General features: G+C 30.6%; 3 protein-coding genes and 1 long non-coding RNA gene across 4 annotated transcripts; 1 reads left to right on the top strand and 3 right to left on the bottom strand.

The window, feature by feature from the left end:
- Nucleotides 1-7,946: 7,946 nt before the first annotated feature.
- LOC113385034 (CWF19-like protein 1 homolog) lies at nt 7,947-13,883 on the bottom strand. Its single transcript, XM_026622836.1, is given in 12 exon segments — nt 7,947-8,114; nt 8,598-8,758; nt 8,814-8,906; nt 8,908-8,952; nt 10,102-10,292; nt 10,466-10,583; nt 10,860-11,067; nt 12,712-12,824; nt 12,886-13,112; nt 13,187-13,288; nt 13,362-13,522; nt 13,659-13,883. Coding segments are annotated over 12 exon segments (1,581 nt in total). The 5' UTR covers nt 13,682-13,883; the 3' UTR covers nt 7,947-7,975.
- Nucleotides 13,884-14,280: 397 nt separating this feature from the next.
- LOC113384915 lies at nt 14,281-15,508 on the top strand. Its single transcript, XR_003367953.1, has 3 exons — nt 14,281-14,446; nt 14,597-14,654; nt 15,427-15,508. It is a non-coding gene; the product is annotated as an uncharacterized LOC113384915 (long non-coding RNA).
- Nucleotides 15,509-16,858: 1,350 nt separating this feature from the next.
- LOC113386391 (mucin-22-like) lies at nt 16,859-23,236 on the bottom strand. The gene is made up of 7 exons (XM_026624171.1): nt 20,178-23,236; nt 19,268-20,127; nt 19,066-19,192; nt 18,767-18,964; nt 18,495-18,674; nt 17,243-17,314; nt 16,859-17,036 (listed from the first exon to the last, which is right to left on the bottom strand). Exons 1-7 carry the CDS (start codon nt 23,234-23,236, stop codon nt 16,859-16,861), a joined length of 4,674 nt encoding a protein of 1,557 aa, XP_026479956.1.
- An 11,892-nt stretch (nt 23,237-35,128) lies between these two features.
- On the bottom strand, nt 35,129-64,350 carry LOC113386389. The gene is made up of 26 exons (XM_026624170.1): nt 64,275-64,350; nt 64,061-64,146; nt 63,851-63,998; nt 62,146-62,259; nt 61,973-62,067; nt 61,712-61,898; nt 60,373-60,505; nt 60,171-60,313; nt 56,252-56,392; nt 55,924-55,996; nt 54,751-54,848; nt 54,607-54,678; nt 53,300-54,013; nt 50,760-51,560; nt 49,593-49,787; nt 46,737-46,855; nt 44,289-44,413; nt 43,947-44,206; nt 42,335-42,513; nt 41,123-41,262; nt 40,826-41,062; nt 40,608-40,758; nt 37,846-38,172; nt 37,538-37,764; nt 35,516-35,707; nt 35,129-35,417 (listed from the first exon to the last, which is right to left on the bottom strand). The coding sequence occupies exons 1-26, from the start codon at nt 64,348-64,350 to the stop codon at nt 35,129-35,131; spliced, it is 5,322 nt and encodes a 1,773-aa protein (XP_026479955.1).
- Nucleotides 64,351-72,089: the final 7,739 nt, after the last annotated feature.

Below are 72,089 nucleotides of genomic sequence, written 5' to 3'. Positions count from 1 at the left end.
AAAAACAAAACAAAACAAAACTCTTCACGCCAAAATGCATATACATTTATAGTATGAGCGATGTTCAATGTAGAACTGCTTTAAATAAAATGATGAATATCAATTCCCACACTATATTGGAAATTGAAGTATTTTAAACGGTATAACATAACCATAACCATTACATAACACTGGTACTTTATTTGGATTAAAATAATTTAATTTTTTATTATTTAAGATATCCAAAATTGCATCTTAAACTTCTACTACTTGATATCGTGAGGGCCGAATTCATCTTTACTTTTCCATTTGTTGTTTTAAAGTGAAATTTTTACGAATTTTAAAAACATTGTGAAAACATTAGTAAAAGATGCAATAAAATAATATATATTGAAAAAAAACTATATTGAAAATTTAATATCCGAATCTTGTGTTAGCGCCCCCTAAGGCGTGCGCTCGTAATTTTCGCATGCTTTGCATTAAATGTAGGCTGATTACTTAATTTCATATTTACTGATACTTAATTTCATATTTTAGGTAAATTAATTTGTCATATTTATTCATATGTGTATAATTCAATCTGCCATACATATACTGTATTTTATATTATTATAATTTCTAGCACATCTCAACTGCTTTTCGGCAATAATAATGTAGACCTTTCATTTTTCTTATTATTTAATCATACATTTATTATACATATTCTAAGGTTCTTAAGTAAATTAAAATTTTTGGCAGGTGATAGTTTTCATTTATTTTCAATGCAAACAATAACATGTCGTTTTTTGCATTTTTATCCATTTATTTCTACAATATTGCACATACATCCCAGTACTTTATAATCACATACACCCTAGAAATTTTCCTTAACTAACTTCAGAAAGATTTATCAAAATCCGAATAATCGTTGAGAAGAAGTATACAGTGAGTGCTTGTAATTTAATATGAAATTTATATAATAGCAATAAAGCTCCAATTGTTTCTGTTTTAGTTAGAAAACGTTTGTATGAGAAAAAGAAAAGGGCTGTTTTTAGGGTTTTTCTGGCAATTATTCGATTTTCTCTCGTCGTTAAAACCATCCTTGGACTTCAACAAACATTTAAAAAAATGAATTGGCCACGTCGGTCCAGCCGTTTTTGAGTTATGCGCTTACCAACACATTTTGCGATACATTTTTATATATAAGATAAAAAACAGAAACTAGAACGGTCGGTGGAGGGTTGGGGGGTTTTGTAAATATTAGAGTTGAATTTAAATACACGATATATATCTAATTTTATCTATGATTAGAAGCAAACGCTCAAACTCACTGAGACGAATTAATATTACCAAACCAATTAAACACGTAGCACTTACTGATGAAGAATTACTGAAAGCTTGCGGAAAACGAACTGCTCATAAAGGAGCAAGACATGGCTTAACACTTTCGGGACGGCACTGATTTCAAAACAATCTCAAAACTCGATCTCATTGTGTATGTTACGCAATTTATTATACAAATTTGTGGTCATTGAAGGACATACATTTATAATATTAATTTATTTTGGATCAGTTTATAAAGAATGGTGACGTTCAAAACAATTTCCAAAATGCATAGCTGGTTGATTTTGACATGTTTTACAATAAAATGTTGTTCGCCGCCTTCCTCCTGGTGCTTTTCTATCAGAACAGACAATACAATCCCTTTTTCTTTTAGAATTTAGAATATGCCACTGATTAGTCAGTATATTAGGTCATTTTTTTGCTGCCATAATCGTTTATTTTTTCTATTATATTGTCTAATAATTCATTTGTAAAATATAAAATAAAATAATCTATTGGATGTCTTATATTGCTTGGTATTTGTAGTCGGGGTGTTTGTTGATGTATGTCAAACTCGATTATTGAAGAAGAATCGACACATTCGCTAATGTCTTCCCGCTCTTCATTTATTTTGTCGAACTTCTTCTTTTTGTTGGTTGGATAATATCATCATCACATTCATCACTATCATCGAATACTAATTACGTAATACTTGTCTGTATGAATGTCTATTTGAAACTCATCTTTACTACTGCTTAATTCACAAAATTTACCATTCGTTTTGCCATAGTTATTTAAAAGCGCTCGGTCGTTTCAAATATTAAAAAAAGACCAAATAGCAAAGAAAAAGGCTAAAAATACTACTAAAATAATTTAAAATTATTTTCAAAATGCAATACTGTTTATCACTGCTATATGTAATTTATTCAACTTTTCGATGCAAACTGAGTCATTGTTTATAAAATAGCCTGTGCCGCACAGAGTATGTTTTTTGTTCACTGAGGTGGACCAGCCGCCAATTTCAGTAGTTAGACCCTATGCAAAAAGACCTTTCAAATGACTAAAAAACGATTTAATTTTTTAAAGTTTACGACAAATTGATCATAGTATGATTTTGTATACGTATGAGGTAGTTAAAGCAATATGCCTTCAGGCAAAATGCCACTTCTTCTTCTTATCATGATATCAATCTTTCAACATTCTTGATAAGAATCTTGTTAGAATCTGGTTAACGTTTATAAGTATAAATTTTATTAGGTGCAAATTTTTAATTTCAACAAATAATGGATTTTTTGGTCAAATGATAATAATTGGAAAACCGTTTCGGTTGCAAGAGGCATTTAGAAGTTACGAGAAATAATAATAATAATGAGATATATTTCTAGTTCTTATTATTTCACAATTCGCGACTTTTGTTTATTTGTCGAGCCCTATAAATAATATAAAATCGTCGTGCGCTATTTCTATTTCAGTTTAGTTGATGATTTGCTGCTATTATTATTGTTATTCAACTATAAAAGTCCAATATTGCATAACATCCATTCGAAAACACAATATTCCGATAAACGCAATTATTTTGCCAGCCCGGTCAATTTATTCCTCTGCCAGGCCCGAACTGGAATAAAATAGTATTAAAAAACTGATTTTATAAATTTTAAAGAGCAAGTTTTTTACTCTATTGATGAGTATTTGAGTTATAACTTTCAGTAAATTATTCTGTTAAAATTAGAATGAGATTTTAAGTGAACATTTGTTTCTTTTAAATTATATTTCATTTAATATAGTATGTATTATTATCTATTAATTTAAGTTAGGTACCAATAATATCCACAATTGTACAATTGTGTTGTATAAATATAAATATAAATATATAAATATAAATATAAATTTTCCTAAATTGTTTCCTATTACAATTTCTGTAATACTGACGATTATTTTTATTGGTGTAGTATTAGCATATTGCTATCTTAATTCCTAAGTTAAATGTCATCGAAGTCACTACTGCTGGATATTGAGCTGTCCAACGTTTTTAATTTTTAATTAACTGCCTAATATGCCGCTTCAGATATTGGGTGAGGAAATAATATATGACAATTTTTTTAGTCAGTGCATTATTACCACATTGTTGCCTATATTACCCATTTTACTTCTGCTTGACATCAATCTGACCAACGCGGATATAGAACCTGGGAGCCCATAGATTTAACTACTGCTGAAAATTAATATCATTTGAATTTTTGTTGAAACATATTCTTCAAATGTCTATTTTTTAAAAAAAAAACAGTAAATAATGATAACTAGTTATCATGTACGTTTCGACACTGCATGTGTGTCATCACTCAGAATATTTTACAAAGTTCATAAACTTTGAAAGTTACTAACATCTGGATCAACATATAATGATAACATTATATTGTTAAAATCACATCGTTAGAAAATTGCAAATGAAAAATGAATGCAGTTATAGGAAAAAGTAAAAAACGATACTAATTTTTGCAAACTTTGACGAATTTTCAAAGTTAAACCGATTGTCGTAGGGCCGTAATATTTTAGTATGATCTAGAAGACTATGGTATCTACCGTCAAAAAAATAATCATAAAAATCGTCGTTTTTTTTTAAACTTTATTACAAGAAAACGGCCCGGCCGATCTCTACCAAAAACTAATCAGCACGATTCCCAAATAATATCTTTCGAACAGTTTTTGAATTTTCAAAATCGATTCAGAATTGCGGGCTAAAATATAGACAAAAATTTTTCACTTTTCTGCGATTTACAAAGAAACGGCCCGGCCGATTGTCGCACAAAACTCAAAAACACTAGTCCTCATGGAGATATATCGAATGGCTTTTAAATTTTTGAAATCGGTCGAGCCGTTTTGGAGAAAACGTCGATTTACGACAAAAAATCTGTTCACACACACACACATACTTTTTCCAAATTTGGTCTCAATCGATTCAGAATGATTTGAAACGTCGAGAAAACATAAAATTAGCGAATCGGATTTTTTTATGAAAACATAATAATTTCTCCTTCGGGAATAAGACAATATTATGATAAATTTTTATATTAAATATATTAATTTCCCGTAGGGCAAGTTATAGTAATCGCAAAAAACCGAAAACGAAAATTTTTATATATCTTTACGTTTCAGAGGTTTCTGAATATTTTACTGGCATACCTTAGAAAAAATGGGTGTATGTGTGTGTTTTGTATGCCCGCGTTTTTTCATCCACGTTTTTGGGCGCACGGATCAACCGATTTGAATGGTTTAAAAAACATTCGATTCCTATTAATAGGGAGATGTGCTGATTAGTTTTTGGCAAAGGCAGGTTCAGCCATTACGGAGATACGGAGCAAAGAGTGCAGAAAATAGAAATCGAGTTTTTGAGAGAACGGAGTATCCGATTTGAATGATCTAAAAAAATTCAATTAGTAATGTTTGGGAAAAGTGGTTATTAGTTTTTGGCAAAGGTAGGCCCAGCGGTTTTGGAGATACAGAGCTAAATGTTAAAAATGGCAGTTTTTGAGAGAACTAAGCGTCCGATTTAAATGATTCAAAGAACTTTCTGCTTGTTTCAACAAAATAATTGCTTTTGCCAAAAAAATATTTTGTTTCTAATTTTAAGGCTAGATGCCATGCGCCCCACTAGTTAAATATTTTGATAAAATAAATTGTAAAATAAATAAAATCTTGAAAAAACATTGAATTGTATAATAAATATACACGTACTCTTAAATAATCTATACGAAATAAAACATTAATAGTACAATTTAGAGCATCCTGGGGATTCTGGTGTAAACTTTTAAATGTCATTTAAATAAAATGTCAATTTTTGAAAATTGCAAAATAGTGTCAATTATGGTGTCACAATTGACACCATGTTGCAATTTTAAAAGACTGACATTGCATCATCCGTCGTGACGTAAAAATGTCAAAAGTAACTTTAATTTACACCAAAAAGTTGAGTATATGTATAAACAACCCCACATTGCATTAATATACACAATTAACATTAAATATTTGCAAATTTAGCCGACATTACCTTTATTAGCACGTTGCGCGAACAAATCCAACGCCGACGCCTCGTGTACACAATCTAGTCAATAACATTAACAGACACCACTTTTGACTTATAATTTTTTTACCACTTAATCCTAACATTAACTAATTAATTAATGAACACTAATCAAGTCCGTTTTTATCGTAATTATCGTAAATTAGTTAATAGAAAATTCGACTAGGCGACCTAGCTCCTACGGCATGTCGATGCACACTGAAGGAGGAAAAGCATGAGCTCGGCGCTCGGCCCGGCGAGAACGCGATTCGATATATCGATTTTGTAAAGGAAAATTATATTTTGTTCGTTAATTTGCAATGAATTGCAATTATAATGCATTTGCAATAGTGGTGAGCAAATGTATTTGCTAAATTTGTTATTAGTTTTGATAAATTTGGCGTTGTTTTTGTCATTTTTTCGCTGTTATTGGGTGTAGCCATGTGAGGCCGGCGCATGCGGGGACGTCTTACCAGACGAGAACTAGGCAAAAAAAAATTACTTTATTTAATTAATTATTTATTTATATAATATTAATTTTTGTGTTAATTTATTAACTTCCCGTAGGGTAAGTTATTGTAATGGGCCGAAAATCGAAATTGAAAATTTTTACATTTCTCGACGTTTTGAAGGTTTCTGAACATTTTGGCATACCTCAGAAAAAATGGATGTGTGTGTGTGTGTGTGTGTGTATGTGTGTGTGTGTGTATGTATGTGTGGATACAAATTTCCAGTCACGTTTTAGGGCGCACGGATCAACCGATTTGAATGGTTCAAAAAACATTCGATTCCTATTGATAGGGAAAAGAGCTGATTAGTTTTTGGCAAAGGCAGGTCCAGCCGTTTCAGAGATACGGAGCAAAGAGTGCGGAAAATAGAAATAGAATTTTTGAGAGAACGGAGTATCCGATTTGAATGATCTAAAAAACATTCAATTAGTAATGATTGGGAGAAGTGATTATTAGTTTTTGGCAAAGGCAGGCCCAGCCATTTCGAAGATACGGAGCTAAATATGTAAAAAATGGCAGTTTTTGAGAGAACTAAGCGTCCGATTTGAATGATTCAAAAAACTTTCTGCTTGTCTTAACAAAATAATTGATTTTGGAAAAAAAAATTTTTGTTCCATTTTTTTTTTTTTTTTTTTTTTAGTTTTTTGTTGAAACAAATAATTTCAACTTTGCAATTCAGTTTATATAATTCTTATAAATATTAGACAATGTTACAATATTTATAATAATCTATTTGAAAACATTCAGTATTCCTCGAACATTTCGTTACGGTACGGGAAGTTCCAGCAATTTGCCTTAAGGCACGATGCCACCCACTCCACTAGTTTACGTCAAATTTTGACACCCAGTGTTACCATATTTGTTCATTAATAATATAAAATTTGATCGTGGGTAACAAACCCACGTGAAACGTGAATATTTTAATTTTAATTAAATTAGTTAATTGTGTGAATCATATTAATCTTGATTTTGCACGATGTTTACTTTATATGTATTATTTTATTTAGTAATTTACTATGAATTTGTAATTGTTTTAATTAAATAATAATTTGTGACAGTTAGTGTTGCCATATTTGTTTTTTAATAATATAAAATTTAAAAATGGCCGACATTGCAAAAGTGAATTTTTTAAACATGAATATTTTATAAATTAATTGTATAAATCATATTAATCTTGATTTTGCACAAAGTTTACTTTATATATTATATTTTATTAAGTAATTTACTATGAACTTGTAATTGTTTTAATTAAATAATAATTTGTGACAATTAGTGTTGTCATATTTGTTTATTAATAATATAAAATTTAAAAATTTTTGAAACTTAATAAGAAAGTTAAATAATAAATATTTATATTATCTGCAAGATATTTTTTATATTCTTAATATTTTATTAAAAAAAACAATCTTTGCATTGTATCAGCAATAAGAATTAATTCTTAACTTAAGTTATAGAAATCGCAAAAAAATCGAGAATGAAAATTTTTGCATTTCTCGACGTTTCAAAGGTTTTTGAATATTTTGGCATACCGTAGAAAAAATGAATGTATGTGTGTTCGTGTGTGTGTGTGCGGATACAAATTTTCGTCGACAATTTCGGGAACACGGATCAACCGATTTGAATAATTCAAAAAACATTCCATTCGTATTGATAAGGAGATGTGCTGATTAGTTTTTGGCGAAGGCAGGTCTAGCCGTTCCGAAGATACGGGGCAAAAAGTGCAAAAACGGTAAAGTAAATTTTTTTCAAAAATGTTAATGGTTTTTAAAAAAATAATAATTTTTGGTACGGGAAGTTCCAGCAATTTGCCTTAAGGCACGATGCCATGCGCCCTACTGATTATTTATTTATTTATAAATCATTTTTAAAACTGAGCATAAATTAGTTTAAAACTTTGATAAAATAAATAAATGAAAGCCATATCTTATATTTTTAAAATTTGGGTAAAAAACAACCCAAAGTTCAACAAGTGTCACCACTTATTATAACAGTAATTAAAAATGTACTAATGTAATCATTTATAACAAATGTTAAAAAACTAAAATAGTTATAAAACGTTAATTTATTCACTTAATATCACTCATAATTCAAATGTCTTTTCGTAAAATTTAATTAAAACAACTACTATTTATAATGTAAAATCAAAAGGTTTGTACTTGTCTCTAAAGGCAAGGGCATGTGCTATTTCTTCATCTTTTGGTAGAATGCATTCTCGCCAGTCTATTCTTTCTTCCATGTTTAAAACGGGGCCACTTGCTAATACATCCCTGAAAAATAGATAGAAAATAGATAAATGATCTATCTAAGATGGGACATTCTTTTTCAGTCAGCTTAACAGAAACTTGATAAAATTTACAACATTTCACCAAAAACAGTTCAATATAGTTCTATATAAAAATTTTGAAAAAATCAAAATCAAAGTTGCCAATCATTAAATATTTTGCTTTGCAGTGTAATATACAGGACATTTTTTCACATTACTTTAAATAACTTGAAAACTTGTTTTGGGACACTCTTTTTCAGTCAGCTTAGCAGAAACTAGATAAATTTTACTACATTTTACCAAAAACAAATCAATATAGTTCCATATGAAAAAATTTGAAAAAATGTAAATTAAAGTCCCCAATTAATAAATATTGTATGAGAATAGTACACTGCAAAGCTTAGATAGATCTATCTACGATCTATCATAGGGACACTTATTTCATTAAACTGTCATGATAAGTGTAATAGCTATTTTATTTAATTACCTTCCAAAGTGCAAAGGAAAATTTTTTTTCGCTCTGGTAAAAAGCTGGACTCCATTTGGTAGTTCTGCACAAAAATATGGAACCCCACTCGGTGCCAATTGTGATAATTCACTGAATTTGGGTAAAACTTCTAGTTGTATGTCATGGCCTTGTGCTTCATCCTAAAAAAAAAATAATGTTAAAAAAAATTCCTTTTTTAAACATAAAAATAATTACCTCAAACATTTCCTTCAATTCGACTTGTGCCTTTTCTGGTATACCAACGACTTGTATTTGCATGTGTGATGTTTTGTAATTTCTTTCATAAAAAAACTACTGCTCGATTGTCTTCTGCAAAATATTTTCTTAATGAATCCTAAAAAATCACAAAATTATATATAATAAATCTGTATTGTGTATGTTTTTTCTGCAGTTATTGGTTTTGTATCTGGCATAATGCAGTTCAAATTAGTTATATTCAAAAAAAAATTGTACCTGAGCATATTAGATGATTGATGGGGATTTGTATTAAATTTTATCTAGTTTCTGATAAGTTAAATAAAAAGAGTGTCCCAAAAGGAATTTTCAAGTTATATCAATTTTAATGTGAAAAAATGTCCTGAATAGTATACTGCAAAGAAAAATATTTATTGATTGGCGACTTCAATTTAGATTTTTTCAAAATTTTCATATAAAACTATATTGAACTGTTTTTGGTAAAATGTTGTAAATTTTATCTAGTTTCTGATAAGCTAGATAAAAAAGAGTGTCCCAAAACAAGTTTTCAAGTTATTTAAAGAAATGTGAAAAAATATCCTTAACAATACACTGCAAAGCAAAATATTTATTGATTGGCAACTTTAATTTAGATTTTTTCAAAATTTTCATATAGAACTATATTGAACTGTTTTTGGTAAAATGTTGTAAATTTTATGTAGTTTCTGCTAACCTGACTGAAAAACAGTGTCTCAAAACAAGTTTTCAAGTTATTAAAAGAAAAATGTGAAAAAATGTCCCTAATAGTACACTGCAAAGCAAAATATTTATTGATTGGCGACCTTAATTTAGATTTTTTCAAAATTTTCATATAGAACTATATTAATCTGTTTTTGGTAAAATGTTGTAAATTTTATCTAGTTTCTGCTAAGCTGACTGAAAAAGGTTGTCCCAAAACAAGTTATTAAGTTATTTAAATAAATGTGAAAAATGTCCCAAATAGTACACTGCACAGCACAGCATATTAATATATATAATAACATATATTAATTTATTTGCGGCTTTAAACTCAATTTTTTCAAAATTTTCATATAGAACTATATTAAACTGTTTTGACTGAAATATATAAGGTTGTCAAATATCTCCCTTCCGCCTTTTTGTATTATAAACCAAGAGCAAAAAAGCGGAAGGGAGATATTTGACAACCTAATAGTAAGTTTTATCTAGTACCCGAAAAGGAACTTTCTATTGATTTTAAGAAATGTGAAAAAATGTCCCTAATATTTCATTTATAAGAATTTTTTATTACCTTGAACTTTTCAATTTCATCAATGACTTCTTTAGATAATTCAGAAGTACTTTGAAAATGTGTTATCGTAGTAATTAGTAAGTGATCAGGCACTAAACCACCTTTAGCTAAAGCCAGGTACACATGCTCCCCAATACTTATCACTAAGTGCTTCTCTGCCTGCGGGGAAGCCAAGCAGAACCAACATTTTTCTAAAAAAATAAAAGAAACATAATAAAGAAATTTGTTCTATATAATTTTCAATGAGCTTATGAATTTAAGTCACTTTAATGTCTTTTATGATAGTGGCTTTTAATGGCTTTTATAATAGTGATGTATAGCATAATAGTAATGTAATTATTAATTTAAAAAAATAATATTTCACCTTGGTCAAACACTGGTCTCTGTTTCCGTTCAGAGCCACCATTGCTGTGTTGTTTACGTTTTCTTCGATTATCATCATATTTAGCATTCATGTCGTAGAAGAACTGAGGATTTTGTTCCTGAAGTAAAAAATACAGAATTGATACAGATTTAATATTAAACTAATAATTAATTATATAGATAGAATAATTAACTGTATAGATAAATATTTAGCATCATTTTGTATATAATTTTATCCAATTTTTAGCTTTCTAAGACCACATTCATCTATATTTATCTGTTTGAAAAATAAATAATAAAAACTAAAAAAAAAATGTACTCTATCTCTCATTATATTATTAATATTATTATTATTAACTAGGTATATAAAAAAAATGTTACCTTTCACCATTTACCTTTTTTTCATTGAATAAGTTCAAAATCTCAGGTCCGTAAGGACATTCAGTTTCATCCGTAGTCTTTTGACACAAATCCATCATTCTCATTGACGAAATTGGTTTTAAATTTACAGCGTACAACCATTTCTGTTTTTCTGAGTTTCCAAAACGTGCCAAAGCTAAAAATCTTGTCGCTATTGATATTGTTCCATCTGAACTGGAATTCCTTAAACAATATAACAGATACATTAATAAATGATAATATTATTAATAATAATAATAGTAATAATAATATCAATAATATAAGACACTTAAATTTGTTAAAATATCATAAAATAACCTAAAATTTGTTAAATAAAATAATTATATTGTAAAAGTATTGTAAAGCTTATTAAAATACTTATTAAATTTTTAAAAAATACGTGCAACAAACAAACTAGTTATATTTAAAAATAATTAAAATTATCTAAATATAAATAAGTTTATAGTAAATAAATTAAATAAGTAATAAAATAGCTAATAATTAAATTATATTAAACTTATAAAATATTTATATTTATATTTATACTTTATTTATATTTATACTTATACTTATTTTATTTATATATTATTTATATATTTTATTTATATATTATTTTATTATTTATATTTATATTTATACTTATATTTATATTTTTATTTATATTTATACTTATATTTATATTTATATTTATATTTATATTTATATTTATATTTATACTTATACTTATATTTATATTTATATTTATACTCATATTTATATTTATATTTATACTCATATTTATATTTATATTTATATTTATTTTTATATTTATTTTTTATTTATATTTATATTTATTTTTATATTTTTATTTTTATTTTTGTTTTTATTTATATTTATATTTAAATTTAAATTTATACTTATAAATATTCTTATATTTATATTTATACTTATATTTATATTTATACTTATATTTTCATTTATACTTATATTTATATTTATATTTATATTTATATTTATACTTATACTTATATTTATATTTATATTTATACTCATATTTATATTTATATTTATATTTATATTTATATTTATATATTTATATTTATATTTATATTTATATTTATACTCATATTTATATTTATATATTTATATTTATATTTATATATTTATATTTATATATTTATATTTATATTTATATTTATATTTATATTTATATTTATATTTATATATTTATATTTATATTTATATTTATATTTATATTTATATTTATATTTATATTTATATTTATTTTTATATTTATATTTATATTTATATTTATATATTTATATTTATATTTATATTTATACTCATATTTATATTTATATTTATATTTATAATTATATTTATACTTATATTTATTTTTATATTTATATTTATTTTTATATTTATATTTATATTTATATTTATATTTATATTTATATTTATATTTATACTTATACTTATATTTATATTTATATTATATTTATACTTATATTCATATATATATTTATATTTATACTTATATTTATACTTATACTTATATTTATACTTATATTTATATTTATATTTATTTTTATATTTAGATTTATATTTATTTTTATATTTATATTTATACTTATATTTATATTTATACTTAAATTTATATTTATACTTATATTTATATTTATATTTTTATTTATTATTATATTTATATTTATTATTATATTTATATTTATTATTATATTTATATTTATTATTATATTTATATTTATATTGACTTGAGCCTTATTATAATATTAGACTGACGGCTTGTAAAATAAATAAATAAAATAAATAAATGGTAAAGTGTTAATATATTTTATAAATTTTTATTACCTATATGGAGCCCGTTCATAAAATTTTCCATTAAGTCCTACTAGATGATATCTTGGTTTAATTTGAGAAGAAAGCCATGATATTAATGGAGATGTGTTCTCTTCTAATATATTCTGAAACACCACAAGATTATTTAATCAATTTATTACAATTACATTTAGTTACATTGCTTACTTGTTTGGTATCAAAATTGCTGATTCCTTTAGGCCATTGAGACGTTAACAAAATATCAATTCCTCTGTAATCACCGCTTTGACCTTGAAGACAAGCATCTCGTACATCGAGAGCATCTTGTTTACAAAATTTATAAGTAGGTGATTGTTCTTCTTTATCGTTTTGTTCAACGCCGCTTAAATAAGCAACTTTCAAGCCTCCCATAATTGTATACACTCCACGCTTACCTAAAGTAAAAGACATAAGCAAATTCAACAATAACATTTGAGTGCTTTGGATTAACCTAATTTTATTTTTCTACCTAAATAAGTAACATTTTCACACAGCTCCCCATTATCATCATTTGAATATTCATTAACAGCATCTTGATTGTTTGGACCGAGAACATAAGTAGGAACAGCAACTAAAATAATAATACATTTTTCACAGTGCTCTGAAACAATAAATATATACATATTTACAATTATCTTTAGTACCTCTCCTAATACCCGATTGAAATCCCTTCCATTCAATGTTATTGACTCCAAAAAAATTTCCTACGCACAGCAGGATATCGAAGGGGCCACACTTTTTATGAGTTTGTTCTATTTTGGAAAAGAAACCGTTGAATCGACCCTCTACATCTCCGCAGATCAACCTGAAATAGATAGATAGATAGATACTTTATTCAAATTCAATGTTTACAATTTAAGTCAATACAATTATTACTTTTATCACAATACAAAGTATCATGATAAATATCCATTATTTATGTAATTTAAGATAATACTTACACTTTGAAAGTTTTATCAGACATATTTGTAAATCCAGTGAAAAGTACTTGTACAAGTTGTGCTAATGCACCAATGTAATATATGGTTTTAATTTTATGATTTATCCTTCATTAAGTCATATTATATTTTAAATTGTTTAAAGCAAATGTAAACAAGAGCTTCATAACCTCAAAGTATTGAATGAAAAACTTATGTTAAATAAATCAAATGTGGAACTTTGTATCATTACGAAAGTTTCGTATCACTTTTAATCATTTTTATATACTATATAAATATATATTATTGCAAAATCTTATAAATTGACAGGTTATTGTACAAAATTTTGTTAAATGAAAAATGACGTCTAAATATAGTGCTGAGAAAGTCGTCTGAAGTTTGCTGTTCATCACTAGTAAGTTTAGGCGCCAAATTTAAATATAAAATTTAAATTTTCTGTAATTTCATATTCATACAAGGTATCAGGTCTAATACGTAAATTCTAAAGATAATTTAATATATATTTTATTATTTTTGCAAATATTTGTTTAGAAAGTGGTTATAAACTACTCAAAGTTTTTTGTCATATTGTGTTATCAAATTACCGACATTTTCTTTTTCAAAATGTCCGCTGTAAATCAAAACTTCAAACATGTTTCATGATCGCTCTTGAAATAATTGGCAATTTAATTGTGTTTAAAGAATAATTTCTAGTTTAAATCAGTACGGTTGTGTTGTGTGTGAAATTAAGTGTTTTTAAACAATAGTCGGTTATTAAATACGGTGTAAAGAACGTATTTGACTTGTCCTTGGTACGTATTATGTTTCAGTACTTTATCATATTGTAAATGGAATTTGAATACATTTGTAATAATACAGTGGATTTTCAAATCTCTATATCAATTTTATTGTAAATAATCCTTTCTTATGTGATTATATATTTGAACATTTTTCTTTTGTAGATTATAAACAATACAAAATGGAGGCAGTTGAACAGCTTTAATAAAATTTCCATAAAAGGTATTATAAGAGTCTAAGTCATTAAATACGTATACTTACAATAAATACATAAATGTGAAAAATGATACTCAATCTTGTCAATGGGTTTATTGTATAGGTTACTTCGAAGACAAAATATGTCTGTAGATAAAATTTAAATTATAATTTTGGACCTTTTTCGCAAAATCATTATACTGTAGTCTTGTATACAAAGGCTCAAATGTTCAAATAACATATTGGTTCATTACTAAATCTCTATTTAGAAACTTACTAAATTTCTTTATCCAATCGTATATTAAGATTAGGTTTTGCTTATATATGTATATATATAAGCAAAACAAACATGTACAATAAAAAATCTCTTGTTAATAGATAGATATAGGTAGATAGACATACCTTATTTAATTTAACATTTTATCACAATATAATATAACTATAAACTGAAGGACTAGCTTAACGATATTACAAATTAACAATTAACTTAGATTAGACAATTAAATTAGATCTCTATATATATATATATATATATATATATATTTATATATATATATACGTATAATTATATATATATATATATATATATATATATTATATATATATATAAATTAGTAGTTTTAATACAAAATCATAAGGTTAATAATATGATTTTTGTTGTTATTACTCTTCAAAATTGCATAAACTTAAAATAGGTAAATAATTAATAAATTACTCATTCCATTAGTATTATTAAAGCTATTTCATATCAATCACGAATTGATAATACAGTTCTATAATCAATTTTGTCATTTTTCAGCACATGGAGGTGATAATATCATGGCGAGCACCTCACATCGAACCACAATATTGTCTAGTAGGACTCAATGGCAAATTTACTTATCGAACTTCATAAAGGTAAGAAAAATTTTGTTTATTCATTATCATTTTAGTCGATCGAATTCTGTTGACTCATAAAAAGAATATTGTACTTTAAAGATATTCAAATTTGCTTCGATAAAATGCAACAAAAATTCTGGTTATATAAAAATAAATATACTTAAATCAAAAATTTAAAGAGCCTGAAATAATATATATCATGAATAAATATCTAAATTAATGAAAGACATTTTAAACAAAAATACAATTTATTTACAATAAAAATATCTATAATATTGATACATTCCCTATGTTAGTAATATCACAATTAAACTTATAAACTAATGTTAATATAAATAAAGTTTCGATTTGAATTTTTGTATTTTGTTATCAAATAAATCAGTCTTGAGATTTTTGAGGAGAATTTAAGAGTAATTGCTGATGAAAACATTAGTGCAATTAATAATGAAAAAATAATTATTATAAATTCAATATTGCAACCATTCTGTTTTTGAAAATATTAAGATGAGTGCTCACAATTTTGATTCTAATTTTTTACAAATATTTCTCAAGGTTTGCTGGGACAGCTAGTATATATATATATATATATATATATATATATTACATAGTCAAGATGTATTTATTATTTTGAAATTAAATTTTGCAATCCAAATCTATTTTTTGTTAGTATGTTAGTCAAGTTATCAAAAAAAAAAACGTTTTAATATTAGGTTAGTAAAATGGGTGTTAATAACTTTGATATTAGCAAAAATAGTTTGTTAGTATCTAAATCTAATTGAGATAGTAAGATTAGTTTTGATTATAAAAATATAATTCTACTAAAAATTCTAAATTTAGTGCAGACGTTCCTAATTCAAATAATCTTTAAAGTTGATTTATCTTTGAAGTTGAAATTGCAACAATTTTGTGATGTGTATATAATGATGTATATTATATTGTTTTCCTATTTTTTTTTACTTGAGTTTGATAAATTGGAGTAAATTTCAACAGCGGTTTCCAATTTTTTTGCACCGCTCCCCTGCTCTAATAAAACAATTGTTGCGTTAATGCCTTAATTTTTTCAACAATTTAATTTGATAAATTATAATAATGTAAAAAGGCAGGTCTAGTCGTTTGGGTGACACGTAGCAGAGAGAACGATTCGAATGATCCAAAATGCATTTAATTCGTAGTGATGGAGATAAGTGGTGTGTTCAATAACAAAAACTTTATTATCATAATCCTTAAAATTCACTCCATTTACCATAATTTTAATATTACCCTAAATTGAATTACCTATCTGAGTCATTTCTGTCTATGCGCGTTGTGTCTTGTAAAATTTGGTCAATCTGTTAAGTTTGTTTCCATTATCTCTACATATAGTAAGGTGATGATTTGCAACCACATCCAGGAATGTGGCATTTAGCAGGGTCCATACAGGTTTCAGATTTCTGGTCGAAAACTTGGCCCCATGGACAGCTGAATTCGACAGCTTCCAAAACTGGTTTACCTTCATCATCTACGTCCAAAGATTCGAAGCACTTGTAATATCTGTAGGGAAAAAGATAAATGATAGTTTTAGTAAGAGGCAAGTAATTTCGGATAAATTGACAAGTACAATGGGTGTACCCCAAGGATCAATTTTAAGACCTCCCATATATAATAGGTTGTCAAATATCTCCTTTCCGCCTTTTTGTATTATAAACCAAGAGCAAAAAAGCGGAAGGGAGATATTTGACAACCTATTAATGATTTACCCCATTGTACAAATCTTTGTGATTTCATTCTTTTTGCGGATGATACCAGCGTTATCATCAAGGCCAAATTTCCTAATGAATTACAACATAAATTAAGCGTGGTTATGTCAGAAATAACGGAATGGTTTTGTGAAAATAATCTAGTCCTCAATAATGATGGTAGATATGACCCAAATCATATCTTTTTGTACTAAAAATCGTTTATCCAATAATATTACTTCTTTAACCATCAGCATATAATTTTTTGCAAGTATCAAAGTTTCTTGGTATCCATATTAATAATAATTTAAAGTGGTCTGATCATATTTCTTACTCTCTATCACCAACTTTATCTAGAACATGTTTCATGTTGCGCACCCTAAAACCCAAACTTGGTTTGAATTGCTTACTTTCAGTTTATTATAGCAACTTTTATTCTCACGTTTCATACGGCATACAATTCCGGGATTTTTCAAACGAACTAAATAAAATATTGAAGTTTCAGAAAAGAGCTATTTGAATAATTTTTTCCTTGCCCAGTAAAGCCTCCTGCAGACCCATATTTAAAAAACACAATATTCTAACTGTCCCATGCATTTTTCTACTGGTAACATTAACTTTCATCAAAAACAATTCGAAACTTTTTGATATGGCTTCGTCCTCAAATTACAACACTAGACACAAACTTATTAGAGCGCGTACATATAAATTAGCCAGCTCTTTCAATACGATCGACGGTCTAGGTCAGCTTTTCTCAAAACTTATTTCTTCCAACGCCCCCTTTGAAGATCAAAATTTTTGTAGCGCTCCCCTACCAAATTTTTTATACCTATATAATCTCTAAAAACTTTTTTTTTTTAAATTTTAATAATATAGTTATAGTGTGATATATACTAGTTCATGTAACCTTACATTCTAAATTAGAGAATTTTACTAGTGAGAACAAATAAAACGCTACTTAAAACAATGCATACATAAAAAAAATAGTTAGGGGCCTCTTATCGCCCCCAGGATATTACAATCGCCCAGCGGAAGGCGATATCGCCCACTTTGAGAAACTGGTCTAGGTATTCAGCTTATGAATAAACTTCCACTCAATATCCGAAACTTAGACAGCAAAAAATTTCATGCTTCCCTGGTTAAACTTTTTAAAGAATTAGCTTTTTATGACGTAACTGAATTTTCTCAAATTGATTTCAATAACTATATTCTTGCATAATCCTTATCCTTTCTGAAGGAAGTTTGTTATTTGTTATTTATTATTATTCTTTACCTGTCACAACGTTGCTCATCTGGCATGTATCCAACCTTGGTACATTTGGGTGCTGGTTTTGGAAGGCATTTTGTGTTGTAGTCACAGGCCTCTAATAACGGATTGAATCCACTGCCTTTTGGACATCTTTGAACTGTTAGGAGTAAAGTGCCATTGCGCAACTTGTTACAGGCGAAGTATCTGCGGAAATAAAAAATATACTAGTAATTGAGTCCAATATATCGAGAAGTTCATGCCTTAACTTGTTTGTTAAGGCTAAATACTAAGCTTACTTGTCGCATTCGCCTGTGATTCCAAAAGCGCCTTCTCTAGGGCACTGGAAGTCCGGTTGGGCAGTGTCCATGCACTCTGGAACATTTTCGGGGTAGTCGCAATAACCAGTTCTGGGATTGAATCTCAAGCAACGAGGACATTCGTAATCAGCAGTCTTGACCAAGACGCCACATTCGTTACGCACACATTGGTAATATCTAAAATTGCAAAAATCAAATTGGTTGTTAGCCAAGTGTGTTTGTTTGAATTTTTGGTTTTGGGTGCATTTTGTTATTTGTTTTTGATTGTTACAACATACTTGTGGCAGGATCCGACGTGTCTGAAGAATCCTTCGCTCTTGCACAATGGGTCGTCCTTCTGGAAGGCGCATTCTGGATAAGGAGTGCTACATTTCTTACAACCAGAATAAGTAGGATGTCCAGAATCTGTTGAATATAAAGACAAGATGAGTGATTTTATCTTCAATAACTCAATTTTTATTAAAGTACGTTCATACTAACCATCATTTTGAGGCAACTCTGTGGTAGTGTATGCACTAGATCCACTTCCAGAGCTAGTAGTGGTTTCAGAGTCAGAGGCTGTGGTTGTTTCAGAATCAGAGGCTGTGGTTGTTTCAGAGCCAGAGGCTGTGGTTGTTTCAGAATCAGAGGCTGTGGATGTTTCAGAGCCAGAGGCTGTGGTTGTTTCTTCAGAAGAGTCGGGGGCTGCTGTGGTTGTTTCAGAGTCAGAGGCTGTGGTTGTTTCAGAGTCGGAGGCTGTGGTTGTTTCTTCAGAAGAGTCGGGGGCTGCTGTGGTTGTTTCAGAGTCAGAGGCTGTGGTTGTTTCTTCTGAAGAGTCGGGGGCTGCTGTGGTTGTTTCAGAGTCAGAGGCTGTGGTTGTTTCTTCAGAAGAGTCGGGGGCTGCTGTGGTTGTTTCAGAGTCAGAGGCTGTGGTTGTTTCTTCAGAAGAGTCGGGGGCTGCTGTGGTTGTTTCAGAGTCAGAGGCTGTGGTTGTTTCTTCAGAAGAGTCGGGGGCTGCTGTGGTTGTTTCAGAGTCAGAGGCTGTGGTTGTTTCTTCTGAAGAGTCAGGTGCTGCTGTGGTTGTTTCAGAGTCAGAGGCTGTGGTTGTTTCTTCTGAAGAGTCAGGTGCTGCTGTGGTTGTTTCACTTCCAGAGCTAGTTGTGGAATCAGAAGAGCTGGTTGTTTCTTCTGAAGAGTCAGGTGCTGCTGTGGTTGTTTCACTTCCAGAGCTAGTTGTGGAATCAGAAGAGCTGGTTGTTTCTTCAGAAGAGTCAGGTGCTGCTGTGGTTGTTTCAGAGTCAGAGGCTGTGGTTGTTTCTTCTGAAGAGTCAGGTGCTGCTGTGGTTGTTTCACTTCCAGAGCTAGTTGTGGAATCAGAAGAGCTGGTTGTTTCTTCTGAAGAGTCAGGTGCTGCTGTGGTTGTTTCACTTCCAGAGCTAGTTGTGGAATCAGAAGAGCTGGTTGTTTCTTCAGAAGAGTCTGGGGCTGCTGTGGTTGTTTCACTTCCAGAGCTAGTTGTGGAATCAGAAGAGCTGGTTGTTTCTTCAGAAGAGTCAGGTGCTGCTGTGGTTGTTTCAGAGTCAGAGGCTGTGGTTGTTTCTTCTGAAGAGTCAGGTGCTGCTGTGGTTGTTTCAGAGTCAGAGGCTGTGGTTGTTTCAGAGTCGGAGGCTGTGGTTGTTTCTTCAGAAGAGTCGGGGGCTGCTGTGGTTGTTTCAGAGTCAGAGGCTGTGGTTGTTTCAGAGTCGGAGGCTGTGGTTGTTTCAGAGTCAGAGGCTGTGGTTGTTTCAGAGTCAGAGGCTGTGGTTGTTTCTTCAGAAGAGTCGGGGGCTGCTGTGGTTGTTTCAGAGTCAGAGGCTGTGGTTGTTTCTTCCGAAGAGTCGGGGCTGCTGTGGTTGTTTCAGAATCCGAGGCTGTGGTTGTTTCTTCAGAAGAGTCTGGGGCTGCTGTGGTTGTTTCAGAGTCAGAGGCTGTGGTTGTTTCTTCCGAAGAGTCGGGGGCTGCTGTGGTTGTTTCAGAGTCAGAGGCTGTGGTTGTTTCTTCAGAAGAGTCTGGGGCTGCTGTGGTTGTTTCAGAGTCAGAGGCTGTGGTTGTTTCTTCCGAAGAGTCGGGGGCTGCTGTGGTTGTTTCAGAGTCAGAGGCTGTGGTTGTTTCTTCAGAAGAGTCGGGAGCTGCTGTGGTTGTTTCAGAATCAGAGGCTGTGGTTGTTTCTTCCGAAGAGTCGGGGGCTGCTGTGGTTGTTTCAGAATCAGAGGCTGTGGTTGTTTCTTCAGAAGAGTCTGGGGCTGCTGTGGTTGTTTCAGAGTCAGAGGCTGTGGTTGTTTCTTCCGAAGAGTCGGGGGCTGCTGTGGTTGTTTCAGAGTCAGAGGCTGTGGTTGTTTCTTCAGAAGAGTCTGGGGCTGCTGTGGTTGTTTCAGAGTCAGAGGCTGTGGTTGTTTCTTCAGAAGAGTCGGGAGCTGCTGTGGTTGTTTCAGAATCAGAGGCTGTGGTTGTTTCTTCCGAAGAGTCGGGGGCTGCTGTGGTTGTTTCAGAGTCAGAGGCTGTGGTTGTTTCTTCAGAAGAGTCTGGGGCTGCTGTGGTTGTTTCAGAGTCAGAGGCTGTGGTTGTTTCTTCCGAAGAGTCGGGGGCTGCTGTGGTTGTTTCACTTCCAGAGCTAGTTGTGGAATCAGAAGAACTGGTTGTTTCCTCTGAAGAGTCAGGTGCTGCTGTGGTTGTTTCACTTCCAGAGCTAGTTGTGGAATCTGAAGAGCTGGTTGTTTCTTCTGAAGAGTCAGGGGCTGCTGTGGTTGTTTCACTTCCAGAGCTAGTTGTGGAATCTGAAGAGCTGGTTGTTTCTTCTGAAGAGTCAGGGGCTGCTGTGGTTGTTTCACTTCCAGAGCTAGTTGTGGAATCAGAAGAGCTGGTTGTTTCTTCTGAAGAGTCAGGGGCTGCTGTGGTTGTTTCACTTCCTGAGCTAGTTGTGGAATCAGAAGAGCTGGTAGTTTCTTCAGAAGAGTCTGGGGCTGCTGTGGTTGTTTCACCTCCAGAGCTAGTTGTGGAATCAGAAGAGCTGGTTGTTTCTTCTGAAGAGTCAGGGGCTGCTGTGGTTGTTTCACTTCCAGAGCTAGTTGTGGAATCAGAAGAGCTGGTTGTTTCTTCTGAAGAGTCAGGGGCTGCTGTGGTTGTTTCACTTCCAGAGCTAGTTGTGGAATCTGAAGAGCTGGTTGTTTCTTCTGAAGAGTCAGGGGCTGCTGTGGTTGTTTCACTTCCAGAGCTAGTTGTGGAATCTGAAGAGCTGGTTGTTTCTTCTGAAGAGTCAGGGGCTGCTGTGGTTGTTTCACTTCCAGAGCTAGTTGTGGAATCAGAAGAGCTGGTTGTTTCTTCTGAAGAGTCAGGGGCTGCTGTGGTTGTTTCACTTCCAGAGCTAGTTGTGGAATCAGAAGAACTGGTTGTTTCTTCTGACGAGTCAGGGGCTGCTGTGGTTGTTTCACTTCCAGAGCTAGTTGTGGAATCAGAAGAGCTGGTTGTTTCTTCTGAAGAGTCAGGGGCTGCTGTGGTTGTTTCACTTCCAGAGCTAGTTGTGGAATCTGAAGAGCTGGTTGTTTCTTCTGAAGAGTCAGGGGCTGCTGTGGTTGTTTCACTTCCAGAGCTAGTTGTGGAATCAGAAGAGCTGGTTGTTTCTTCTGAAGAGTCAGGGGCTGCTGTGGTTGTTTCACTTCCTGAGCTAGTTGTGGAATCAGAAGAACTGGTAGTTTCTTCAGAAGAGTCTGGGGCTGCTGTGGTTGTTTCACTTCCAGAGCTAGTTGTGGAATCAGAAGAACTAGTAGTTTCTTCAGAAGAATCAGGGGCTGCTGTGGTCGTTTCACTTCCAGAGCTAGTTGTGGAATCAGACGATGTGGTTGTTTCTTCAGAAGAGTCAGGTGCTGCTGTGGTTGTTTCACTTCCAGAGCTAGTTGTGGAATCTGAAGAGCTGGTTGTTTCTTCTGAAGAGTCAGGTGCTGCTGTGGTTGTTTCACTTCCAGAGCTAGTTGTGGAATCAGAAGAGCTGGTAGTTTCTTCAGAAGAGTCAGGTGCTGCTGTGGTTGTTTCACTTCCAGAGCTAGTTGTGGAATCAGAAGAGCTGGTTGTTTCTTCTGAAGAGTCAGGTGCTGCTGTGGTTGTTTCACTTCCAGAGCTAGTTGTGGAATCAGAAGAGCTGGTAGTTTCTTCAGAAGAGTCAGGTGCTGCTGTGGTTGTTTCACTTCCAGAGCTAGTTGTAGAATCAGAAGAGCTGGTAGTTTCTTCAGAAGAGTCCGGGGCTGCTGTGGTTGTTTCACTTCCAGAGCTGGTTGTTCCTTCTGAAGAGTCTGGGGCTGCTGTGGTCGTTTCACTTTCAGAGCTAGTTGTGGAATCAGAAGAACTGGTAGTTTCTTCTGAAGAGTCGGGTGCTGTGGTTGTTTCAGAGTCAGAGTCAGATTCTGTTGGAGATTGAGTAGTTACTGTTGGCATAGGCATAGTGATAGTTGTTTCGTCGCCGTAGCCTGGAGCAATCGAAGAATCACTCTGGCCTTCCTGCTCAACTGGAATTTGATTGATGCAGACGCAGGACAAGCGCGACTCGTCGAAGTACGTATTGGGAGGGCACACGAAACGTGTCTGATAGCGTTTTCCGTTGATTGGAGCACTGCACGAATAGTACAAGGATCGGTTTCTTGGGACGGCGAATACCTATTTTAATTGGAATTGTAATAATTTAATAAATCTTGCGAAACATATATGTTTATGTAATTATAATAACATACCCCTGATTCTCTGCACGGCGGGTAAGGATCTGAGAATAGATACCAGTTATTATCTCTAACTGGTGCTGGTGCCCATGCGGAATCAGTACATTGTCCTTTCTGTTGATCGAATCCAGTCCATTCTGGGCAAGCCAGGATTGTCATGTAAAATTTGCCTTCATGTTTCACGCATTCTTTGTAGTAATCGGTTCTAAAAGAAAAAATAGATAACATATATATATAAATTGATATAATGGGTTTCATAAAATTTTAGATGTTCTGTAAAATTTGAAGAATTATTATAGTTATCATTTACCTTCCAGGTATGCTAAATTTGCCTTTAGCAGTACAATCGGGAGCATAGGCGGTACCACCAGATTCATCATAAACTAGGACACTGCACGTTGCCCTCACATCTTCCACGCAACGTCCTGGAAAAAATTAAAGGTTAGTGAGTTCAATTTTTATTATAACTCAGCTTTTATCAGTGGTAAATTTGGTGTATCCTGGTTCAAACATGTAAGAGAATTATATAACTTCTGTACTAAAATTTCCTGCACAATTCTCTAACACGTAATAACGTACCACTTGAGTACAACTTTCTAACGAACCTCATACTTACCATATGGTAATAATGGTTTTTTGAGAGTCTGGGGCTTCTTACATACAGGGTTGTGTTGGTTTACTGAATTAAAACCTCATACTCACCATATGGTAATAATGGTTGGGCGATACTGGGCTCAACTGGCCTTTTGTAAATTTTTACCATTTTGGGTTTCCTAAGAATCGGTCGCATTGTTCGTTTTGGTGACAACATTGGCATACATGGTTGTGTTGGTTTATTGAATTGTTGTGGCGGTGATTGTTTTATCAGGCCTGGATTTGAGGATGGAAAAAAGTTTCGTGTTTGGACATAGAAATGGAGAATGGAATTGAATACTTCGTTATTGTCAATTTTGGAATGACATTTTTATCGCGTTTTTCTTTTAATATTTTCCCGTATTACCAAATGTTTTAATGTCATATTTCGGGCTTGGCCAGAACTTGAGGTAATTAAAAAATTAAATTCAAAAGACAATTATATACCAACCTTTCTTGGCGTCAAACACTTCAGTTCCGGGACATTGCATGACAGCAACTCCGGCGTTTCCGGGGGCACAATAGTAGTAGTAATTGGGCGAATAGTCGTGAGGTCTTAGCCCAGATTGGCCGCCCTGGCAACGTCCTTTAGGGTCGAAGTAGATAATTTTACCATTTCCTGGTACGGCGGAGCAGACGCTGTCGGAGTTAGCCTAAATTGGAAAGAAACTTTTTGAATATTTTGGATATTACATCGAAAGATTGGATTTTTGTCAGAAGTATGTCTTACCTTGCTCGAATCATAGTAAGTGTTATTTGGGCACTTTTTGGGGTACAATCTTAAAATTCCGTAGTCGTCGTATTCGCATCTGCTGTACGAATTCCAACTTTCACCAGCTGTTGTTGATTTTTCAGAAGAACATGCAGGATAATAAGTGTCCTAGATGAAAATTGAGAATGTTGATATTGGACATATATTTGATTTTAATTTTCTTATCTAAAGTTAATGGGTACACAAATAGTCATAACTATGCAGTAAAAAAATAAACTTTCTATATATAGTTAGTGGCCTAAAAATATATATTTTGCCTATTAGCAAGTTACATAAGCATATATATGTTATATTGAAAATAAAGTTCTCAAGGGGGTTGTTCGTTTTTTTGTTCCTGCAAGGTATTTGTTTCTGTTTTTCTCGAAATGTATTTATCATAGAGACACGCGGTTTTTTAAACAAAATTTACAAAATCATAGAATATTTCGAAATTTTCTTCTTTTTTCTAAATACACCATGGTGTTCAAAGATGCTGACACATTAAAAAGGTATTATAATGAAAAAGAGAGCAGCTGGCATACAATAGCTCGCGGAGCAATGAAAAAAACGCTCTCAGAGGATCATACATATAGAGATATTTATATCTATAACTTCGTCAAAAAATAGATATTAAGATGATTTTTTTTTTAAAATAATTCCAAGGTTTTTAGCTTTCTATCAAAAAATCTCAAAATCGAAAACAAATAAATAAAAGCCGAACAACCCCCTTAAATAATTATAAAACGAAGTGGATGGTGCATTACAACATCAACAAAAAGTAATAATTAAAAAGTAATGAAAGTGAAAGAATTTTACTAATGTTTGCTTATTTACATTACATTTTTATGCAAAAAAATAAGTTTGAAAGTTCATAAATAAAATATTTTTTGTATTTATTACATACATGTGTTTGCATGCAATTTAGCATTGAATTAGGTAACATTGAACCCGACGGAAATTATGCGTAAACAATTTATTTACATGTTATTTAATTAAACAAACAAGCATTTTAAATATATATATATATATATATATATATATATATATATGTATATATTTGCTTATGCAGAAATTATGAGAAATGCTGTATCGCTTTTTTATAGATAATATTGTTTGAATAAGTAATTCTAATAAAATTCGTGACGATTCGAATTTTATTCTATCAACTATTAAACAATTATAAAAGATAACTTAAATTGTTATATACATTAGCACCATTAATGTAATTAGAAAGGAGGGACTATATTTTAAATACTATTTTATCTATTATTCTAATATTATATTTCAAACTAGGGAACAGGCGTAATATGCGGGAAATCGTGTTAACAAAATATTAATCAAATCCATCAATTTATTTGAAACTTTTAGTACCTCGTTGTTCTTTATTATAGCCTTAGTTTATGAATCAAAAAATTTTAATTAATTTTTCAACAATAATATCGTAATAATACTTATAGGTTTTTTTTAAAAAAGGAACCCAAAAAAATTGTTGCATCTGGAAATCTAAGAAATAGACTTTTCCCGGAAATTTCTAATAAAATTATTAAAAAATCGATAAAAAAGTCAATAATGTAATGAAAATGATATTTGCTTGTTAGTAGAGTTCTTTCTTAAAATTAATATTTTTATTGCATTATATAAATTTTTGGTTTAATTTGGAAATTATTAAAAATGAAATACCTTTACTATTTTTTTATACTAATTAAAAAATAATCTAGAAAATTGATTGTTTAGAATTTTTCTTTATATTACTATAGAAAATGATTCGTAAGGTGTTGAGAAAAAGAACTCTACCAACAACCGAAATGAGTATTGGTTTTAATGAAGAACTTTTTGCATTGAGAAATTTTAAGAAAAACTTTGCCTGAAAATTTAATAAAATAAAAATGAAAATTGCAGATGCAACAAGTTCTTTGTCAAAAGCAACACAATTTTTGAAAAATAATAATTATTATAATAATATAAAATCAAATCAAAAAAGGAATTATAAGGTTAAAAAATAGCTGTATATAACTTTACTAGGCGCAAAGGGAGCGTCCATTTATCAAGTGATCGATTTTTTAGGGATCTTTCCTGAAAAAATTGCTATTTTTTAATTTTGTTTTTGAAAATTTTTTGAATGACTCAAAAACTATTTAAGATATCGATTTAAAATTTTAGTATGTTATTTTTAAAGGTATAACCTATCGAAATATGAAAAACTTGAAAACTCGATTTTTTGAAAATTTCACACTAGTTGTGCCCCTTAAAAGCCTCACAAAATTATGGAGCCCAAATTTATATTGAAAGGGAAACCGGTTTGGACTCATTTGGAACGAAATCTAGATTAAACAGGAAACTGGATTGGACTCATTTTGAGTGATTGAAGACTGGGCGCAAATCTGTATTGAAAGGGAAACTGATTTTTTTTATTTATATATATATATATATATACATTATTTTCTTCAGACAGAGGTGCCTGGTATGAGAGATTATGAAAAACAGTTTTCATATTTTATATATACGGAATTGGGCTTCTTTGGAGTTACTGAAAAGAAATCTACTAGGTGCATATCTATTCATTTGGAGTAATTCTACTAGATGCAAATTTATATTAGAAGGGTAACTGAATTGCACCCATTTGGAAATGGAAAAACTCGAACAACCTACACTGGAGACAATTTCACTTTATTTGGAAAAAAAATTGCGATGGAGGAAACAGGACTAAAACCGAAAATTCTGCGATCAAGGGTGTGACTTCATACCATGAACCTGCCTTTCGACATACAAAATTTTTAAATATTAAATTAATTAACAGTACTCACATCTGTGTAATCTGGAATGACCCCCGAATTGGCCCTCGAGATGATCGCGCAAAGCGCAAGGGTTGTCACAAAGATCTTCATTTTCTAAAACACTTGTACACTTTTTACCACCAAGATCTTAAAGTTATTAAGATCTGGAGAATCCACTTGATATTTTTCCAATAATTTTTTCTTTTTTTTTTTTTTGAAGTGAACCCTTCCAGATCCACGTCGAAAGTGAGCGAAATTTTTTTCGTCGTCAATTTTACATATCGCCTTGTTATTATTAATATTATTGCCCTTGGTAAGAGTATACATGATAAAATTTTATATTAACATTATTCTTGTGTTATTTTCTTTGATTTGTTTAGAAGTGTAAACATTTTGTTTATTGTACGTGCGTTTCGTTCGATGAGACGACGGAGTGGTGTCCGCCGACATTGTCGATGTTGGAAAGTCGACATTGGAATTATTATCACTAACTAGTGGTGTTATATAGTATTTTACTTTGGGGCTTATTTTTCTTTGTTCTTTCATGTAGATGTTTTTTTTAGTCGAGATATATTCTTAACGATTTATTAGTATTTTTTAACTTCCCGTAGGGCAAGTTATAGTAATCGCAAAAAATCGAAAATGAAAATTTTTATATATTTTTTTATTATTTTTACATCATTGTCCTCGAAATGCAATTTTTGATTTATTCTGAAGTTCAAAGTTAGCAAAATAATTTTTATCAGAAACATAGTTCTTCGTCAAATATAAACTGATTGTAGAGTTTTTTTTCAAAACTGATAATTATTTATTATATTGATAAATTTAGTATGGTCATTGATACTTTGCAAATCAGATTATTATTTATATTTATATATCCATTATGATGTTTTGATAACAATTTACTAGTGATTTCTTAAGACTTTCATTATTAAATTCATTAATTTTTCATAAATTGTTACAGAATAAATTTAAAATATATATTTGTTTTTTAATTTCATACAAATATCATAATTTAATAACATTTTTAACTTCCCGTAGAGTAGTTATAGTAATGGGCCGAAAATCGGAAATAATTTTTTGCATTTCTCGACGTTTTGAAGGTTTCTGAACATTTTACTGGTATACCTCAGAAACTAAATGTATGTGTGTGTGTGTTTTGTATGTCCGCATTTTTTCGTCCACGTTTTCGGGCGCACGGATCAACCGATTTGAATGGTTTAAAAAATATTCGATTCCTATTGATAGGGAGATGTGCTGATTAGTTTTTGGCAAAGGCAGGTCCAGCCGTTACGGAGATATGGAGCAAAGAGTGCAGAAAATAGAAATCGAGTTTTTTGAGCGAACGGATCATCCGATATGATCCAAAAAACATTCAGTTCATAATGACGGGAAAAAGTGGTTATTAGTTTTTGACAAAGGTAGGCCCAGCGGTTTCGGAGATACAGAGCTAAATGTTAAAAAAATGGCAGTTTTTGAGAGAATTAAGCGTCCGATTTAAATGGCTCAAAGAACTTTCTGCTTGTTTCAACAAAATAATTGCTTTTAAGAAAAAATTTTGTTCCTATTTTTTTTCAGAAAATATTTTTGTAATTTTGGATTAAAAAATTCAATAAATTGCCCAGGCTAAACACAGTCTAAGCGCCACTCTGGTACAAATGTTCACGCAAGTGCGTTTAGACTGTTTATGTACTGGAGCACTTTTCCAATTTTGTGAAAACTATTGAAAAATTTGAAAATTCCGCAAAGCTAAGCACAGTATAAGTGAAAATGTCGCACAGAGTTATTTGCAAATGCGTTTAGACTGTGACTATACGGGAGCACTTTTTCAATTTTTTGTAAATTTTTTTGAAATTGAATTCTAAATGAAATGACGATTGTTAATGTTCTGGAGATAAATTGATTTATGATTTACATTTGATTTGCTCAGATATAACAAGATAGCACTATAATAATGAAAGTTACAGTATTTGTAACAATATATTTGAAAACGTTTAAAATTTCTCGAATATTTCACTACGGTACGGGAAGTTCCAGCAATTTTCCTTAAGGCACGATGCCATGCGCCCCACTAGTTATTTATAACATTGATTCTATTTTTACTCTGATTTATCCTGCAAAAATTTAGAAATAAAAGGCGTAAATAATAAGTTAGTATACTCGTAAAATTTTGTGTTCTAGATTTGAATTAGATAGAAGGAATTTTGTTGTGAACAAAGTTCTGATGTATCATGCAAATAAAATTGTTCATAGTATATTTTATAAGCTTAATATGTGTATATACTGATCCAATACTGGACCAATTTTCTTTCTAAGTTTTCACCCTCCTAACACAAACATCTATTTTGTGATAGTCATTTCAGTAGTTTAATCATTTTTGATAACCGTATAATAAATATTGTTCAGTTAATTTTTTTTAAAGCTGAAATTTTCTATTTATGTTACATGTCCTGTTATATAATTATACGTTTTGTTTTTCCTGATTCATAAAATTCTATTTCTGTCTATTTATATCAATTCGACGATTGTCTTTAGAATAATATTTATTTTTATTCAAAGTCGATGACGCAAATCGGGATGGTAAATAAACTTCAGAATGTAAATTTTTGCATGTAGTATCATTATAGGCATTTTATTATATGTAAGAAATTGAATAAATAAAAGTTAGTTAGTACGGAACCTTTAAGGGTGTCAATTGTAAAAATAAAAGTTTTTGGACCAATATTTTATTATACCTATCTGTGAGAGGTGTGCGTGAGTGTTGTTTATATAAATTGCTGAAAGTGTTTTTGTAAATGATGATCTTGTTTATATTGGGAAAGATTTTTGATTGAGTTGTAAAATATAAGATGTGGTGTACAAAGATTTGCCAAAGTGGTTTCCAAGTGGTACGAAAATTTGTGGGAGAATCGTTGGCAAAACGTTATCTAAAGCTTACATATTGAATTCAATATAGAAGCCGATGGTATTTACTTGAAAATTTTTATGTAAAATGGTAAATAAATAGAACAAAATTTATAAAAAGTGAAAGCAGTGATAAAATAGATTTAATACATTTTCTGTTTGATGAATTGATGGGAGGAAGGCTTTTCCAATTGAAATTATTTAAGGTTGGAAAAAATCGTAAATCGATTCAAAAATTATATAATTAACTTTCTGTAGAGTAAGTTATAGTTATCCCAAAAAAATAACAATGAAATTTTTTTATATACCTTTACGTTTTAGACGTTTATGATCATTTTAGCATACCTTAAAAAATAGATGTATGTGTGTGTGGGTGTGCGGATACAAAATTTCGTCGACGATTTCAGGAACACGGGTCAACCGATTTGAATAATTCAAAAAGCATTCGATTCCTATTATTAAGGATATGTGCTGATCTTTTTTTCGCAAAAGCAGGTCCAGCCGTTTCGGAGATACTAGGCAAAAAGTTTCAAAAATTGTATTTTAGTTTTTGAGAGTAAGGAACGTAAATAAAATGTATTATTTTATTTGCATTGAGAAATGAAGAACTGATTAAATTTTTGGGATGACAGGTCTAGCGGTTTCGGAGATCTAGTAAAAAATCTAGTTCTAATCTAAAATCTTTCGGAAATCTAGTTTACATGTCCCGTAACATTGTTTGTTCGTTAGAATGCGACTCGGCGCTTACGCGCTTCTATATTTTGTCTCTATTTAGCTAAGGCAACGCTATTGCTTTGAAAAATGCTGAAAAATAACTAAAACATTTCAAATAATAAAAGAAAATCTGTTTACTCTGAAATGTCAATTTTTTAGTTCTTCTTTTCAAAAATTTTAAAATTCTCAAAAATCAATTTTTTTCAATTTAAAAAAAAAATTAATCTTTTTTAAAATAAATAATTTTTGATACAGAAAGTTTCAGCAATTTGCCTTAAGGCACGATGCCATACACCACTAGTTTTAACTTCCCGTAAATTTTTAGCTTCGGATGGCCGATTTTTTCTGCTGACTTTGAAATTTTTAAAATTGTCCCAGCTGCTTTTGGTCAAAAATCGTCTTAACGGAGTTTAACTGTATTTAGTATATAAATACACTTGTTGATATGTATGTAATTGTGTTTGTACATATATTATATTTATTTTATTACTAGATATCCGCCAGACAACCGTTTCTCAGAAATACGTGTCGTTTTCGCATAAATAAGATTCGACAAATTTTTCAACATAAACAAAGTCTAACTGAAATTTATTTAATTGTTATTGTTTAAACAAAACGACATTAAACTATCATGCTATTACAGCATGTTGTACAAAGGACACTCGAATTATAAATCTCATTATTTTTCCATTATGGAAATGTGATTGTAATTCAAATTTTAGATAAATTACACGTAGAAATTCGGATAAATGAACCGAACATTTGTATGTCAATGGACGCAGTAGTAAAATACAAACATAATTGAATTTGAAGAATTTAAGAATTATAAGACTCGTTGAGTTTTCCTCTATAATTGGATAATATTTTTAATAGATAAGTTAGACCCTATAGGTCTGCTTATATTTTTGATTATTAAAAAAAAAAATTAGAAAATAATTATTAGATTTTTATAGTATTTCCAAAAAAAAGTTAAGTGGCGGTCTCTATAAAGAGCTGTAATAAAGTCAAAAGATATCTCATTGGAGAATACTTCTCAAATCCCAAATCAACTAAAAAAAAACATTGGTGTATAGCATCGTGCCTTAAGGCAAATTGCTGGAACTTCCTGTCCCGAAAATTGAAATTTGGAAAAAACATTTAAAATTTTTTGAAAACTGATAAAAAAAGATTTTCGAAGATTTTTAAATTCAAAAAAAAACAAAATAAATAAAAATTAAATTCAAAAATGTGATTTTTTTATATTTCGAATTTTTTATACTTTGAATTTTTCTGAAAGTTTTAAACTTTTTTCAAAGCAATCGTGCTGTGTGACTGGTTTAAAAGAAATATCAAAGCGCGTAAGCGCCGCATCGCACGCTTACGGATAAATATTGGTACTAAAACCATAAAAATGCAAAACAAAAATGTAAAGTTAAAAATTAATAACTACTTGCTTTATTATTAATGCATTTAGGATTCGTATAATTAGCTATATTATTTAAATAATAGAATTGGCAACTTGTTTAGATTTTATTGAATACAGCGTTATGAAATTTTCAGATTGTTCTTAAAATTTCCAAAGTTTATACAGAAATTGAAGTGATTAATATTCTTTAGTTTGATGTTTTATTTTCAAAATATTTAAATTATTCAATTGGATTTCATTTAACTTCTTTGAATTATTACTTTAAATTTTGGAATAAATAATGAATCGAAACGGTCAAAAATTAAATTTTTGTCAATAAAATTAGATTTACATTCTTGTTCTATTTTAACATGATTTCTTTTTATTTTATTCTAATTTGATATTCATTCGTATCTGGAATTTTCTGCCATTTTTCACCTATAAAACATGAATATGCTGACTAAGTCGAATACTGAATTACTGAATTTGCAAATGTTTGCTAATATTTACTAGTATTCTAGTTCAAGGTCTGTTAATTATTCGTATTAGTATTTAATAAATTACATAATTCGTACATGTGCATTCGATTTATTTAATTAAATAATTAATACAGGTCAAACGTTTGATAAAAATCACAAAAATTGGAACTGAAAACAAATTGTATCGTATGAAGGATTTTTAAGAATTTTGATGTGTCAACAAATATTTTTTGTAGTAATTTACTTTAAGAACTAAAAATTCCATATGTCTATTTTAAAACTAAATTTATTTAATATATTATAAAAATCTTACAAGACACATACACACACACATATTATAAAATTATATCTTAATTACATTAATTTACAACTAACCCAATAACTAATACCAAAACCAACCTAATTTAAATTAATAACTAATTGTTAATATGATAATATTTTTTAACATATATATTAGTATTTTTTGTTCAATATATTTATATCTGATGTGATTAGAACTTAGACTAGGAATTATAATTTAAGACTAAATAATATAAATATAAAATTATAAAAAATAATACTATTTACAACGAATTAAAATAAAAATTTATAAATTTATTTTAAAATGAAATTAGAAGTAACATATGATAATCAACTAAAATTTCTTTTGAAAATTAAAAATGTAATTACAAAAAAGTTAAGAATAAATAAATAAAGTTAAATCAAAGAAATGATAAATAGGCACTTAACAGTTCGAAAGACTAATTTATATAAATATAAAATTATAAGATATTATAAAAATTCTATTTAAAAATTTTATTTATAAAAGTTCTATTTACAAAGAATAAAAAATATAGAGTATAAGAAAATAATGAATCTTTTTTTTTAAATAAATTTTACAACAAATTAGACGCAAAATAAAATAATGAATTGCCAAACCTGTTTTTTAATTTAAATAACTAAAAATTAAATTTCAAAGCTTTCATTACAATTGAAGAAAAAATATAAAAATAAATATAGAATTTTTTTTTAACTCTGTGACATTTATAACATAAATATTTAATTGTTATTCTTAATTTTGCAATTATTTCGAGTTTAAAGGATGAAACAAATACTATTGACAAAAAGTAATAAATTGACTAAAAATATCTGAAAATATATATAATTATTAATAAATGAATTTAAAAATAATAATAAATTACTAATTAACTAATTGTCAATTTAATGAACTGATAAATTTATCGAAACATAAGTAAAGAGTTCCAAATTTAATAAAAACCGAAAAAATTGTCTTGCAATCGCCATGTTTTCAAAAATTATAATAAAAATAAAAAATTAACAATAAAAATTAATACTGTTTGTAATATGAAAATCACAAATTACTTGACGAGACTTATTTGGTACAAAAAATTACATTATGCCAACTCAAGCTTTACTTTAATTTTAATTTATTATTTATTCTTGGTATTTGTATGAAAAATACTTTTTATTTATGTACTATTTATCAATATGTATTCTGTTTCAAATAATTAATGTTTTCTCATAACATTTTTTTCAAAAATAACTGTTATTGCTGGTATAATTATTAAATTTATAGCACATAATCTAATTATTAGTAGAGTCACATTAATAATAATTTTATCTTATTTTTTGTTAGTAACTTAAATATATGACCATATCATTTTTAGTATCTGGGAAATATGTTTTATTTTTGCTGGGAGCCGAACGAAAGCTTGTTTTTGAGAGTTTAAAGTTTTTTAAACTTCCTGCTTCTAATCTAATCTAAAACATAATAGATTTCTGTGGATGGAATAAAAAGATATTAAAAAATAGCACTTGCAGTCTATAATATAAGCAAAAAAATGTACCGACAAAAGACTACTGAATTTTTTACCGTTGTTACCAAAATGTCGCAGTATAAGTCTCGTTCAGTCCCAAACATATTTGTAAACCAAATTTCTACCTAAACCTAAACCTAAAACTCACAAATTTCTTTTCCCTCTCATTTATGATCATCCAAACTCCTCAAACTCCTGGACCTCTCGAACAGCGAAGGGTCCGTATAAATGGGTTCGCTAGGGTCATCAAAGGACCCCGGTCTGGGCCCAGCATCACTTCCCAATTCCAAATTCGATCCTAGAAGTAACGCCCTCGAGTTGGAATTTTGCTCGGAGACTCCCAAAAGGCGGGATATGCCGATTGTCGAAATTCCCGGGATGCTGTGAGTGCTCGATGATGTGGGTTGGCTAGGCCTGTTAGAAGGGTCGATGGGTTGGGTTTGGAATATTGTCCTGGGGAGAAGTAATTGATGGTAGAATAATAATAGCTAAGGTCACTCCATACATTTAAAACTGGCAAATAATCTAGCCTTCTGGTAAATCAAACTCACCTTGGTGAAAATGGTTTTTGTAAACCTGGCGCAAACAAAGACAAGTTGCTGATGCCTGATCTCATCCTAGAGTTGTTGGTGTTGTTGTTGGGCGCAGAATTGGTACCCATTCGTGTGTTATAAGTATATTCAGTTGTCAAGTGATCACCGCGATTGGCCAAATAGTTTTTGGTCATTACTGTCCAGTAACGCCTAAAAAAGTTAAATGAGAATTTTACTCGCCCGCCAAGCATTTCTCAACAACAGATTCTTTTTCTAGATATTTAATCAAATACGGCTGTAAAGGCTAATTTTGTCGTCAGTCAAATTCTGGTAAAAACTGTTGTTCGAAGAAATAGCATTTCCTGATATAGTAAATATTAATTTATTTAAATATTAGTATAACAAGCTTTAATTTTGCAAAAAAAAATTTAGCACTTGTGCGAGAACAACAGTATTTAAAAATAGAAAAAAAATTACATAAGTGAATCTTATACAGTCGCGAGCAATTTAGATCTCTATATGTGAATATGTCGATTTTCAATACTAAAGTACGTTAGCTCAATAGTGGTGCAATGCTTAATATAGTTATAAAGGAGTATACGACTCAAATGGCGAATTACAATTGTTTTTGGATATGAAATAATACATATAGTCCTTTTGTCATTTTGGTGATAAAGAATAATATCTTTTGGAGAATCTTGTGTTTCACTTTTCAAGTTCAAAAAACGAAAATGTGAACAAATTTTAATTGTGATTCCATGTAAATGTTTTCTCCGCTATTTAACATGCAAAATAATACAGATTTAAAAAATGCATTTTTTCTGTAAACATCGAATTTTTTTTATAAATCTTATGCTAGCCCAGAGAAATTTTTGCTTTTGTAAAAAAAAACGCAAATCAAATTATGATAAATTCTTTTTTTAGAAGTTGGTATGTGCGCGAACAATTACACAGGTCCACAAAAGAAAAGTCGCTTGATAATAATTAATTCATTCAATTAAAGCAATGCCAAATTTTTTATTAAAGTTTTCAAGTAAAATTGTTTTCATTTTGTATTAATATTTATAATCACTCATAATATACACTCGTTATTATATAAAATATATACTTTGTTGAATTTTATATTCTTGTTCTTTTCTTGTGGCAATTTTGTAATTTTGTTGCAATTACTTCATTCCCGCGCTCTCGCTCAGTCAATATATCTTTTAACATAATTTTAGATCAGACTTTTATCAGAGTTTATGAAAAAGCTTCAATTTTATTAAAAAAAGGCAACTTATTTTTATGATGGCTTGTACGGCCGTAAAATTTTTTTCAAATTTTGTTCTTTGTTTTAATTTTTTTATGCGGAACGAAAACCACATACACTACAACTTCAAATTTTAATTATTTTATAACAGTCATTTTAGTAGTCTAATTATTTTTTATATAGTTCGGTCATCAATCAATTGACTGTTATCGCCTTTTTTGTGAACGTTTTTAATTGAAATTCAATCGAGATTTTTCTGAGCTTATAAAAAGCTTAAACTTATTCGCTCTTTCCGCTACAACATTTTGAAAATGGCAACGAAATGGTTACCTCCGATAAAACCAACTGATTTGCAAGCTTATCCTATTGTACAAATATTACTCGATGTGCATAAGAAGTTTTTGAGTGTCTCACAAAAGGAGCTATTTCAGTAAAAAAAAAATAGAAATTCAATTTTATAACCAGGAGACAAAACTGTTTTTGGAATATTTTTCAGAGTATAACATAATTACAATATGGATGTTAGTATTTTAGCGTTACAGTGGGTAAATTATCAATATAATAATATTTACACATTCAGAATTAGTCAGTCATTTCTTATACTAATGATTTTCTAAAAATATTATCTGTACCTAAATGTTCGTCGGGTTAGCTAGTATATATATAAATTACGTGCGGCCCGCCATGAAATTTGAAAATTTAAATTGGCCCGTGGGTTAAAAAGGTTGCTCGCCCTTGTTATAATTGTTTGATTTGATTGGTTTAAAACTACTAGTTTATTATTTCCTCACCTGTAAAAATAGGCTGAGGCTGTCGTGACACCCAACAGCAGTGTGAACAATACCCCAAGTGACGTCACTATGGCCTTGTATTCGGTGCCAGTGACGCAGACTTGGTTGGGATCCTGTAGGGTACTCGTGTAAATTGGTCCGGTTTCCCGATTGACCAAATTAGGGTCTTCTACTAAAGCCTGGGCCCTTCTGGCAGTCTGCTGCAACTCTTCGCGGGACTCAAACACCTGATGGAGGAAGATAAACGATGGTAAAAGATGCCAAAGTCATAATTTTAAATTTCATTAAACTGGATTACGATTTCTCACTTCTATCATTTCTCTAACTTGTTCCGGCATCTCGTGCTCGTCTTCGTTCTCCTCCTGGTCAGTCTTCAAGCCGTCACCAGAATCATCTTCTTTCGAAGATTTAGAATCTTTCTTGGTCAAATTCTGTTCACCACCTTCCGAAGTCACCAAGAAGCTTTGCTCGTCATCCAATGGACTGTCAACATCTTCATTGTCAAAGTCGGTGTCATTGGTGACATTGTAACCCGTGTCGGTGTCATTGTATGAGTTGAAAGTGACATTGCGACGTCTTCTGCGTTTTCCAAAGGATGGCTCGGAACGTCCTGCGTGCCCTGAGGAACAGTAGGCCTAGAAAGGACAGTAGGCAATTTAATAAAAATTTGGTTTTTATTTCATCAAGTTTTGCGAACTTGGACGATACTGCCATAGTATAGACAGCAAAAAATTTTGTGCTTCCCTAGTTAAACTTTTTAAAGAATTAGCTTTATATGACATTACTGAATTTTCTCAATTTGATTTCAATAACTATTTTCTTGCATAATCCATATCCTTTATCTATGTAGTCTGACCATTTGAATTTTGAGCTTGACTGGTGGTCAAATAGACTTTAATATGATGAACTTGATGATGAACATTGTATTTAAGGTTCGAATGCTTTTTTTCAGCTCTTTTTTTAGAAGCGAAATTTGTGCATCTACTATGATTATTATAAAATTACTGTCCTTTTATTATTAATTATGAATAAGCTTGACAAGAGCCTGAAATAATATCTATTATTAATGATTACGGCTTGCTTATAAATAAACTAGCTGTAAGTGGAATTCTGTCTTAAGGCAATTAGGGCATCGTGCCTTAAGGCAAATTGCTGGAACTTCCCGTACCAAAAATTATTATTTTTTTTTTAAAACGATTAACATTTTTGAAAAAAAATTAGTTGTAAAAAATAAGATTTTTGAGAAACTATAAATTGGACAAAAAATTAGTTTTTTTTGCAAAAAAAAAATTTTTTTTTTAAATTTTTTTTTTTTTTAAATTTTTTTTTTTTTTTTGAAAAATTTTTTTTTTTTTCTTTATTTTGACATATTGTGGAAGATCTGAACTTTTTTTTCAAAGCAATCGTACTGCTTTAACTACCTAGGGACAAAATATAAAGCGCGTAAGCGCCGCGTCGCTGTCTAACGCATAAGCATTGGTACGGAACCGATAGGAATGTTAACAAAATGTATACTTATTGTTAAAATCTCTATAAAATGTCTGATAATTTGATGTGCATATGTCTAATGATCATTTTTGACCGCCAAATGGCTCATTTTTTTACTTTTTCCTCTATATCTCCGAAACCGCTGGACCTACCTTCATGAAAGTTGTATCGATTCTTCATCTTGTCAATACAAATAAAATGTTTTTTGAATTATTAAAATCGGACGCTCCGTTCTCTTAAAAACTGAGTTACCGTTTTCGGAACTTTTTGCCCCGTATCTTCGGAACGGCTTGACCTGCCTTTGCCAAAAACTAATCAGCACGTCTCCTTATCAATACGGATCGAATGTTTTTTGAATTATTCAAATCGGTTGATCCGTGTTCCCGAAATCGTCGACGAAAATTTGTATCCGCACATACATACACACACATACATACATACACACACACACACACACATACATCCATTTTTTCTAAGGTATGCCAAAATGTTCAGAAACCTCTGAAACGTAAAGATATATAAAAATTTTCATTTTCGATTTTTTTGCGATTACTATAACTTGCCCTACGGGAAGTTAATAAATAAATAAATATATGCAGATAATGATAAAAAAAGACTCGAAGATACTAAAAACACGGACATGAAAATATACACCGAGTGGCTAACTGAAAATAAACTAACAATTAACAACGATAAAACAAAATACATATATTTCAAACATTGAAAAAATACCAAGAACACTAAACTAAATATTAAAGTAAATAATAGAGAAATAGAAGAAGTGGAAAGCATAAAATACTTAGGACTGATAATAAATGAAAAACTGACAAGGACACAACATATAAACAAAATAAAAAGAAAGATAGGAACATTAACAGGGGCATTGAAAAGGATCCACTCTTTCGGCAAAAGAAATAAAATACTAATTCTTAAAACGCAAATAATACCTATAATTTTATATGGAATAACAACATGGAGCCAAACAACTAAAGCTAACCTAAATGACATACAGAGAATGATGAACAAAGTCACAAAAATAGCATATAATTTTCCACATCTAACATCCACCAAATACTTACAGAGAGAAACAAATAATTATTCACTAAATAACATAATTAAAATAGAGATATGCAAACTAATACACAAAATGAAATTTAACCGAATTTAAACAAATGCAACAATAGACATAAATCAATATAAACATGAACACTACACTAGACAACACAGCAATTTTCACATTGAACACAATAGAAAGAAGTTGAGAGGAAATGTTATATTGAGCGCTAGTAAAATATAATGAATTGCGAAACGATATTAGGATAACCAATGATGACGATAAATTTAAAAGAAAAATAAAGAAATACTATAAGGAAATTGAAGACAAAGAAAAGACTGAAGGGTTATATAAAGATAGAGATATTTTAATTATAATACACGTTATATTATTGAAATAGTCAAATGAAATGTATATATTATATGAAAACTGTTTTTCATAATCTCTCATACCAGGCACCTCTGCCTGACTGAGATATGAAAATAATGTATATATATAAATAAATAAATATTTTTTTTTTAAACTTACTGGTTGGCAACCGTCTCTGCAAGTCCTAACAGTTGCCTCAAAAACTAAGAAGTTGGACTCTGGAATCTTGAAGGCGTTGAATCTTGCTTCCAAAGAGTCACCATCTCGCAATCTGTCCAGCTCAGGGAATACAAAGTTGTCCACCGGACATCTATTTGGACAAAAACGGGCGAATGAGTTTCATTATTCTTAGAATTTGATGTTGTTAGTTAACTTACCCATATCTGTCGATCAATTGGACGGATCTTCCACTGTAGGGGTCCCTGGCGACAACATTAGTGGCGAAGATGTCTGTTACGTAACCGTAGCCATCCTGGGGTTCCAGGCGGAATGTCAAGGGGTCTCCGACGGCAATTGTCGTCGTCGGTCGTCCATGGTAAAGGATCATCAGACGCACTTTGGAACTCAAAGAATTTTCAGCTGGGAGGTACTCTATCGGGATGGGACTACCAGATCTGAAAGTAAAAATATTGATAGAATTTTGAGCATACGACAAAATGTGATTTTGTAATTACCCCGCTCCAATATATCCTGAAGTGACTACAGCCTCACCAGGACCTCTGAATAAGCACGTCAAATTAAATCGTTTGTCTTTGCCAGTTTGTACGTTGTCACTGAATTGCACGACTACTATATTCGTCATGGTGTCACCATACTAGAAATAAAAAAATCATTAAAATGTTTTATAATATGAAACAAGTACTAATTATATTGGTGTAGTGGATAAGAACGTGAACTAGCAACTTGTCTAACTGGATATCAAGGAATATGTTAATAGATTTTCACTTGAGGTTATATAATCTAAATAATTTGTATAATATATAATTCTGTTATAATTTTAATTTTTACTAATCAACATGGATTCATGCTTGCCCGTTCTACGATAACAAATTTAATCTGTATTAAACAATATATAGCTGAGAATCTTGACACTAATGGACAAGTTGATGTTATTTACACTGACTTCAGTAAAGCTTCTGACGAAATTGATCATAGCATTCTTGTGACTAAATTATCTAAGATTGGTCTCAATTCTTCACTTATTTATTTTTTAAGAGCTATCTTCATAATCGTAAACAATTTGTCTATCTTAATGGATTCTTGAGCAACATTGAAAATATCAGTTTAGGTGTACCTCAGGAATCCATTCTTGGTCCACTACTGTTTATTATTTTTATTAATGACGTATCTGATATTATTAGCTGTCCACATTTATTATTTGCAGATGATCTCAAACTATATCTCAAAAAAAAATCTATTGATGACTGCTTATTTTTACAGTTATCTTTCAATTATCCTACTCCTAAATCTAATTTTCTCTTAAATTCGCCTATTTTACTTATGTCCTCTAACTTTAATTTAATTAATAATAAAACAGATATTCACAACACTTCACCTAATTAAATAATCTCCATCTGCACAAGTTAACCTTTTTATTTTCTTTTTAAATATCTCATTATTTTATCTTATTCTGTATATAAATAATATTGTTACATTCTGCATTATATCTAATTTTATGTTAAGCATTTACTATATATTGTAATTTTGTATATATTTTAATTGTTATTCATTCTCTTGGAAGAAATCTGTGGGCTATATATTTAAATAAATAAACAAATCATTTACACATGAGTGGTCGACCGCTGGGTTGCCCACTCGAGTCAAACACTGGATTATGATTTACAACAGCTTACAATAAATAAATTCTATTCTGATTTTATTCTTACTCTCAGTGTTCCACAATCAGGATAGCCCTGAGCTCCGGAGACCCTCAAAACGTTGACGGTTCCTCCGTCGCCCCTAAAGAAGCACCTGTCGTAATGGCCGTGAGTGTATATTCTTCCGTAGAACCCTTGAGGAGTTCGGAGGGTAAACTCCATACCATCTTCGGTACATGTCTGACTCACTAAAATAATATAAATTATATAACAACTAATAGTGGTGAATGATATTTGGAATCTTAAGTTTTATGTATAAATATACTAGCTGACCCGGTAGACGTTGTATCTAGTGTTATATCGAGTACTGAGTAAATATCGATACTTTGTGGCCGATTGTGAGTGCTTTTGCTATCGATTTTTTAGCTCGATCTATTTGCCAATATCGATCTTTTTCGTCGATAGTACTCAAAAAGAATCGACAGCGTAATCTATGAACACACTCATCGGCTAACTATTAAACCACTCATTGCCAAATGCAAAGCAATAGTCTCTCTAAAGGTGGTCATAATTGTTCAATAAAATGATCCCGAAGGGTCATTAGTCTCAGAATTTATTGCTCAATAACCCAAAATGAATATGTCCACACTAATAACTAAAGATGTTTATTTATTATGTACTCTTGTGTAAAATGAGATGGCTTTTTAAAGTAGCTTAAATGTTTTATAAAAACATATTCAAGAATCGAATGATGATTATTTCAAATAATAATACTCACCAATTTCAATACATTAGTATTTTGCATTTATTATATTTCGATTCTTTTTTACGCAAAATACTAATATATTGAAATGGATGAGTATTATTATTCGAAATAATATATTTCGATTCTTTTTTTACGTAAAATTCTCATGTATTGAAATTTTTGAATATCAACATGCAAACATATGGGTTTGAGTTTCTCGGAATCATTTAAAACTTTAAATCCCATCGCTCCGAAAGGATGTTTCTCTACAAGGTCGAAATATTATCTTGACCGTCATTAAACTGAATGTTTATTGCTTTCCAAAGAGCTTCATATTGCACTTTTATGTAAACATGTAACGGCTTTTTAAAGTTGCATGCTCTCTAAAAATATTCATATAAAAATATTCAACAATTATAAAATATTATTTTACTTAAAAATATTATTATTGTACTTAAAAAGTATTGCTTTTTGAATTATAGTATCAGACTATTATTAGGTTGTCAAATATCTCCCTTCCGCTTTTTTGCTCTTGGTTTATAATACAAAAAGGCGGAAGGGAGATATTTGACAACCTTACATATTGTTTTTGTCAAAAATACTCGACTATTATAACTTATCTTTTTTTTTTTAAAAAAAATATAGAATTTGAAATCAGTATTGAAAAATTACTGTTAAAATTTTACAATATTGAAAATGATTCTGATTTATAGAATTCATTCTAATATTGTGATATGATATTTAATGAGTTTCAGATCTTTCTTGCACTTATGTTTGATTTTTATGAAAAGTACTCAAAATTCGATATTGAGTACTATCGATACTTTCGCCACGATATTTTTTTGGCATCGATATTTTGATTAGATACTTTTTAAAGTACTCAATATCGATCTTTTCCTCGATACTTCTAACACTAGTTATATCTATTATTATTACCGTCCAAACAGTCTCCGTCTCCGCCCCGTCCGTCAGAGCCGAAGGTCCTCTCGTAAAATTCGAAGCCTCCGTTCTGCGCCCCGTAGTCGAATCTGTCGGAGCCGCCTCCGTTACGTTCGCCACCGATCGGGGGGCCTGCTCCTGGGGCGTCTCTGGAGTCTCGGTCGCTCAATTCGCAGTTTTCTTTGCTCTGAGAGGACGAATCGAGGCGCGAGTCTCGCCGGTCGTAGGGCGACACGCTCAGGGAAACTGGGCCGTCCCTGGGATAGTAAAAATATTGATGTAGTAATTAATTGTCATTTAAGGGTAAATACTCAAATTTATATTATTTATTTATTTTACCTGTAATTAAAGGATCTGCAAATGAATTCTTGTGCTTCGATGCACTCCCTCTGACAGGCCGCTAGTGTGGTCACGGTCAAAAATCGTCTGATGTAAGGACGACGCATTCGTTGTCTCGTACCCACCTGGTATAGTAGAGAAATATTCATTTTTTAATGATTAAACATATCTTATCAAATTCTAGCCGTACTTGCGTAAAAAAGTTTTTTATAACTTACCGTAGGGTAAGTTATTGTAATCGTCCAAAAATCGAAATTGAAAATTTTAGCATATCTTCACGTTTTGAGGAGCACAACTAGTGTAACCGTGTAAAAAAAGGTAATTTTTAGGAATTTATAATAAAAAACTACTTTATCAATCAATTCAAAATTTCAGGAACATATTTATGAATATTTTAAGAATACATAGTAAAATTTTTGAAGAAAAAAATTAAATATTTTTTAAGTTATCGTCGCTCTCCAACGGCGCGACAAAAAAAGGCCCTTCACTGCTGCAGTGATTCCGGCCTTCTACGTGGATGAAATTTAAAAAAAAATCTTGTTAAACTAGATAATATTGTCTGTAAAATGAACTACGATAAAGAAAAATAATCAAAAATTGACAAAATGGCGGCGTTTTTTGAAAAAAAGTCGAATTTTACCCAAAATCCGATCAAAAAATCGATAGTTTATTTTACGGAGAACTATATAGAACATGTAAAAAAATTCGATAGTGATCGGATCATTTGTTTTTGAGTAATCACTGTAGCAAATTCGAAAAATGCTGTTTCGAGAAAAACGCGTTTAAAGATAAAATGATCATTATACTATATACTATATACGAGGTGTGTTCAAAAAGTACCCGGAATTACTAATAATTAAATTTCGCGGGTCTGGAGTGTCTGATTGTCAAAATATTTTTTATATTGTGTTGGTATACATGCCCCTAAAGTATGATGAAATTTTCAGCTATATTCACTGTTTACTTTGTCTGTGGTAGTCGCTAAGGTTCGACGTGTTTTTCTGAGCTCGGCGATTTTTACAATGGAAGAATTGAAAAGTCAAAGAATTTGTATTAAATTTTGCGTAAAAAATGAAATAAAGTGTTGCAAAGTGCAAAAATTCACCAGATATGGCTCCGTGTGACTTTTTCCTATTCCCAAAGTTGAAGAGACCCATGAAAGGACGGCGGTTTTCCTCGATTGAAGAAAATCGCTGAGAGTGCTCAAGGACATATCAAAAAGTGAATATCAAGGGTGCTTCGAAAATTGGAAAAAACGCTGGCATAAATGTATTATATCTGGGGGGGACTACTTTGAAGGGGACCACATTAATGTAGACGAATAAATAAATATTTTTTTGAAAAAAACGAAAATTCCGGGTACTTTTTGAACAGACCTCGTATATACTCTTTTAATGGCTGTAACTCAAAAACTATAATTATAAAATATCGATTTAAAATTGTGTTTCTGAACATTTCGGCATACCTCAGAAAATAATTGATGTGTGTGTATGTATGGATACAATTTTTTGTCTACTTTTCTGGGCGCACGGATAAACCGATTTGAATGGTTCAAAAAGCATTCGATTCCTATTGATGGTGCGATGTGCTGATAAGTTTTTGGCAAAGGCAGGTCTACCCATTTCAGAGATACGAAGAAAACAGTGCAGAAAATATTAATCGAGTTTTTGAGAGAACGGAGTATCCGATTTAAATGATCAAAAAACATTCAATTTGTAATAATTGGGAGAAGTGGTGATTAGATTTTGGCAAAGGCAGGTCTAACTGTTTCGTAGATACCGAGCTAAATGTATTAAGCATCCGATTTGAATGATTTAACAAATTTTCTGCTTGTATTGACGAAACTGTTTCTGGAAAAAAATTTTTTTGAATATCGAAAATAATTCAGATTTTCAAAATTTTAATTTGGTACGGGAAATTCTAGCAATTTGCCTCAAGGCACGATGCCATGCACCACTAGTTCACATTTTTCATTTTTATTTTAAGTAATTTTCATTTGTTTCGCATCAGCTTTGTCTATAAACAATATAATAATAAAACCTTTTTTAGGAATAAAAAACTATCAATGTTATTAACTATAATAAAACCCTATAATTATCACTGAGGTAATAAATAGTCAAAACATATTAAAATATTTAGTGTTGAATAAAGATAAGATTTATAACGTATAAGATAAAGGAATGTATATAACATTACTTAAATATTTAGAATTTTGATTTTTTTTTGAATATATTTCAATTGAAACCCGAATTTATGATAATTAGGGGTAAGATTAGTTTTTTAAAATATTAAAAATATAATTCGAATTCGAGATATTGTTTTAAGACATGAGATATAAAATTTATAAAAGTTGTTATAAATAATGGTACATACATTTTGTTCATAATATTTAGCCTTTGATAATTAAATGTGGGTGCATTTTTTATTATATTTAATTTTTTTATTAACCTGTTTGAAATTATCTCCATCATCGCACCTGGACATGAAGGGTCTGGCGGGGCCTAAGCCCCCAAAACCATCGCCCCCGTAGGGTCCTAGGGTATTGTCGAAACCGTTACCGAAACTTCCTAAAAATAATTGTAATTTAATTAATACTTGCATTTATTACTAAAACATTTTGTACAACATGCTGAGTTTGAAAATTTTAACATGTGTTGCTCATATCAGCAATTTTGCTTAAACTAAAATTGTTGTAACATTTATATTATTGCAAATCGTTGAAATTAGTTATAAAAAATTGCTAATGAAATTTTGCCTACATTATTAATAGATTTAATATTTGAAATTTTGTATTGTTTACAAATTATATGAAAAAAGTGTATGTTATTATTTATTTAATTTTACTATCTCAATATAACACTTCAACTTCTTCTTTTGCTGAAAAAAAGTGTCAAAAATAATACACATGTGAAATAAAACATGTTTTGAGTCTTTTTCAATAAAAAATGTATTTTCAGTTCAAATTTTACAATACACAAATACATATCAATATAAATATTTTTTTGTTTAAAAAAATAATACATTTTTTATCAAATTCATGTTTTATCTCACACGATATATTATTTAGTTTTCCTAAATCTAATCTAAATATTTGACTGATGAATAATTAAAAAAATAAGTACTGTAAAATTAGTAAAACCTAAAGTTTAAAGTGGCATATTATGCAGTAAATCGTATTAACGGGCTTTATTGAAAATTAATAATAAAAAGTCTTACGGATTTTATTATATTATTACTTCAGTCAAAAAAATCGTAATATTTTTATGAAATTTGATTTTGCAAACCTGATTTACTAATTGTAAGTTTATAAAATATAATAATGAGTATAATATTAATTCTTTAATGAGGTTTAGCTCGGATTTGAAATTAACTAATATGAGATCTTAAAAAAATTTCTTTATTTGGCGTGTTATAAAATAAATAAATATTGAATAAAATTAGTTGTTTTAGCTTTCGAAAGAGCTTTTTTAAAATTAGTATTTTTTTATATTAAACTACTCTGAGTAGTCTTAATTCGCACGCCTATTTAATAGGCCAAAAATATTTACTCTTACTAAAAATATTATTTAAAAACTATCTAGCATTTGCTACTGTTATTATTAATTGATATTTGACTAATATTTTGCTAACTAATGAGAACAAAGCTAATAAGCTAGGAATTAAATTGACTATAATGATAATTTGTTTTTAATAATTTTTTTTTTCAAACTAATTTTTACGTCAATTAACATAACATTTTATATAATTTATTTATTCAGAGCATTATTTATGCACAAAAAAAGGTTTTATTATTGGATAGAATGTATGTATTATCCTAAATGCTAGAAAAATGTTGTGCTTTATTTAATAATATATTGATAAAGTAAAAAATATACTTCTGATTTTATCCAAAAATTAGGATCGAACTCTATTTAAGGGGGTATTCTAGTGTAGAAATTCAAAAAATTCGTTCTTTCTATTTCATATTTTCAAAGTTTAACTATCTAAGAATATGGGTACGAGAAGGTTTTTGAAAATTTGAATTATTTTCGGAGATACAGGCATTTTACTGACTCGCTCTCCATACTGGTTTGGCTTCACGCAAAACTTTAAATGCGTTTTTCTCAGAAAAGACTTTTTCAATACTTTTTTGACACGATTTCTCGAGTTTTAATCGACCGATTCACTTGAAATGTTTAGAGTGTTTTGTTTAGAAACCTATCTATAGCCCGAACTAGGATTATCCCCAAATTCCAATTTTTACTATTTTTAAAAATTGGAGAGACAAAAAAAACAGTAAAAAAGACACTTTTTTTCAAACAATCGCCAATTTGTAAAAAAAAACATTTTTTTTACTCATCGCTAGTTTCGGGCGATTGCGATTGTAGATTAATAATATTTTTATTTTTTGCATTTCCGATGGCTAGGAGGGCTGAAATCATGTCAAGACTGAGGTGCCAATTTTTTGAGACCACCTATTTCATCAGCTGTCAGTTTTTACAATTTTCAACTTTTTTATTTTTTTATTTTTGTTTTGTATTTTTATAATATTAGGTTGTCAAATATCTCCCTTCCGCTTTTTTGCTCTTGGTTTAATACAAAAAGGCGGAAGGGAGATATTTGACAACCTATTATTATTAATAAACAAGTGGTAAAAAAATGAATAGTAAAAACATTCATTGCTTTTTTTACGGCACTTTAAAAATGGTCTAAAATTCATCGCTCTATACTAGAATACTCCCTTAAATAATGTATATTTAAATAATATATTCAAATAAAATATATATCGGACCAAACGTGTACCTGATAATATATTGAAAATGATAGTTTTAAATTTCAAAATAATGAAAATATTTTTTCTCAATAACTCCTAAAAATATTGATTAAATAATAGCATTCACAGGATCTTTTTAGTATCATTTTAACTAAAGTCAGATACTGTATAAAGAATATTAGTGCCACAATTTTGAACGATAATTTGATTTCAGCGCAAAATCTAAATTAGGGGCCGTTCAAGTATTACGTAAGCACTATAGGGGGCAGGGGGTTGTTGATTTGCTTATTTTGGGTTGACATGGGGGGCAGGAGATGATTACGTCATAGGTAGTATTTTTATTTTTTTACATTGATTGCAAAATGTTTACGTAAGCATGGAGGTAGGGGGTAAGAGCTTTGCTTACTTTTGCTGACATAGGGGATGCGCGGGGGGGGGGGGGGGTAAATAATTGTAATAAATCTGCTTACGTAATAGTTGAACGATCCCTTATTATCATTTTTGAGTTATTTACAAAGATTTGTGATAATCCGGCCTGTTATCCATATTACCGAATGAGAATATAAACCTGTCCTCACCTCCGCCGTATCGGTCTGAACCGTAACCGTTTCCATACCGGTCAGGTCCGTACCGATCTGTACCGTAACCGTTTCCTCCAAACCGGTCTCCTCCGGAGTAGCCGAACCGATCCGGAGCCAAACCTCCGGAACCTACGCGATCCGGGCCGTAACCGTAACCGAAGCGACCTAGGGGGGAAAATAATTGATATATAATAATTAGGGTTTATACAAAAACCGACATTTTGCAAAACCGGTTTTCTAATTTAAAATTTCCCAAAAAACCGATTTTAACCGGTAGACTGATATGATTTCAAGTTTTATCGAACCGATATGATTCCAAGTGTCAAAACGCTTGCTTCCATCTAGTATATTTGTCATTTTCCATTTATACAATAAAAACCGTTTTTTTCGCTAAAACACCGGTTTTCGACTTTTATAATTTTCGTCAAAAAAACGGTTTTCAAAACTGGTTATTGAAAACCGACAAACCCTAATAACAATATAATTATTTTTTGAAAATAAAGTACAAAAATTTGTTAGTAAAATTATAAATAGTTTGTTTCAAATGTGCAAAAATAAATGAAATTATCATGTTCTAGATGTAATTGAATTGAGCCGATTTAGTTTTCAGTTAAGATTTAAAATGTTAAACAATAATATAGATCTGAATGGTCTATTTTTGAATTTTGTACAATTCTGCATAAACATTTGATTGAAATCAGACAAACCGTTTAAAAGTTATGAGAGTTGTAATAAATGAATGGGCAACTAGGTTAGATGAACTAGATTAATTCTATTTTCGACTGCAATTTTTAAGTATACAGAGTTGCTGTATGTATATTCATATAGTTCACTCATATAGATAATTTAATTTTGTAGAGATTTCTCAAATATTTGATTAAAATTAGACAGACTGTTTGATAGTTATGACAGTTGTAATAAAGATGCCCAAAACAGGTTAGAACTAGATCAATACAATTTTCGATAGCAACTTTTGAGTATACCGAGTTGCTGTATAATCTTGGACTCATAGATAATTTAATTTTTCCCAAGTTTTGCCAATATTTGATTAAAATCAGACAAACCGTTTAAAAATTATGAGAGCTGTAATGAATAAATGTGCAAACTTGGTTGGATTTGAACTTAGTTACTTCATACCTGGATATCGATCCATGGGCATCCTACTTCCTCCAGGATATCTTTCTCTATCCAAAGGATACCTATCACCAGGATAATAGGCAGGATAACGTCCCTTGTCTTTGTCTAACGGGTATCTGTCTCTGTCTAAAGGATACCTGTCTCTGTCCATAGGATACCTGTCTCTGTCTATAGGATACCTGTCTCTGTCTATAGGATACCTGTCTCTATCCATGGGATATCTGTCTCTGTCTATAGGATATCTGTCTCTGTCTGTAGGATATCTGTCTCTGTCTAAAGGATACCTGTCTCTGTCCATGGGATATCTGTCTCTGTCTAAAGGATATCTATCCCTTTCTCCTGGATAAAAAGCTGGGTAACGTCCTCTGTCTCTGTCGCCAGGATATCTGTCTTTGTCTCCAGGATATCTAGGATAATAAGCAGGATAACGTCCTCTGTCACCAGGATATCTGTCTCTGTCACCAGGATATCTGTCTCTGTCACCAGGATATCTGTCCCTGTCATTAGGATTTCTATCATTGGGGTATCTCTCTCCGTCTTTGCTCGGATAGTAAGGGTGACTCCCGTTAACCGAATCCGGCAGAGGTTTCACCGGAGGATATTTATCTTTTCCTCCACCACCACTTGGCGGATAATGTGGTGGTTCCTTTCCACCGCCAGCCGGATATGGTCTGTCCCATCCGGTAGGAAATCTGTCGCCACGACCCGGAATCTCTCGTTCGTAGTACCCGGGTCGTTTTGGCCCTATTGAGCCCGGGTAACGGTGCCCGATCTCGTTCGGGTAACGGTCCGGGTATTGGCCTAGGTTTTATGGTGCAAATTGATAGTTAAAGCTGGTGAAATACTTAACGTGCTTAACACTATTCCTACCGACATTTCATATTTACTATTCCTACCGCGACCGGTCATACAAAATCTATATTTTTCAGTATTGAATGAAGAGTTAATGCTACTTTAAGGGTTTATAAATGCAAATACAAAATATTTCTTTTAATTTAGAATGCAAAATACACATTTTATTCTGTTTTATACAATTTTTTACGATTTTTTTTCTTAGAGTGTTTTTTCTGAATTCTTGTTGGAACTATACGGCAAGTTAATTGGTATAGAAAATTCCTGCCTTGTACATCGTATTCCCGTAATTTTTTCATGTGAAAACAATGAGTTTATCCTGAATAAATACAAAATAATGTAAATGCTTGATAAATTCTTTCTAAAATTCATATTTTATCGAATGATTTCTGACTACTTTATGAATGACATCTACACCAAACACGACGCTAATTCCAATTGAATTGACTCCCGTATTAGTGTAATTTTTTCAACATATGTGTATGTAAGTGAAAATTAGAATCTTCTTTCTTAGCTTCCAAAATTGTAAATATTATTTGAGTGAAGTCCTTGTTTTTTAGCTCTACCAGTATTTGTAGCTGTTATATTGCTTCAATTGTACCTACCATCACAGTTTCTTTTTTTTACTAAAAGGTTAGCTTTAAGTAGAATGGTAAAAACGCTTAAATTTTTTATTTCATTGGTTTCATTGGTTATAAATCTTCAAAGAAATTCTCAGTTTTGTACGTATACTAGATGGTTATCAAAATTTTACATCCCATTTGCTGGGCATAATTTACATCGTATATTGAAAAGTTACTAAAATTTTATACTACGTTTTCCTGAATATTATTGAACATGTGTTGAATAAATTTACACCTTACTTGATATTATATTTTATTGAAAATATATGTTTGTCGATAGTAGTACGTGGTCTTTCACAACAATTTTGGTTGCAGTCAATGTAGTTGAACCAACCTTTGAATTCAAAACAAATCCTATCAATTTGTTGTTTGGATTCCTTCGTAAAAATCTGTCTACACATAGACATTGAGCAAAAATGAGAACCCACTTTTTATGCCGTAGAAGTGCAATATTTATACTCCTTGCCTCATATGCGCAGCGTGCATACATAATTGGAAAAAATGTATATAAATTTGCAGAAGGCAGTTTTTACGAGTCTAAATTCTTCTGAATTTACATTTTCTTGTAAGTTCGATCATATTCTTAACAATTACTACAAAAAATGCCGTCCGAACATCGTCCTTCGTACTACCGGTCAAATGACTGGTCGCGGTAGGTAAGACAGTATACATTTTTTTTCCAAAAATAAATCAAAATGAAAAATCAAATTAACATTGAAAAATGTATCACACTCACATATTAGGAAAAGTCATGAAGTTTGTTGACGATTCAATTACGTTTGATATGAAAAATACTAATCGAAAAATCAAAAACGGTCATTTGACCGGTTCTGGTAGGAATAGTGTTAAAAATAATTATGAAATAAATACTTTGTGAGCCAAATAATTTATAGAATGAAACTCTTTTGTGAGCCATTTCTAAAGTAAATCTAGTTAGTTTTACATCTATATATGTTAAAGTTTTTATAGATTGATGTCCTTTAGTACATCATTTGTTCATAAAAAACTTGTGCAATTGATAAATAAATCTGTCATAGTTATAAATATTTTATAATAATATATTACCTTTGTGCATATCATAAGAGTCCCAATAAGGATCGTACGGATCGTACGGTGGTCTGTATCTATCACCGCCAGGATATCTGTCTCTGTCATTGCCTGGGGGATATCTATCTCTATCTCCTCCTGGATGATATCTGTCACCGCCGGGAGGATATCTGTCTCCAATTCCAGGATATCTATCACCTGGAGGGTATCTATCGCCGCCCGGAGGATATCTATCGCCTCCCGGAGGATACCTGTCGCCTCCCGGAGGATACCTGTCACCTGGAGGATACCTATCGCCTCCCGGAGGATACCTATCGCCTCCCGGAGGATACCTATCGCCGCCCGGAGGATATCTATCACCTGGAGGGTATCTATCGCCTCCCGGAGGATACCTATCGCCTCCCGGAGGATATCTATCGCCTCCCGGAGGATACCTATCGCCCCCAGGATATCTATCACCTGGTGGAAGTCTGCCTCCAGGATATCTGTCATCAGGCGGCGGCAATCTGTCACCTCCTGGATATCGATCGCCGCCCGGAGGATATCTGTCTCCAGGCAGTCTGTTGTCGTCAGGAAATCTGTCGCCTCCAGACGGGTACCTGTCGCCTCCCGGAGGATATCTATCGCCTCCCGGAGGATATCTATCGCCTCCGGGATGATAGTCGCCGCCTGGGTATCTGTCACCGGGGTACATGTCTGGGTATCTGTCGCCGCCCATTGGGTAACGGTCACCTAGGGGAAAAATATTATCGAAATTATGTAGTTGTTATAATAATAAATAAAAATATATAAGAAAAAATGGAATAATAATATAGAAAAATAATATTTTACTTCAGTATACACCTAAGTCTGTTTTTACACGGAGATTGGTTCCAGAAAAAACCGTGTAAAAAAGACATTGATCTTATACAAAAATGGGTGATTTGTTCTTAATCTCTAAAACCTATTAAAATTAGTGAAAAACAAGAATTTTTAGGGTATTCCCCTAAATTAGTGCTATTCACATTTGCTTTGACCAGTAAAAATTGTTTGTACGCGCTAAAGGGGAATTCACTTAAATCTTTAAGCTAGTGTTTGCAAACTATCGATACTATCGATGGTTTCAGACTTTTTTCTTTCATAAATACTTTTTTGTGATATGAACATACCTCGCAAAAATTAAATTTGACAAAAAAAATTTAAGTACATAAAATTTCAAATCGTGCTAAATGGAATAAATTCGTGCAAAAAAATTAAAAATATTCAATTTTCAAACCGTGTTATATCAAAACCGTGTACAAAAAGACCGTGTAAAAACAGACTTAGGTGTATTTTTATCGTCTTACCCGGTCTGTGCGGCCACATGTCGTCGGGTCGGCCTCCTGTTGTCATGTCGCCATCGCCGTTTAATAAATTATCTAAAATTATTATTGTTCAATGAATCTTTCCTTGTTTTAATTTTATATTTATAAATCTATTTTATAACTTACGCATTAAATTTTCATAATAATCGTAATCGGCGTCGTAGACGATTCGCATTCCGTCCCTTTGGTTGAAGCGGCTAAGGCGACATGTTCGGAAACGATCGCTGTTGGAAATTTAAAAAAACAACATTAATAACTAATATAAAAAAATACTTAAAATACCTAACTAATCTAAATATTTCAAGAATTGCATCAAAAGCAACAGTTCCGTGTTCATTATTTAATTTCAAAAATTGCAAATCAAGCCGAGTGTTTCGAATTTTTATTGTATCTTGCACGTAATTTAGTTTCATATTTTAATTAATGAGAAAGAAAGTATGGACATCTTCAGAAAATAGTTTTACTTACTTAATTATAATCAGAGTGCCTACAAAAATAAACTTTATAAGTTCTTGTTTATTAATAAATAACAAGTAAATTAAATTGTGATAAATATGAAGAATCTGAGAGATAATTATTTATCAAATATTTTATATATTTACTTGGGGGCGTTTTTTAATCACTTGAGGTTTTTATGGGGAGGGGGGGCTTGACAAAAAAGCACGAAATATCACGTGTATTTATTTTTTACCTGATTTTTTTTAAAAAAGGTCTAAACATTTTCATAAAAATGTTAAAAATTACAATTTTTTCTCGTAACTAAAAACGCATGTGATGTTTGTAGGGGAAGGAGGGATTATCTTGAATACCACACCAAGGAGGAGGGGAGGGTCCAAAAATCCTTAAAAAATCGATACGTGATTAATAGACGCCTCTTTATATAGTACGTCAACTATTTTTTTTTTATTAAACTTTATTTTTAATAATTCTCTTGAATCTCTCACATTTATCAGAAAATCGTCTAATTCTTATCAATGTTTAGTGAAGAACTACACACAATTATTAAGGACATTTTTTTTGAGGTTTTATATAGAAGTTACGAGACATGCCTATGGATCTAACATTTTGTTATTATTTAATCATTATTATGAATGTAATTTGTGAGATAATTAGAAAAGTTTAATATTTCCACTCACACATATGCATAATTGCAGCCTTATCAATTATTTTTTATTTACTCTGTGCTATTTTATAATTATTTAAAAAAAAATGTAATAATTGTAATTTGAGGTTTTAATAAGATAAATAATTTATTTAAACATTTAAATTTAGTTTTTGAAATATTCAATATATTTTTACCTGTAAACTGCTGATCGACATTGGAATGACGTTTGCCTAAGGCATTCGTCCAGGCATTCGCTCAGAGATCGACCTAAAAAAAATATTTTCATTCATTTGACTTAGTCAGCAGAAATAATTGCTTACATCAGTAATATTGCATATTTACATGGAAGATATCGAGTTGTTTGTAAAGAAAAATATTACTTGTAACTTATACCTTGAAAATTTCCTTTTACACAAATAAGATATTAAAATTAAACTAAAATACTTGTATATTAATCTCTGTTGCTCAACAATGATAATTTATATAATAAATTATATAAAATTCTATTTAATTAATTTATACCGGTTATCTCCGAATGGAATTCTCCTCCCAGTCTGGAATTTCTGTACCTCTGGAAGGCAGTGTCGGCGCCCCTTCTTCTGCCAGCCCCCGACGCGAACAAATGGGACGTCACTGAATTGTCGGGGTACTCGCTGCCCCGAGCTAAAAAAATGATAATAATTTTTAATAAATTAATGGTTTATCTAATGAAGATCGATCAATATGATAGAAAAGATATATATTGACGATATCTTCCTGGAAGCTGATAATCAGTAATCCAATCATAATTAATCAAAGTCAATATTTGGTTTATTGGAAATATTAGAATAATTAGAGCTGTGAGCCGGATCCCGGCGACGGTTCCATTTTTTTGTATCATTTAGTCACCTACAACGATTTATTTTTATATCCTATATTATTATTTCTAATTCTAATTAATTTTAACTCAACATTTCAAATATTCATATATAATAACTCAAGTATTTTTATTATTTCATTACACTTATCCTGTCGATTGTTTAATTTTTAAGAATTGTTTTAATAAAAAATTTAAATTGATACTTGTTTCCCGAATTGTTATGAAATTTGCTGGATTTATTCTCGAGTGATCCACATGGAGGAAAATTTGAATTCATTAATTTGATATACGGTCTCTGAAACAAATATTTATTATCTGAATTAGATAATACCATATAAATCAATTCGCTCACGTGAAATTTTTAAAATTCTATATTGTTTAAGTGAAATAACATTTTATAATTGTTGAATATTTTAGTATGAAATATTTTAAAATATATAGCTTTTTACTTCTGAGAAATTAAACATTGTTATATGTATTAGTCTGAATCTTTTCATTGCGATCCATAAGTCTTTAGCCCATAAATATTGATTTTAATGACTTCTCCAAATCATACTTTGACACTTGTTTTAAGAAAGATCACCAACTATTTTCAATAGACAACACCCGAGAAATTATTATTTCTGAAACTAAATATTTATCTATTTCAACAACATTTCAAACGATATAGAAGTTAATAAAAACACTTCTACTTTTAAAATTGTTACTTTTTTAAAAAATAAACTCAGTTTATGTAACATATATTAGTTTATGTTTTAAGTATATATTATTCTGTATATTTGTTATTTATATATCAAACACTATTTTAAAATATGCAATATTTCAAAATTAGTTAGCAAACTCTTAGGAATTTTTGAAATTTGTTGTTTCACGATTTATTAGTCGATGTACAATCGTCAGGCTCTAAAAATACGCTTCTGCTTTGAAATCTATATATATATATATATATATATATATATACATATATATATATATATATATATATTTGTACATTTACTAATAATGATCATAAGCTCCACTTTCACCATATTCTAACTGCAAGGGTCGAATTACATAATGGGAAGAGCTTAAGTAGAAAAATAAATATACGTGTCTGTTAGCAAAGTATGATATTTTTATATTTCTATGAAATTAACAATTTAGAAATTAACTCAATTAAACTAAGGCGTTTTGTTGTTATTCTTTTAATAAAATGTTACTTTTTTAATACTATATGCAGCCAGTTTTGTAATTTCTCCTGATCAAAAGAAACCGCCTCTTGCTATGAATATCGAAAACTTTAACTGAGAAACTAAAAACTAAAGAAACTGAAAATATGCTTCAAAGTAAAAGTTTATAATTATTTATTTAGAAGTTTATGAACATTACATATAACCTAATAATGAAAGCAGATTAAATATTATTCGAATGTACAATTTCCAATTTGAGAATTGCGTTCATGGCAAACAAATATATAACGAAATAGAAATGCACAAAAAAGTATTAATTATAATTATATTAAAAAATTCAAAGGGTTTCAAAAAAAATTTCAAGAACAAAAAGCGAAACACGTAGCTTGAAAAGGATGTTTGTGACTGAATAAAAAAATAAGAAAAAAGTAGCCGGATTTTTTCCCAGAGCGGTCCCGAATTTTTCGGGATCGATCCGGACTTTTCTGGGTTGGAACCGGTTCTTGAAAATGACGGTTCTTGACAGTTTTAAGAATAATAGTATTACTTATATTATTAACTTCCCGTAGGGTAAGTTATAGTAATCGTCCAAAAATCGAAATCAAAATTTTTTACATTTCTCGACGTTTTGAAGGTTTCTGAACATTTTGGCATACCTCAGAAAAAATGGATGTGTGTGTGTGTGTGTGTGTGTGTGTGTGTGTTTTGTATGTCCGCGTTTTTTCGTCCACGTTTTCGGGCGCACGGATCAACCGATTTGAATGGTTTAAAAAACATTCGATTCCTATTGATAGGGAGATGTGCTGATTAGTTTTTGGCAAAGGCAGGTCCAGCCGTTACGGAGATATGGAGCAAAGAGTGCAAAAAATAGAAAGCGAATTTTTGAGAGAACGGATCAACCGATTTGAATGGTTTAAAAAACATTCGATTCCTATTGATAGGGAGATGTGCTGATTAGTTTTTGGCAAAGGTAGGCCCAGAGGTTTCGGAGTTACAGAGCTAAATTTAAAAAAAATGGCTGTTTTTGAGAGAACTAAGCGTCCGATTTAAATGATTCAAAGAACTTTCTGCTTTTTTCAACAAAACAATTGATTTTGGAAAAAAAAATTTTTTGTTTCTAATTTTTTTTCAAAAAATTTTTTTTGTAATTTTGGACTAAAAATTCAAAAAATCACCCAAGCTAAGCACAGTCTAAGCGCCACTCTGGTAGAAATGTTTACGCAAGAGCGTTTAGACTGTTTGTGTACTGGAGCACTTTTCCAATTTTGTGAAAATTATTGAAAAATGTGAAAATGCCGCCAAACTGAGCACAGTATAAGTGTAAATGTCGCACAGAATTATTTGCAAATACGTTTAGACTGTGACTATGCGGGAGCACTTTTTCAATTTTGTGTAAATTTGGCAACTATTTTTTTTTGGAATTTGATTCGAAATGAAATGACGATTGTTAATGTTCTGGAGATCATAAATTGATTTATTTATAATTAACTTTCCATAGGGTAAGTAATCGCAAAAAAATCGAAAATGAAAATTTTTATATATCTTCACGTTTCAGAGGTTTCTGAATATGTTGGCATACCTTGGAGAAAATTGATGTATGTGTGTGTGTATGTGTGTGTGTGTGCGTGCATGTGTGTGTGTTCGGATACAAATTTTCGTCGACGATTTCGGGAACACGGATAAAGCAATTTGAATAATTCAAAAAACATTCTAGCTGTTCCGAAGATATGGGGCAAAAAGGGCCAAAAACGGTAACTTAGTTTTTAAGAGAACGGAGCGTTCGATTTGTATAGTTCAAAACACATTTTACTTGTATTAACAAGATGAAGATTTGATCAAATTTTCATGAAGATAGGACTAGCGGTTTCGGAGATCTAGTAAAAAAAACTAAAAAAAAATAACATTTGGCGGTCAACAATAATCATTAGACATTAGACATATGCATATCAAATTATCAGATATTTTATTGAGATTTTTACAATAAGTATAAGTTTTGTTTACATTCCTATGGGTTCCGTACCATTGTTTTTCTGTTAGACAGCGACGCGGCGCTTACGCGCTTTATATTTTGTCTCTATGCAGTTAAAGCAGTACGATTGCTTTGAAAAAAAGTTCAGATCTTCCAAAATATATCAAAATGAAGATAACATTTTTTCCAAAAAAAAATTTTTATAAAAAAAATTGTTTAAAATTTTTTTTTAAAAAAAAATTTTTTTTTCAAAAAAAGTAATTTTTTGTCCAATTTAAAATTTCTAAAAAATCTCATTTTTTCGAAGTAAAATTTTTTCAAAAATGTTAATCGTTTTTAAAAAAATAATAATTTTTGGTACGGGAAGTTCCAGCAATTTGCCTCAAGGCACGATGCCTTAATTGCCTTAAGACAGAATTCCACTTACAGCTAGTTTTTACTTACGGTTGTCCAAGCAAACCAAGTCGTAAAAGTGGTGCGTGGGGCTGCTGGCAATGCTGAGGTCATCCTTTTGGGAAACCGAATCCTCTTCACTCAGGGTGCACTGGTGAGTGGCGTCGTCGAATTCCACCGAACGACAGAAATATCTAAGAAAAAATTAAATTGGAAAATATTCTTAATATATATTCTATTACACTGTTCTTACTTCTCGGCTCTCATACACATCGACTGGCATTCCTCGAGAGTGACATTGTTCAGGATGTCGACTTCGAAGGGTCCTCCCAAACGTTTGTTCTCTTCTTTCACGAACACGGCTAAACCGTCACAACGCCGTTCGGCTGGGTAGAAAAGAAATATTAATAATAATTTTTTACATTATATGTGAAGAAAAATTTCCTTAACAAACTTCAGAAAGATTTATCAAAATCCGAATAATCGTCTAGGAGGATTATCCTTTGATGCGTTCAAATTTGTATATAAAATTTTAATTCATTATTTGTTCGCACAATGTGGAACAAAGTTGAAAAGTTCGTTGAAAACTGCTGGAGCAAATTAATAGTACTTATTAATATAATATTTCAATGTATTTATAAAAATGTAAAAAGAACTCTACTGACGAGCAAAATGTAAAAAGTATCAAAAGGGGCTCTACAAACGAGCAAACTGATTAAATATAGAAAAAGGACTCCAATGACTAGTAAAATGTAATACAAATAAAATGGAATTCTACTAACGAGCAAAAAGGAGTCTACTGACTAGCAAAATATAGAAAATATCCAAAAGGGACTCTACTAACGAACAAACTGATAAAATATGAAAAAGGACTCTACTGACGAGCAAATTGATTAAATATAAAAAAGGACTCCAATGACTGGTGAAATGTAATACAAATAAAATGGGATTCTACTAACGAGCAAAAAGGAGTCTGCTGACTAGCAAAATATAGAAAATATCTAAAAAGGACTCTACTGACGAGCAAACTGATAAAATAATGAAAAGATTCTACAAACTAGCAAAATGTTAAAATTTTTCTGAAAGAGATCGGAAGGGACTCTACTGACGAGCAAAATGTAAAAAGTATCAAAAGGGACTCTACTAACGAGCAAACTGATAAAATATGAAAAAGGACTCTACTGACGAGCAAATTGATTAAATATAAAAAGGGACTCCAAAGACTAGTAAAATGTAATACAAATAAAATGGGATTCTACTAACGAGCAAAAAGGAGTCTACTGACTAGCAAAATATAGAAAATACCCGAAAAAGACTCTACTGACGAGCAAACTGATAAAACAATGAAAAGATTCTACAAACTAGCAAAATGTTAAAATTTTGCTGAAGGAGATTGGAAGGGACTCTACTGACGAGCAAATTGAAATATACAAGACTTTTTTTTAAAAATGGAACTCTACTGATGAGCAAAATGTAAAAAATTAAAAATCCGACTCTTCTGATATCTTAAGATAAATCTGCGAGTATTTCGATTTTTTTGTTAATGAATACCAATTTTTAGGTTTCATATTTCAAGCTTATTTTTTTCTTACAGTTGAGACAAGTGTTTTCCAAGTAGTCTCCGTTGGGGTCGTCCTCTAATAATTCTGGATGGGTTCTTCTCGTAAACCTGCTAAGGGCACAGGACCTCATGTTGACGTCGAAACTTGCAGATCTGCACACAAAACTAAATTCTGATAGACATTTGTCCTCGCAATCGGTCCTATTGTTGGCAGACACCTAAGAGATAACAGATATAAAGGTAAGTAATAGATAGATAATATAAATCCTAATTCAAGTGTTATATTATTTACCTCTTTGTAATCGGATACTGGCAACTTTAGACGCTTTCTTGGATGTCTTTCGAAAACATATCTTCTGCTAGGACATTCACGTTCTGGACGATTCGCTACAATTGTTAATTATAATGATATGTATAAAATTATCTCATTTAATATTGCTGTTGGTTTATATGATAACTTCTTACATGTTAGGCAAATTTCTGTGAAATGGACACTGTTGGGCACCAGCATCAAATTCCCGATGCCCTCAGGAGCCGCCTGCTCCCTGGACAAATAACATGTCGATTCTTCATATTCTGGAGTTGAAGACATGCTTCCCATGCCGTTTACATCATTCGAACCTAAGAAAGGTAAGTGAATTATTTATTACTAGCTGACCCGACAAACTTTATTTTGCTAAGTAAGGTATATTCTAAACAATTTCCAGAGAATCATAATATTAATACTTTAAGTGTATAAGGATGTGCTGTTTGTGAATGCTATATACATTGAGGTATTATAAGAACAATAAACCCCATTAGTTTTTCTACATTTTGTCAAAACAATCAAACTGGAAGTTTTATACACTTTTTATAGAAAACATGATATAATCCAATCCAAGTCTTTTTTGGTCTTGAATGAATCAAGTATTTCTTCTTTGACCTGCTTTTTGAAAAGTTTCAAGTAACATTCGATGAATTAAAGTAAATTTTATAAAAAGTATAAATGTAGAGCAGGGCGAGGCACAAACGTCCAATTTGACTGTGAGCAAATATTAATTATATTGTGAAAACCATAACAATTATATCACAACAAATAACACATTTCAAACGAACAATTATCTGACTACGTTCAGTAAAACTGCCAGCTACTTCATCATTAGAGAAATGTGCTTTTTTATGTCTTTTTGAAAAATTTGTTATCTAGACCTTTTTACCCTATAGGCGGGGTAATTTGGAACAGACAGGTGGCAAACAGGTTTAATGTCTTATTTTAATTTTAAAGGTATTTTACATAATTTTTACATTTTTAATTAATGCTAAAAAAACTACCAACGAAAGAAAATACTTTTATTATGGATTTTCAAAAATTACCGTTTATCTCCCCCATTTCAAAGATTATCGTTTTCAAATCAAGTTTGTAGCTGACTAAACATCTTTTTTCCTCTACTTTCAAATATTGTTGTTAAACAATGCTTAACTTTACTGGTTTTTGACACATCGGTGGTCGACCTTTTTAATCCCAAACCTTCAAATTTTACTATCTATTCTTCGATAAATTCTGGGAAATTATAACTGGTAAAATGTTATCCGACAAAATGTCTCTTTGATCGATACCAAATTTAGGTTCTGAATTGAAATAACATAAATTGAAAATAATATAACCTAGAAAATGTTTTATAAATATCAATGAGTAAATAATTATACAAATGAGATCTTTCGGTGCGTTTGAGAAAAATATGCCAAAAAGTGCGTTTTCATATTAACATTTAAAAAAAGTTGATATTTTGAGTTTCTAGTAACATTTGCGGCCCGTTTTTTAACGTTTTTGTGTATAAATAAAACTACAAACAAAACTACTTACTACAATTTGATAATAATGAAATAATATTCACGTAAAACATCCTATTAAACGTAATTAAACATCATTTGTCAAAAATGTTTGACATTTGACGTTTTAGCCACCGTCCATTGTTTTATTTAAATTACGCTTCTACAAATATCTTCAAATTAAGAATGTAAAGTTTCTGAGCGATTTTGAAATAATATCTCACCTTTCCGACAACCTACTGATTAGCACGAATTTTTCAAGACTAAGACCGGCCAAATCGGTTTAGCCGTTTTCGAGTTTTACCGAATCATTTGATCGAGAGCTCCATTTTTATATATAAGATATGAATTTTTCGATGTTTGTTACCTGAATATGAGGCCACTCTGGCCCCTGGTTGAAAGTCGAATGATGAGCAAGCTCTGACAATATTGTTGGTCGCTGTTCGGTCCCTTAGGCATAAATCTTGACATCTTTCTAATACACGAAAGGGCGGTGAAGTGTCTCGTACCTAAAGAACAATATTCATTAGTTGTTGGTTTAATAATAAAAGTACGAATTAATTCTACTTACCACATCGTCATCGAATCCTTGTAGCTGGTGGTTTGGTAGTCTCTCGTACATTACCCGACCCATACCTTGATTGCATGTTGTTTGGGCTAAAAGTTAAATAAAAATCTATATAAAGAGTTATTTTAGAAATTAAAAGATTTCAAAGGCATAGTTCAAGTATCAAAGTGCAAGATAGTAGGCTGATCACCTACTATTTTTGCCCGAATTTTCTCACCTTTCGTCATCATTCTTAGGACTGTTAGTACAGTGATGGCTTGCACCATGGCGCCAGTAGTGGTCACTAGGCGCATCTTGTTGCGTCACGCACGTCACGCGGCGTCACGTGACGACGCAAATTGAACGTCACTCGTCCGTCCTGGTCAAGTGACGTCACTCGTTCTATTTTTGCGTGCAACTTGCAACTATTTTTCCTTGTGCGTTACACGCAGGCCGGAGGCATTAAGTCGTTTTATGATCTCTGGAAAAAAAAAATATTGTGCTATTTTTTTATATTGAACTAGCAAACCCGACGAACTCCGTTTCGCCACCAGATGGTTTCGTGAGAAAGATGAAGAAATTTTTTATTTGTTTTATATTTGAAAAGGAAAAATTTGATTTTATTATACAACAGTAATGAATTCATTTCGATTACAAAAATGAAGTGTTTTTTAGTTGAACTTCTCTAAGTAAATGAAAGTGAATCCGCAAATTAACCGTTTCATTGAAGTGCTTTTTGGTAAACCACATTTTTTGTTTTTTGGTCTGACGTTAACACAAACAAAGCGGATGGTTTTCCAATTCGTGAACAGGCAACGTATAACTGCCCATGTGAAAAACAATAATTTTCTAAATAATATATTTGAAATTTATCCCGCGAACACTAAGCGATTGGAATTGCGACTTGTTATTGCGAACGCAAGGCGAACTGGAAATTGCAATCGTTTGAAGTCAAACGGAAGACCAGTCGGAATCATTGGTATGTCACCAAATCGCCAGCAATTTTTGATTGAATGGTGAAATTCAGTGCGTGTACATCATTATTGCGGCAAGAATTGCTCGTTGATGTAACCAAGCATAATTCTGATAATTTTCACTAATGTCATTACTCGATTTTTTAATTACGGTGCGTGCACCACTTTATTTTCTTAGCTATAAACCTTGCGGAGCCCGAGACCTTTGCAACGAATTCAAAATTGTCGAAATCGGTTCGTGCGTTCTCGAGTTATTTCGTCAGGAAGAAAAACCCGACTTATTTTTATATATATGTAGATTATTTGAAAGATCGTTCTTCTATGTATAGCTTTTATATTAGATATGTATCTAGTCGTTATGAGTGCCGACGAAAGGCAATTTTCAATTGAGATTACATTTGAGATCTATAACCTCAAGTAGAAATTTCATATCATGCTGTCTGATATCGAGCTAGTGTGGTTCGCGGAAAAAATGTTTTTCCTTAATTTGTTTTTTAATTAGAAATACCAATAATGTTATCTAAGTCCAGTAAGAGCATTTTTCATAAAACTTAACAATTTAAATAGTTTCAAGGATATTTATCAATTTGTTTTTAGGAAATTTTGAAGAAACCTTTCTCTTAATTTTATTTTTAAGTACTTTTGAAACATCACGAAATAAATTATTATAATTCACACAACATAAATCAATTTTCAAGTTTTTTTCATACATTTCAACATTTGATATGTGCCAGTAAACTCAAAATACAAAGAATTGGCTTTATACAATGAACACAATTATTAAAAATGTTTTTAAATTGAATAAAAAAATTATACAGTCTAAAATAGTTCGATCAATATTATATAAAAATATGTAAAAATTTAATTAGCACAGAACCAATTGCCGTATTATGGGGCACACCTAGTGTGACAACCTAAAAAAGACAATTTTTGGGAATTAAAAAATAAAAAAACTAGTGTATCGATCCATAGGGTATATTTATACATGTTTTGAGAATGCACAGTAAATTTTTGAAATAAAATATTAAATATTTTTGAAATGACACGCGATCTCCGGCGGAGCCACAAAAAAGGTGATTGCAGCCTTCTTCTTTGATAAAACCAGAAAAAAAAATTCTTGTCAAACTAAAACAAACTAAAAACCTCGAGCGAACAAAAAGATCAAAAATTGACAAAAAGGCGGCTTGTTGAAAATAAAAGTTTTTTCCCAAAATTTTGGTGGTTTTTGGCCTGCCAAAACTATTTAAGATATCGATTTAAAATTTTAGTATGTTATTTTTAAAGGTTTTCTTGAAAATTTCACACTAGTTGTGTTCCTTAATATCATTGTTCATAGTTTACTACAAATAATGTAAAATGAACTAGTTATAAGTTTAACTCTCCCATTTTATTAATTTTTTAGTTTTTCATAAATATACAGCCGGAGTTTTTATCTATTTAAAACTATTATTAAATTTTGTAAAATTTGCCAATACTGTATGTGTTATGTATAAAATCAGAAAATTGGATTAACATTAACTTCTCCTTTCGTCAGTTAATTTTTGAAGGTGTAATTTTCTTTCACAAATTCAATTAATAAAATTCAGATAATTTTGATCAAATTATGATCTTGATTTCACCAGTACCATGAAGCGAAAAAATATTTTATTAAATCAGTTTTACTTTATTTTATGTATACTATGATCAGAAAAATATATATAGAAAAGAAATTCAGAAAAAAATATAGTATCTGCAGTAAAAGTAGTAATTTATATATATATATATATATATATATATATATATATATTCATTCGTATCATCGCCGAAATTTCGACATCAGCAATTATTATTAAATTTCTGCTGCGCGATTCCTTTTATTATGCAACTACTGGGCGATACATTTAAAATAGTTCAACAGATATATATGTATATATAGATAGACACTAAATGTATAAATATAATTAATGGTCATTTTTCATTTTTTTGCAATAAAAACGAATAAATAGAAAAATATCATCTCGATTGTGTCGCACGCTCTGTTAACTTTATAAGGTCATCGTATCGTATTTTCCGAACAATATGAGGCAATTATTTACGATTGCGAAATATTGCAAATGAATAACCAGATATATATCATTATTATTATTATTTATTCTGAGAGAATACCTAGAACATATATGTTTAACACAATACACATACTGAACATAATATATGTACATTAAATAATATTTATACTACAATATCATTTACTGATGAAAGTTGAGCTTTTCAATTGCAATTGTAAGATGTAAGTAGAATATAAGAGATTATAAGTAGAATTTTCCCTTTGTAGCTGTGAATAGGATAATAAATAAAGGGAAAATATAAGTTTTGAGACGGGATAATAAACTTGAGAAATTTATAATTTGAATATATTTCTTTTAAGGAGATCCTCAGTTTTATTTTTCTAGGATTTTTGATGAAATTTGACATGGTGATAAAGTTGATAGTCAAACCGAATACCTTAAGATATTTTAGACTATAAAAAGTGGTTTAGTTATAAAAATAATTGAAGTTTTGAAAAATAGACCGAAGAGTGAACTTGAGATTCTTCTCGTAAGTTTTAATATCAATTGAGTATATTTCACATTGGCGAAAATTTGCAAAGTTACGAAACTTTCTGACTGTGCAAGTAAGAAGTTTCGACTTCGAATAAACACATCAAAAATTTCTTTCTTTCTTTAAATTTTATTTTGATTAAAATTATTATTTATGAGAAAATTTTTGAAATTTTTATTTATTTTATAGCAACTAATACAAATTACATTTCCACTTAAATTAAAAACAAAATAGTGGAATTTTAATTTCCCGTAGGGCAAGTTATAGTAATCGCAAAAAAATCGAAAATGAAAATTTTTATAGATCTTTACGTTTCAAAACCTTCTGAACATGTTGGCATACCTTAGAAAAAATGGATGTGTGTGTGTGTGTGTGCGTGTATTTATGTATGTTCGGCTACAAATTTTCGTCGACGATTTTGGGAACACTGATCAACCGATTTGAATATTAAAAAAACATTCGATTCGTATTGATAAGGAGACGTGCTGATTAGTTTTTGGCGAAGGCAGGTCTAGCCGTTCCGAAGATACGAGACAAAAAGTGCCGAAAACAGTAACTCAGTTTTTAAGAGAACGAAGCGTCCGATTTGAATAATTCAAAAAAACATTTTTTATTGTATTGACAAGAACTGAATAAATTTTTGGTAAGGCAGGTCTAGCGGTTTCGGAGATTCTAGTAAAAAAAAGTAAAAAAAAAAGCCATTGGCGGTCAAAAATGATCATTAGACATATGCACATCAAATTATCAGATATTTTATAGAGATTTAACAATAAGAATAAATTTTGTTTAAATTTCTACGGATTCCGTACCAATGTTTATCCGTTAGACGGCGATGCGGCGCTTACGCGCTTTCTTATAATATTGAAAGAAACGAACAATTTAAAATCGATTTTTTGATGAATGCAAATGAAAATTCGGGACATTTTTGCTCAAAAAACTCAGGACAAAATACAGGACTAATTATCAATTTAAATTAAAAAGCAAAAATATGACCATTCAATGGAAAATATAAATATCGAAATTTGTTTAATTTGTTTCAGTACACTTTGTTTGAAAAAATTCTGAAAAATAGATTAGAAACAATAGAAAATATATAAGGAAAATAAAGCACATAAAAGAAGAAAAATATGAAAAGTTTCGCTTATAATATTACATGTGTAAATGTAATTTATTTGTCATAGTTATAAAACCTTTTACCTGATAATTCAAATAGCTATAGTAAGACTTAGGTCACTAAAAAATTGATATTACTCTCAAAAATAAATGGTGAACTTGAGCAAACAAGGGTCCACATTTTACTTAAATTGATAGAGAAAAATATTAGAGAAATATCGGAACTTCAAATGCGGCACTAAAAAATAGAAAAAAAATCTCAAAATCAGGTTTTGAAAATATAGAAATATAAAACTTTTTGGTCTAAGCACTAATGATTATATGAAAAAAACCTCAGCTTCTATCGGAAAATATCGGAACTTCAAATGAGGCACTAAAAAATAGAGAAAAAAACTCAAAATCAGGCTTTGAAAATATAGAAATATAGAACGTTTTGGTCTAAGCACTAATGATTATATGAAAAAAACCTCACCTTCTATTACAATTTCCAGTCAGCAAAGTTTGAAACACTTCACTGTTATAAATGAAAACACACTTTTTATTTAAATATACAAAAAATTAAACTATAAAATAATTTTTTATATCAAACAATTTTGTAACTAAATTATTTTAAATATAACTAAAATTTATTTTCATTGTTCATGCACTTTTCAAAGTCATGTCTGCATGTCTCTTATATTGTTGAAATTTAAATTTCGTCCTAATTTTTGGAAAAATATTTCTTGGGACGTTTGTCCAGTTCGGATGTTGGTTTTCAACTAAATGGAAATGGAAATGGTCTGGACTATCTGGTTATCTTTTCTATTCAAATTCAGATCGAAATTATTCATTATTTGTCGTTTGGCCAATGTCCTCTCCTCTCTCTGGCATATTATAATTATACATAGTGTGTTCGTGTGTATGTGCGTGTTTAATTTTTGACCAGATCACTATGAATATAGAGGGGAGATTGATGTTTTTTTTTTTAATTTTACACAGAAGTGGGAAAATGTGTGGAGAGAAATATTTTTGGTACTCAGGTGGAACGACGACAGTCAAGTGCGGGAGGAATTTAATTAAATCACACACATACCATATTAAGGGGCACAACTAGTGTAACCGCCTAAAAAAGGTGATTTTTTTGGGAATTTATATTAAAAAAACTACTTTATCAATCATTTCAAGATTTTAGGAATAAATTTATACATGTTTTAAGAGCACATAGTAAAATTTTTGAAGAAAAAAATTAAATATTTTTTATGTTATCGTCGATCTCCAACGGCGCGACAAAAAACTGCTCTTTACTGCTGCAGTGATTCCGGCCTTCTACATGGATGAAATTAAAAAAAAATCTTTTTCCAAAAACGATCGTTTTGTCAACACAAGCATAAAGTTCTTGGAATCATTCGTATCTATGAAACGGCTGGACCTGCCTCTGCCAAAAACTAATCAGCATATCTCCCTATCAATACGAATCGAAAGTTAAATGTAAAGTGTTGTGAATATCTATTTCATTATTAATTAAGTTGAAGTTAGAGGATATAAGTAAAGTAGGCGAATTTAAGAGAGAATTAGATTTAGGAGTAGGATAATTGAAAAATAATTGTGAACAATAAAGGATAGTTGGTTAAAAATAACAGGACAGTCTATAGAATTAAAGCAAAGTTTAAATAAGAACATAATTGTAAGATAAATCGACGTGATAATTATTAATTAAAATACACCTATAGTCCTAAATTTTCACTCTCCTTTCACAAACCATAATAGTCATTTTAGTATTCGAATAATTTGTTATCAGTTTGTAAACTAAAATATTTTTCAGAAATATTTTATATGTCTATGTATATATATATATATATATATATACTAGCTGTCTGTGTATATATTTAAATGAATCTGCGATATTTCCACAAAGCACAGGATATGAGAATTTTTTTTATATTCCAACTTCCGCTTCAACTCTCGCGCGCTTATTGTCCAACGAAATTCCTATATGATTCTAAATAAAAAACTAATAGACGTACAGTTCATGTTGATTCATGAAAACTGCTGAACCGATTTCAAAATTTGACACTCAGTAAGAAATCGAAAAGATCGAGTCAAATAAAATGCTTAAGCCAGTTGTTTTGTCACCTCTATCTAAGCAGGTGTTAGAGATTTTATAATCAACCAGTGGTGTATGGCATCGTGCCCTAAGGCAAATTGCTGGAACTTCCCGTACCGTAATGAAATATTCAAGAAATTTTAAACGTTTTCAAATATATTATTAAAAATACTGTAACTTTCAATATTTTTGCTATGTTGTTATATCTGAGCATATCAAATGAAAATTATAAATAAATCAATTTATCTCCAGAAAGAACAATAATAATCGTCAATTCATTTCGAATTCAATTTCAAAAAAAAAATAGTTGCGTCAAATTTACACAAAATTGAAAAAGTGCTCCCGCATAGTCACAGTCTAAACGCATTTGCAAATAATTCTGTGCCACATTGTCACTTATACTGTGCTTAGCTTGGCGGCATTTTCACATTTTTCAATAATTTTCACAAAATTGGAAAAGTGCTCCAGTGCATAAGCAGTCTAAACGCACCTGGGTAAATATTTGCACCAGAGTAGCAATCATTTAAATCGGACGTTTAGTTCTCAAAAACTGTATTTTTGAAAAAATGCAGACATACAAAACACACACACACACATCAATTTTTTCAGTATTATTTATTATTTATAGAAAATGTAGATCTTACAGCATTAATCTTCATTTTGCACGATTTATTATAAGGAATACATTTCTAGTCTATGTTGAAAGTCTGAAGTAAACATTTCATATTCATTTTTGTATCTTTCATGAAGTTGAAATGCAGTGATTATAAGACTTTTAAGTATGAGTTTAAATTTTACAAATCTCGATTTTTATCAATGTATATTTATTAACTTCCCGTAGGGTAAGTTATAGTAATCGTCCAAAAATCGAAATCAAAAATTTTTACATTTCTCGACGTTTTGAAGGTTTTTGAACATTTTGGCATACTTCAGAAAAAATGGATGTGTGTGTGTGTGTGTGTGTGTGTGTTTTGTATGTCCGCTTTTTTTCGTCCACGTTTTCGGGCGCACGGATCAACCGATTTGAATGGTTTAAAAAACATTCGATTCCTATTGATAGGGAGATGTGCTGATTAGTTTTTGGCAAAGGCAGGTCCAGCCGTTACGGAGATATGGAGCAAAGAGTGCAAAAAATAGAAAGCGAATTTTTGAGAGAACGGATCAACCGATTTGAATGGTTTAAAAAACATTCGATTCCTATTGATAGGGAGATGTGCTGATTAGTTTTTGGCAAAGGTAGGCCCAGAGGTTTCGGAGTTACAGAGCTAAATTTAAAAAAAATGGCTGTTTTTGAGAGAACTAAGCG

Source organism: Ctenocephalides felis, unplaced genomic scaffold, assembly GCF_003426905.1.
Source record: "Ctenocephalides felis isolate EL2017-DRISC unplaced genomic scaffold, ASM342690v1 CF-g0.4_SCAFFOLD_03571, whole genome shotgun sequence".
NCBI classification, from domain to species: Eukaryota; Metazoa; Arthropoda; class Insecta; order Siphonaptera; family Pulicidae; genus Ctenocephalides; species Ctenocephalides felis.
Note: the sequence above shows the minus strand (reverse complement) of the source record. Positions and strands in the feature narration are given on the sequence as shown.

Coding starts and splice junctions, on each gene's coding strand:
- LOC113386391 (XM_026624171.1), bottom strand. CDS start 23,236: ATGCCTATGCCAACAGTAACTACTCAATCTCCAACAGAATCTGACTCT. Junction 19,193..19,267: donor AGAGTTGCCTCAAAATGATG/GTTAGTATGAAC, acceptor TATATTCAACAG/ATTCTGGACATCCTACTTAT. Junction 18,675..18,766: donor ATCACAGGCGAATGCGACAA/GTAAGCTTAGTA, acceptor TTATTTCCGCAG/ATACTTCGCCTGTAACAAGT.
- LOC113386389 (XM_026624170.1), bottom strand. CDS start 64,350: ATGCGCCTAGTGACCACTACTGGCGCCATGGTGCAAGCCATCACTGTA. Junction 54,849..55,923: donor TGTCGATCAGCAGTTTACAG/GTAAAAATATAT, acceptor AATTTCCAACAG/CGATCGTTTCCGAACATGTC. Junction 35,708..37,537: donor GCCTCAGCCTATTTTTACAG/GTGAGGAAATAA, acceptor TAACTTTTTTAG/GCGTTACTGGACAGTAATGA.